Here is a 71943-nt window from a genome sequence, read left to right on the forward strand (position 1 = left end):
TCTTTGCGGGCTTGGCGTCCTTCATCCCAAACCGTTTGATCAAGTCTTGCGTGTACTTCGTTTGGGAGATGAAGGTCCCATCCTTGAGTTGCTTCACTTGGAACCCAAGGAAATAGCTTAACTTTTGAGTCATCACCCTGCTAAACTCTTCACAAGACTTTTGGTTAGTAGAACTAAATATTATGTCATTGACATAAATTTGGCACACAAAAAGATCACCATCACATGTCTTAGTAAAAAGAGTTGGATCGGCTTTCCCAACCTTGAAAGCATTAGCAATTAAAAAGTCTCTAAGGCATTCATACCATGCTCTTGGGGCTTGCTTAAGTCCATAGAGCGCCTTAGAGAGCTTACACACGTGGTCGGGGTACCGTTCATCCTCAAAGCTAGGGGGTTGCTCCACGTACACCTCCTCCTTGATTGGCCCGTTGAGGAAAGCGCTCTTCACATCCATTTGGAACAACCTGAAAGAATGGTGAGTAGCATAGGCTAACAATATGTGAATTGACTCTAGCCTAGCCACAGGAGCAAAAGTCTCCTCAAAGTCCAAACCTGTGACTTGGGCATAACCTTTTGCCACAAGTCGTGCCTTGTTCCTTGTCACCACCCCGTGCTCGTCTTGTTTGTTGCGGAACACCCACTTGGTTCCCACAACATTTTGCTTGGGACGTGGCACCAGTGTCCAAACTTCATTTCTCTTGAAATTGTTGAGCTCCTCCTACATGGCCAACACCCAGTCCGGATCTAGCAAGGCCTCTTCTACCCTGAAAGGCTCAATAGAAGAGACAAAGGAGTAATACTCACAAAAATTAACTAATCTAGAGCGAGTAGTTACTCCCTTGCTAATATCACCCAAAATTTGATCGACGGGATGATTCCTTTGAATCGTCGCTCGAACTTGAGTCGGAGGGGCTTGAGGTGCTTCTTCCTCCCTTAAATGATCATCTTGTGCTCCCCTTGATCACACGCCTCCTCTTGATGAACCTGTTCATCTTCTTGAGTTGGGGGATGCACCATTGTTGAGGAAGAAGGTTGATTTTGCTCCCTTTGTTCCAGTGGCCTCACATCTCCAATCGCCATGGTGCGCATTGCGGCCGTTGGAACGTCTTCTTCATCTACATCATCAAGATCAACAACTTGCTCTCTTGGAAAGCCATTAGTCTCATCAAATACAACGTCGCTAGAGACTTCAACCAAACCTGATGATTTGTTGAAGACCCTATACGCCTTTGTATTTGAGTCATAACCTAACAAAAACCCTTCTACAGCTTTGGGAGCAAACTTAGAATTTCTACCTTTCTTCACTAGAATGTAACATTTGCTCCCAAATACACGAAAGTAAGACACATTGGGTTTGTTACCGGTTAGAAGCTCATATGAAGTCTTCTTGAGGAGGCGATGAAGGTAGACCCGATTTATGGCGTGGCAAGCCGTGCTCACGGCTTCCGTCCAAAACTGTTCGGGCGTCTTGAATTCACCAAGCATCATCCTCGCCATGTCTAGTAGCGTCCTGTTCTTCCTCTCTACCACACCATTTTGTTGTGGTGTGTAGGGAGCGGAGAACTCGTGCTTGATTCCTTCCTCCTCAAGATAGTCCTCCACTTGAAGGTTCTTGAACTCGGACCCATTGTCGCTCCTTATCTTCTTCACTTTGAGCTCAAACTCGTTTTGGGCTCTCCTTAGGAAGCGCTTGAGGGTCCCTTGGGTTCAGATTTATCCTGCAAAAAGAATACCCAAGTGAAGCGGGAAAAATCATCAACTATAACAAGACCGTACTTACTTCCTCCTATACTTAGATAGGCGATGAGTCCGAAGAGGTCCATATGAAGTAACTCCAGGGGTCTCGATGTTGTCATCACATTTTTGGCATGATGAGAGCTTCCCACTTGTTTACCTGCTTGACAAGCTGCACAAGGTCTATCTTTTTCGAAAGTTACATTAGTTAGACCTATCACGTGTTCTCCCTTTAGAAGCTTGTGAAGGTTCTTCATCCCCACATGTGCTAAACGGCGATGCCATAGCCAGCCCATGCTAGTCTTAGCAATTAAGCATACATCTAGACCGGCCTCCTCTTTTGCAAAATCAACTAAATAAAGTTTGTCGTCTAGTACACCCTTAAAAGCTAATGAACCATCACTTCTTCTAAAGACAGACACATCTACATTTGTGAATAAACAGTTATATCCCATATTACAAAGTTGACTCACAGACAACAAGTTATATCCAAGCGACTCAACTAAGAACACATTAGAAATAGAGTGCTCGGATGAAATAGCAATTTTTCCTAACCCTTTCACCTTGCCTTGGTTCCCATCACCGAATATGATTGCATCTTGGGGATCCTTGTTCTTGACGTAGGAAGAGAACATCCTCTTTTCCCCCGTCATGTGGTTTGTGCATCCGCTGTCGATAATCCAGCTTGAGCCCCCAGATGCATAAACCTGCAAGGCAAATTTAGGCTTGGGTCTTAGGTACCCAACTCTTGTTGGGTCCTACAAGGTTAGTGAGAGCACCTAGAGGGGGGGTGAATAGGTGATCCTGTAAAACTTGAAACTTAAGCCACAAAAACTTGGTTAAGCGTTAGCACAATAATGCCAAGTGGCTAGAGAGGAGTCTCAACAAAACACAATAACCACAAAGATATCAATCACAGAGATGGCACGGTGGTTATCCCGTGGTTCGGCCAAGACCAACGCTTGCCTACTCCACGTTGTGGCGTCCCAACGGACGAGGGTTGCAATCAACCCCTCTCAAGCAGTCCAAAGACCCACTTGAATACCACGATGTTTTGCTTTGCTTTTCTTAATCCCGTTCGCGAGGAATCTCCACAACTTGGAGTCTCTCGCCCTTACAAAGATGTTCACAAAGAAGCACGGAGTAAGGGAGGGATTAGCAACTCACACAAGACACAAAGATCACAGCAAATACACACACACAAGACCCAGACTTAAGCTCAAAAGACTAGCACACTAGAACGGAGCTCAAATCACTAGAATGTCGAACAAGTGCGCAAGAATGGAGTGTGAGTGATCAAGAGTGCTCAAGGAATGCTTGGTGTACTCCTTCATGCGCCTAGGGGTCCCTTTTATAGCCCCAAGGCAGCTAGGAGCCGTTGAGAGCAATCCGGGAAGGCAATTCTTGCCTTCTGTCGCCTGGCGCACTGGACAGTCCGGTGCACCACCGGACACTGTCCGGTGCAGATTTCTTTCCTTCTGTGGCGTAGCCGACCGTTGGCGCCTGGGAGCTGTTGGCGCACCGGACACTGTCCGGTGCACACCGGACAGTCCGGTGCCCCCTCCCGGCCGTTGGCTCGGCCACGTGTCTCGCGCAGATCGCGCAGCTGATCGTTGGCCCGTCCGACCGTTGGCTCACCGAACAGTCCGGTGCACACCGGACAGTCCGGTGAATTATAGCCGTACGTCGTTAAATTCTTCCCGAGAGCGGCCAGTTCACCTGAGCCAGCCTGGCGCACCGGACACTGTCCGGTGCACCACCGGACAGTCCGGTGCTCCCAGACTGAGTAGAGTCTTGGCTGCTCGAGCCAAGACATTTCCAATTGTTCTTTTCCTGTTTCCAGCACTTAGACACAATACATTAGTCTCAAAATCAATGTACTAAGTCTGAGAAACATACCTTTTTACTTGATTTGTACTTTGTCCACCATTTGACACTTAGGCACTTGTGTTGGACACTAAATCACCAAAACACTTAGAAATGGCCCAAGGGCACATTTCCCTTTCAATCTCCCCCTTTTTGGTGATTAATGCCAACACAACATAAAGCAAGTAGAGCAAGTACAAAATCAATTCAAATAAGAACTCAAATTTGTTTTGAATCAAATTTGGCATATATGGATCATTCTTTGCCACCACTTGGTTTGTTTTTGCAAATCAAACTCAATTTCCTATCTCTAAGTCAAACACACATGTTAAAACATAAAGAGAGATATTTCACGAGAAATTGATCAAGGATTCAAAAACTCCCCCTTTTTCCCATAATTAAACCTTCTCCCCAAAGGAGACCAACTTTTGAAAATAAGAGCAATTAAGAGTATTTTGACAAACAAAAACTCTAACTCTATTATTTTCAAAATTCACAAGTGGTAGCTGATCCATTTATTGCTTTGGCCTTATTTTCTCCCCCTTTGGCATCAAGCACCAAAACGGGATCAATTTTGGCCCTTTAACCCAATTGCCTCACCAAAAATCTTCAACTAAGAGTAAAAGGCAATAAGAGTACTAAGATGAACTTGGAAGAAGTTACTCGTTCATCGGAGTGCAGTGGAAGTCTTGTATGGTCCAAGTTCACCTTTTCCCTTTCAATCCTTCTTTCGAGACTAAATCAAGCAAACTCAAGCACATGGTTAGTCTCAAAGGGTCAAGTTGTAACACATCTCCCCCTAAATATGTGCATCACTTTGCAACGGACTTGTGAGGTCCGGGGAGTGTTAGTACAACTTGAGCACCATAAAGAAGCAACAAAATGCATAAGGAACATGATCAAAGGCATAAAACACAGGTATGCTATAAATCAATCCAAGTTCCGCGAATCTAAGACATTTAGCTCACTATGCAACCTGCAAAAGGTTTGCTCATCTAAAGGCTTGGTAAAGATATCGGCTAGCTGGTTCTCGGAGCTAACATGAAACACTTCAATATCTCCCTTTTGCTGGTGGTCTCTCAAAAAGTGATGCCGGATGTCAATGTGCTTTGTGCGGTTGTGTTCAACAGGATTATCCGCCATGCGGATAGCACTCTCATTATCACATAGGAGTGGGACTTTGCTCAAATTGTAGCCAAAGTCCCTGAGGGTTTGCCTCATCCAAAGTAGTTGCGCGCAACACTGCCCTGCGGCAACGTACTCGGCCTCAACGGTGGATAGGGCAACGGAGGTTTGTTTCTTAGAACTCCATGACACCATGGACCTTCCTAAGAATTGGCACGTCCCCGATGTACTCTTCCTATCTACTTTACATCCAACATAGTCGGAGTCTGAATATCCAATCAAGTCAAAGGTAGACCCCTTTGGATACCAGATCCCGAAGCAAGGCGTAGCAACTAAATATCTAAGAATTCGCTTCACAGCCACTAAGTGACACTCCTTAGAATCGGATTGAAATCTAGCACACATGCATACGCTAAGCATAATATCCGGTCTACTAGCACATAAATAAAGTAAAGACCCTATCATAGACCGGTATGCTTTTTGATCAACGGACTTACCTCCTTTGTTGAGGTCGGTGTGTCCGTCGGTTCCCATCGGAGTCTTTGCGGGCTTGGCGTCCTTCATCCCAAACCGCTTGATCAAGTCTTGCATGTACTTGGTTTGAGAGATGAAGGTTCCATCCTTGAGTTGCCTCACTTGGAACCCGAGGAAGTAGCTTAACTCGCCCATCATCGACATCTCGAATTTCTGAGTCATCACCCTGCTAAACTCTTCACAAGACTTTTGGTTAGTAGAACCAAATATTATGTCATCGACATAAATTTGGCACACAAAAAGATCACCATCACAAGTCTTAGTAAAAAGAGTTGGATCGGCTTTCCCAACCTTGAAAGCATTAGCAATTAAAAAGGCTCTAAGGCATTCATACCATGCTCTTGGGGCTTGCTTAAGTCCATAGAGCGCCTTAGAGAGCTTAAACACGTGGTCGGGGTACCGTTCATCCTCGAAGCCAGGGGGTTGCTCCACGTACACCTCCTCCTTGATTGGCCCGTTGAGGAAAGCGCTCTTCACATCCATTTGGAACAACCTGAAGGAATGGTGAGCGGCATATGCTAGCAAAATACGAATGGACTCTAGCCTAGCCATAGGAGCAAAAGTCTCCTCAAAGTCCAAACCTGCGACTTGGGCATAACCTTTTGCCACAAGTCGTGCCTTGTTCCTTGTCACCACCCCGTGCTCGTCTTGTTTGTTGCGGAACACCCACTTGGTTCCCACAACATTTTGCTTGGGACGAGGCACCAGTGTCCAAACTTCATTTCTTTTGAAGTTGTTGAGCTCCTCCTGCATGGCCAACACCCAATCCGGATCTAGCAAGGCCTCTTCTACCCTGGAAGGCTCAATAGAAGAGACAAAGGAGTAATGCTCACAAAAATTAACTAATCGAGATCGAGTAGTTACTCCCTTGCTAATATCACCCAAAATTTGGTCGACGGGATGATCCCTTTGAATCATCGCTCGAACTTGGGTTGGAGGTGCCGGTTGCGCTTCTTCCTCCATTGCAAGATCATCTTGTGCTCCCCCTTGATCACACGCCTCCTGCTCATCATCTTGAGTTGGGGGATGCACCATTGTTGAGGAAGAAGGTTGATCTTGCACATCTTGTTCATGTGGCCGCACATCTCCAATTGCCATGGTGCGTATTGCGGCCGTTGGAACTTCTTCTTCATCTACATCATCACAATCAACAACTTGCTCTCTTGGAGAGCCATTAGTCTCATCAAATACAACGTCGCTAGAGACTTCAACCAAACCCGATGATTTGTTGAAGACTCTATACGCCTTTGTATTTGAGTCATAACTTAACAAAAACCCTTCTACGGCTTTGGGAGCAAATTTGGAATTCCTACCCTTCTTCACTAGAATGTAGCATTTACTCCCAAAAACTCGAAAATACGAAAACATTGGGTTTGTTACCGGTTAGTAGCTCATACGACGTCTTCTTGAGGAGGCGATGAAGGTAGACCCTGTTGATGGCGTGGCAAGCCGTGTTCACGGCTTCCGACCAAAAGCGCTCGGGGGTCTTGAACTCTCCAAGCATCGTCCTCGCCATGTCTATAAGCGTCCTGTTCTTCCTCTCTACCACACCATTTTGCTGTGGTGTGTAGGGAGCGGAGAACTTGTGCTTGATCCCTTCCTCCTCAAGGTATTCCTCCACTTGAAGGTTCTTGAACTCGGACCCATTGTCGCTCCTTATCTTTTTCACCTTGAGCTCAAACTCGTTTTGAGCTCTCCTTAGGAAGCGCTTGAGGGTCCCTTGGGTTTCAGATTTATCCTGCAAAAAGAATACCCAAGTGAAGCGGGAAAAGTCATCAACTATAACAAGACCATACTTACTTCCTCCTATACTTAGATAGGCGACGGGTCCGAAGAGGTCCATGTGAAGCATCTCCAAAGGTCTTGATGTGGTCATCACATTTTTGGTGTGATGAGAGCTTCCCACCTGTTTGCCTGCTTGACAAGCTGCACAAGGTCTATCTTTTTTGAATTGCACATTAGTTAAACCTATCACGTGATCTCCCTTTAGAAGCTTGTGAAGGTTCTTCATCCCCACATGTGCTAAGCGACGATGCCACAGCCAGCCCATGCTAGTCTTAGCAATTAAGCATGCATCTAGACCGGCCTCCTCTTTTGCAAAATCAACTAAGTAAAGTTTGCCGTCTAATACACCCTTAAAGGCTAATGAACCATCACTTCTTCTAAAGACAGACACATCTACATTAGTGAATAAACAGTTATATCCCATATTGCATAATTGACTAACAGATAGCAAATTATATCCAAGAGACTCAACTAAAAATACATTAGAAATAGAGTGCTCATTTGAGATTGCAATTTTGCCTAAGCCTTTCACCTTGCCTTGATTCCCATCACCGAATATGATTTAATCTTGGGGATCCTTGTTCTTGACGTAGGAGGTAAACATCTTCTTTTCCCCCGTCATGTGGTTTGTGCATCCGCTGTCGATAATCCAGCTTGAACCCCCGGATGCATAAACCTGCAAGGCAAATTTAGGCTTGGGTTTTAGGTACCCAACTCTTGTTGGGTCCTACAAGGTTAGTCACAATGGTTTTAGGGACCCAAATGCAAATTTTATCTCCCTTGCATCTTGCCCCTAATTTTCTAGCAATTACCTTCCTATCCTTTCTACAAATGGCAAATGAAGCATTGCAAGCATGATATATTGTAGAAGGTTCATTTATTTTCCTAGGAACATTAACACCATTTCTCCTAGGCATGTGATTAATAGCATTTCTCCTAGCTACATTTCTACCATGCATATAGGAAGAACTAGAAGCAAACATAGCATATGAATCATAAACATGTGAATCAAAAGCATCATAACTTCTATTTGCATGTCTCCTATCATGATACATAAAAGCATGGTTTCTTTTAGCACTACTAGCCATAGGGGCCTTCTCTTTCTCCTTGGTGGGGATGGGGGCCTTATGGCTTGTTAAGTCCTTGGCTTCCCTCTTGAAACCAAGTCCATCCTTAATTGAGGGGTGTCTACCAATCGTGTAGGCATCCCTTGCAAATTTTAACTTATCAAATTCGCTTTTGCTAGTCTTAAGTTGCGCATTAAGACTAGCTACTTCATCATTCAATTTAGAAATTGGAACTAGGTGTTCACTACAAGCATCAATGTCAAGATCTTTACACCTATTACAAATTGTAACATGTTCTACACAAGAGTTAGATTTACTAGCTATCTCTACCTTAGCATTCAAATCATCATTTATGCTTCTTAAGCTAGAGATTGAATCATGGCATGTAGACAACTCACAAGCAAGCAATTCATTTCTCTTAATTTCTAATGCAAGGGATTTTTGTGCCTCTACAAACTTATCATATTCTTCATACAAAAGATCCTCTTGCTTTTCTAGTAGCCTATTCTTATCATTTAAAGCATCAATCAATTCATTAATCTTGTCAATCTTAGATCTATCTAAGCCCTTAAATAAGCATGAATAGTCTATTTCATCATCATCACTAGACTCATCCTCACTAGAAGAAGCATAAGTAGAGTTTCGAGTACTTACTTTCTTCTCCTTAGCCATGAGGCATGTGTGATGCTCGTTGGGAAAGAGGGATGACTTGTTGAAGGCGGTGGCGGCGAGTCCTTCGTTGTCGGAGTCGGACGTGGAGCAATCCGAATCCCATTCCTTTCCAATATGTGCCTAGCCCTTTGCCTTCTTGTAGTTCTTCTTCTTTTCCCATTTTCCACTCTTCTTTTCCTGGTCACTATCATTATCGGGACAATTAGTGATAAAGTGACCAATCTTACCACATTTGAAGCATGAGCGCTTCCCCTTCGTCTTAGTCTTGTTGGGATGCTCCTTGCGACCCCTTAGCGCCGTCTTGAAGCGCTTGATGATGAGGGCCATTTCTTCATCATTAAGCCCGGCCGCCTCAATTTGCGCCACCTTGCTCGGTAGCGCCTCCTTGCTTCTCGTTGCTTTGAGAGCGATAGTTTGAGGCTCTTGGATTGGGCCATTTAATGCATCATCCACGTATCTAGCCTCCTTGATCATCATCCGCCCGCTTACGAACTTTCCAAGTATCTCCTCGGGCGTCATCTTGGTGTACCTAGGATTCTCACGAATATTGTTCACAAGATGAGGATCAAGAACAGTAAAGGACCTTAGCATTAGGCAGACGACGTCGTGGTCCGTCCATCGCGTGCTTCCATAGCTCCTTATCTTGTTGACAAGGGTCTTGAGCCGGTTGTATGTTTGGGTTGGCTCCTCCCCCTTATCATAGCGAATCTCCCAAGTTCACCCTCCACCAACTCCATCTTGGTGAGCATGGTGACGTCGTTGCCCTCATGTGAGATCTTGAGGGTGTCCTAGATCTGCTTGGCATTGTCTAAGCCGCTCACCTTATGGTACTCATCCCTGCACAATGAAGCTAGCAACACAGTAGTAGCTTGTGCGTTTTTATGAATTTGTTCATTGATAAACAAAGGGCTATCCGAGCTATCAAATTTCATTCCACTCTCTACTATCTCCCATATGCTAGGATGGAGAGAGAACAAGTGACTACGCATTTTGTGACTCCAAAATCCGTAGTCCTCTCCATCAAAATGAGGAGGTTTACCAAGTGGAATGAGCATTTGTACTTTGAGGAATACGAGAGTAATCAAAAGAAAAGTTCGAATTGACCGTTTTCTTTTTCTCGTAGTCGTCGTCGTCCTTTTGGGAAGAGGAAGATTCGTCGCTGTCGTAGTAGACTATCTCCTTGATGCACCTTGTCTTCTTCTTCTTCTCGTCTCTTCTTTTGTGGCTTGAGCCCGAGTTCGTAGGCTTGTCATCTTTCGACTCATTGAAGATAGACTCCTTCTCGTTGCTGTTGACCACCATCCCCTTTCTCTTAGGATCCATCTCTTCGGGCGATTAGTCCCTTCTTGAAGAGAACGGCTCTGATACCAATTGAGAGCACCTAGAGGGGGGTGAATAGGTGATCCTGTAAAACTTGAAACTTAAGCCACAAAAACTTGGTTAAGCGTTAGCACAATAATGCCAAGTGGCTAGAGAGGAGTCTCAACAAAACACAATAACCACAAAGATATCAATCACAGAGATGGCACGGTGGTTATCCCGTGGTTCGGCCAAGACCAACGCTTGCCTACTCCACGTTGTGGCGTTCCAACGGACGAGGGTTGCAATCAACCCCTCTCAAGCAGTCCAAAGACCCACTTGAATACCACGGTGTTTTGCTTTGCTTTTCTTAATCCCGTTCGCGAGGAATCTCCACAACTTGGAGTCTCTCGCCCTTACAAAGATGTTCACAAAGAAGCACGGAGTAAGGGAGGGATTAGCAACTCACACAAGACACAAAGATCACAGCAAATACGCACACACAAGACCCAGACTTAAGCTCAAAAGACTAGCACACTAGAACGGAGCTCAAATCACTAAAATGTCGAACAAGTGCGCAAGAATGGAGTGTGAGTGATCAAGAGTGCTCAAGGAATGCTTGGTGTACTCCTTCATGCGCCTAGGGGTCCCTTTTATAGCCCCAAGGAAGCTAGGAGCCGTTGAGAGCAATCCGGGAAGGCAATTCTTGTCTTCTGTCGCCTGGCGCACCGGACAGTCCGGTGCACCACCGGACACTGTCCGGTGCGGATTTCTTTCCTTCTGTGGCGTAGCCGACCGTTGGCGCCTGGGAGCTATTGGCGCACCGGACACTGTTCGGTGCACACCGAACAGTCCGGTGCCCCCTCCCGACCGTTGGCTCAGCCACGTGTCTCGCGCAGATCGCGCAGCTGACCGTTGGCTCACCAGACAGTCCGGTGAATTATAGCCGTACGCCGTTAAATTCTTCCCGAGAGCGGCCAGTTCACCTGAGCCAGCCTGGCGCACCGGACACTGTCCGGTGCACCACCGGACACAATCCGGTGCTCCCAGACTGAGCAGAGTCTTGGCTGCTCGAGCCAAGACATTTCCAATTGTTCTTTTCCTGTTTCCAGCACTTAGACACAATACATTAGTCTCAAAAACAATGTACTAAGTCTGAGAAACATACCTTTTTACTTGATTTGTACTTTGTCCATCATTTGACACTTAGGAACTTGTGTTGGACACTAAATCACCAAAACACTTAGAAATGGTCCAAGGGCACATTTCCCTTTCAGTTAGTACAAATAGCCTTAGGGACCCAAATGCAAGTTTTATCTCCCTTGCATTTTGCCCCTAATTTTCTAGCAACTATCTTCTTATCCTTTCTACAAATAGCAAATGAAGCATTTAAAGCATGATAGATTGTAGAAGGTTCATTACTTGTTTTCCTAGGTACATGAGCATTTCTCCTAGGCACATGTTGAATGACATTTTTCCTAGCCAAACTTCTATCATACATCATAGAAGAACTTGAAGCAAACATTGCATTTGAATCATAAGCATGTGAAACAACATCATTGCAACTTCTCTCATGATGAACATTCCTAGAATATTTCCTATCATGGTATAAGAAAGCATGGTTCTTTTGAATACTATTTGCCATAGGGGCCTTCCCTTTCTCCTTGATGGAGATGGGAGCCTTATGACTTGTCAAGTTCTTGGCTTCCCTCTTGAAGCCAAGCCCATCCTTAATTGAGGGGTGTCTACCAACCGTGTAGGCATCCCTTGCAAATTTTAGTTTATCAAAATCATTTTTGCTAGTCTTAAGTTGAGCATTAAGACTAGCCACTTCATCATTTAGTTTGGAAATGCAAACTAGGTGTTCACTACAAGCATCAACATTAAAATCTTTGTACCTATTGCAAACTACAACATGTTCTACACAAGATGTTGATTTATTAGCTATTTCTAACTTAGCACTCAAATCATCATTTATGCTCTTTAGGCTAGAAATAGAGTCATGACATGTAGACAATTCACAAGAAAGCATTTCATTCCTTTTAATTTCTAAAGCAAGGGATTTTTGTGCCTCTACAAACTTATCATGTTCTTCATACAAAAGATCCTCTTGCTTTTCTAATAACCTATTTTTATCATTCAAGGCATCAATTAATTCATTAATCTTATCAACCTTAGTTCTATCTAGGCCCTTGAATAAACATGAATAGTCTATTTCATCATCACTAGATTCTTCATCACTTGAGGAAGCGTAAGTACTAGTATCACGAGTGCTTACCTTCTTTTCCCTTGCCATGAGGCAGGTGTGATGCTCGTTGGGGAAGAGGGACGCTTTATTGAAGGCGGTGGCAGCGAGTCCTTCGTTGTCGGAGTCAGACGACAAACAATCCGAGTCCCACTCCTTGCCAAGGTGTGCCTCGCCCTTAGCCTTCTTGTAAGCCTTCTTCTTTTCCCTCTTGTTCTCTTGTTCCTGGTCACTATCATTATCGGGACAATTAGCGATAAAATGACCAATATTACCACATTTGAAGCATGAGCGCTTCCCCTTTGTCTTGGTCTTGTTGGGATGCTCCTTGCGGCCCCTTAGCGCGGTCTTGAAGCGCTTGATGATGAGGGCCATTTCTTCATCATTAAGTCCGACCGCCTCAACTTGTGCCACCTTGCTAGGTAGCGCCTCCTTGCTCCTCATTGCTTTGAAAGCAATGGTGTGAGGCTCGTGGATTGGACCATTCAACGCATCGTCAACGTATCTTGCCTCCTTGATCATCATCCGTCCGCTTACAAACTTTCCAAGTATCTCTTCGGGCGTCATCTTGGTGTACCTAGGATTCTCGCGAATATTGTTCACAAGATGTGGATCAAGGACAGTAAAAGACCTTAGCATTAGGCGAGCGACGTCGTGGTCCGTCCATTGCGTGCTTCCATAGCTCCTTATTTTGTTGTCGAGGGTCTTGAGCCGGTTGTATGTTTGGGTTGGCTCCTCGCCCCTGATCATTGCGAATCTCCCAAGTTCGCCCTCCACCAACTCCATCTTGGTGAGCATGGTGACGTCGTTCCCCTCATGTGAGATCTTGAGGGTGTCCCAAATCTTCTTGGCGTTATCCAAGCCGCTCACCTTATGGTATTCATCCCTGCACAAAGATGCTAAAAGAATAGTAGTAGCTTGTGCATTTTTGTGAATTTGCTCATTGATAAATGTGGGACTATCAGTACTATCAAATTGCATTCCACTCTCTACTATCTCCCATATGCTTGGATGGACAGAGAACAAGTGACTACGCATTTTGTGACTCCAAAATCCGTAGTCCTCTCCATCAAAGTGAGGAGGTTTACCAAGTGGAATGGAGAGTAAATGAGCATTTGTATTTTGCGGAATACGAGGATAATCAAAAGAAAAGTTTGAATTGACCGTTTTCTTTTTTCTCGTAGTTGTTGTCGTCCTTTTGGGAAGAAGAGGACTCGTCGCTGTCGTCGTAGTAGACGATCTCCTTGATGCACCTTGTTTTCTTCTTCTTCCCGTCTTTTCTTTTGTGGCTTGAGCCTGAGTCAGTAGGCTTGTCATCTTTTGGATCATTGACGAAGGACTCCTTCTCCTTATCATTGACCACCATCCCCTTGCCCCTAGGATCCATCTCTTCGGCCGATTAGTCCCTTTCTTGAAGAGAACGACTCTGATACCAATTGAGAGCACCTAGAGGGGGGGTGAATAGGTGATCTTGTAAAACTTAAAACTTAACACCACAAACTTGATTAAGAGTTAGAACAATGAAATCAAGTGAGTAGAAAGGAGAGCTCTTGTGAAGCACAAGAGACACAATAAGGACAAGCACAAGAGACACTAGGATTTATCCCGTGGTTCGGCCAAGTACAAGACTTGCCTACTCCACGTTGTGGCGTTCCAACGGACGAGAGTTGCACTCAAATCCTCTCAAGTGATCCAATGATCAACTTGAATACCACGGTGTTCTTCTTTACTTTACTCTTTTCCCGTTTGCGAGGAATCTCCACACTTTGGAGTCTCTCGCCCTTACAATAAGAATCAATATGAAGCACAAGAGTAAGGGAGGGAAGCAATACACTCAAATCCACAGCAAATACGCACACACAAGACCCAGACTTGAGCTCAAGACAATATCTCGAGGTTCTCACTAGAACGGAGCTCAAATCACTAAGAATGTCGAACAAGTGCGCAAGAATGAAGTGTGAGTGATCAACAATGCTCAAGGAATGCTTGGTGTACTCCTCCATGCGCCTAGGGGTCCCTTTTATAGCCCCAAGGCAGCTAGGAGCCGCTGAGAGCATTTCAAGAAGGCAATTCTTGCCTTCTGTCGCCTGGCGCACCGGACAGTCCGGTGCACCACCGGACACTGTCCGGTGCGGATCTCTTTCCTTATTTGGCGAAGCCGACCGTTGCAGATTCCTAGCCGTTGGCGCACCGGACACTGTCCGGTGCACACCGGACAGTCCGGTGCCCCCTTTCTGACCGTTGGCTCTGCCACGCATCGCGCGCGGAATCCGCGGCCGACCGTTGGCCCGGCCGACTGTTGGCTCACCGGACAGTTCGGTGATTTATAGCCATACGCCGTTAATTGCTTCCCGAGAGCAGCCAGTTGACAGACGCCGGCCTGGCGCACCGGACACTGTCCGGTGCACCACCGGACAGTCCGGTGCACCCAGACCGAGCTGTCTTCGGCTGAACAAAGCCATCTCTTTTCGAACTTGATTTCTCCTGTTTCCAGCACTTAGACACAATACATTAGTCTCCAAAACAATGTACTAAGTCTTAGAAACATACCTTTTTACTTGATTTGCACTTTGTCCATTACTTTGCATAAGTCCACTTGTGTTGGCACTCAATCACCAAAATACTTAGAAATGGCCCAAGGGCACATTTCCCTTTCACCCATAGAGAGCCTAGTTTAGTGCTAACCTAGCAATCATGTGGCCCTACACTTGGGAGATGAAGTCTTATGCTAGTTAAGCCCCAAGGTCGTAAGAGTTAGAGGCCTTACATAGGAGCCCCTTGGCACTCGCTAAGACACCTTCGAGGTAGGATGGCCATAGAGGGCATGACCCCAGCAACATGTCTGTCCCCAACCATGTCGGTCACATGTGGCGCTTAGCAATTAAAATAAGGCTTTCGTCCATCGTATTTATTACGAGAGGCCACATAGCAGTCCAAATGCATCATTGTAACCACAACTTAGGCCACAGGTATGCCCACAAGTACTATTTAGTGCTACACCTTCAACATGTAGCACTATGTCATACTCGATGTTGTGGTCACACATACCTACCGTTGTGTCATGCAAACCGTTGTGGAACTTTCGAGGCACGCTCCAAATATGGTATAACTCCTTTGATAAAATATAAGTAATTGAACCTCTACTATATTGGGCCCACTATCCATGCGAGGATGTAACCCTCTCCTCCTTTAAGCTATTAAAATGAGGTATAGAGTAGCATAGAAAGGGTCGGAGAAAATGTTCACGTTCGACCTTTAGAAGCTAGCCAGGGTTTACTAAACCGTTTAACGCAAAACGCCATCCACCAGTAATGGGAAACTAGAGAAAAACTGATGAAACTCGCTAAAAAACAATTGCTTTCCATTTTCAAATTAAAAATATGTTTTTAGATTTACCAGCCGATTTTTGGCATTCCTCGAGCGGTTTTTGACATTTCTCATGTGGTTTTTGCCATTTCTAGGATGGTTTTAGGTTTTCTTGGTTAATTTTGGTGCAGATGTTTTCAAAGTTGAAAAAATGAAATTCGGCGAGAAATTGCGTTTTTCGACGAAATTCGTTGTTTTTACCGAAAATGATTAATGGTTTTTAAAAAATAAAAAATATAAGATATACAAGAATACCAGAAAAAATGTTTAGTTTTCTATCATAGTTTTCTGATAATTTTTTCAATTTTTTAACTTTTAAAAGAAAAGTTTTTAAAAAGTAGCCAAGGAATCGATCACAGACTGGACTGATATTGGAAAATTGGCCCAAAAACCACAGGTTTTCAAGCAGTTTTCCTAACCCTAGAGCTAGCACATAGAAAGAGCTCTTACTTGAGTTTGAGCTCTCTCACTCAAGTCGATAGTAGACATAGCAAGGGCTAGCTAGAGTACTCCTCACATGCTAGCTTAAACATCATATGAGCATGTGATCTTTGTCTACACTTGCATCTAAACATCCGCCATACATGGAATGTAGGGTATTATGCTCAGGCGGCCAAAACTACTCTACATTATGCATGTGCATTCTACCATGTTGGCGCCCTGATTTAGTGGTCGAAGATCTAAGCCCCCCTCTATTTTCTCTAGCACCCTTGGTACTTTGGTGTATCATCCCGACGACACCTTTAGTCTCCGGTGCTTATATATGGTTTTCTTCTACTCGTAATGAACACCACACAGAGAGAAACATACAACCACATAGAATAAGGACGACTAAGAACATTACACCGCTAAAACAACACACTAACAGAAAAGGTTCATTGCTATGGTCATGAGAACACAAGAAACAAACAAAAATAGAGCTATGATTCAAAATAAATAATTATCAAAGAACTATATTTTAGATATGAAAGAAAGATATACAAGCTTCAATTTTTTTAAAAATAGATAAAATCATGTGATGTTATTAGTTCTAGTTACCCATTATATTTCATTTAAAAGCCAAGTTTAACTAGTTATTTTATTCATAAATATTAATGTGTCATTTAAGTAGGTTAAACTTTAACTTTGCAAAAAAATATATTTATGTGAGAGCATCTATGGATTTAATATAACATCATGTTTATATTTACAAAGCGGATTTGAGAAAAGAGAATTAAGTTGAAATTAGTCAAGTTAATGAGTATTAGTAAAATCTGATTTTAAATTATAAACCTTGACGTGTAAATAGTAATCATACTAATGTTTTATTCATAAGAAAAAAATATGGTATATGATATTACTAAAGTGTAGATTATGTTACTAGCAATCTAGTACAACTTGAATGGACTAAAATGGAGCTAGAGCAGAGAAAATGTGAGTTAAATAAGATCGTGTGGTAGTTTTGTAATATAGGGGCTTTATTTTTTAATTAAAACAAATTGAACTGATTTTAAAATGGTAGATGGACCATGGGTTTTATTTTTCAAAAGAAGAGGGATCTTTTTCAAATAAATAGGAACTAAAAATTTAAGCAATTCTACTTGGTCCTTGAGCATGGTATTGTCAATTTTACTTCGAGCAGATAAAGCATTCTCATTTTTTTCTCGATTAAAATTGACTCATACCTTTGGATCAAATCACCATGAGAGCACTTGAGCTCCTCATGTTCTTTGGACAAATTCCCCAAACTACCGTTTGTTTTGACAAGGGTCTCTTCTAGCTTGAGAAGTGTCTTGCCTTGTTCTCTTGTTCTTCTCAACAGCTTCATCAATATTGATTTGTCTTCCTTGTTGAGATGAGTGCAGAGTTGGCGAATCTCATCTTCTTCCACATCCTCGGTTTCATTCTCCCTAGCATTATTATTAGCAACAACATGCAACACAGAATGGGAAAACGAACCTTTTGGAGCGGTGGATTCATCGCCTGGTCTCCATCGCTCTTGTTATCCTTCCTTCAAGGTTAGTTCTACAAATACTAGATGAAGTAGAAGCATTGCATTTGGACTTAAAATAGTTTTATTTAATTGTAGTCCACAAATCATGTGCATCAACAAACATATCATCATTACTAGTCATAATGGCATAATAAGCATCTTTACTAAGAGCATCATTTAAGATGTTGCAAGTTTGACGTTTTAAAGTTAAACATTTAGTTCCTTCTTAGATGGGTTTCTACTAGTTTTAGAAGGCAAGATACTCTTATAAAAACCCGCTCAAAATGAGGACGTATAATTTTAAAAGCATTAAGAATACAGGCGAACCAAATTGCATAATTAGAACCATTTCCAAGAAGATGTTCTACAGTTACCTCTTTGGACGACATTGTCTTCTCCAGATGATTAATGCAACAAATGGAGAGCCTAACTCTGATACCAATTGAAAGTACCCCTTAGCGGTACTAAGGACCTAGATGTTACCTAGAGGGGGTGAATAGGCGAATATAAAAACTTAAACTCTAAAGAACATTTCTTACTCGACTTGAAGAATTGTATGCAACAGAATCTAGTTCAGTAGAGTAGATTGCAACGGAATAGACGCCCTTGTCTTATAAGATCCTACACATCATAAGAAGACTTATACCAACGATAAGAATAGAAGTACAATGAAAAGTAAATTAGGAGACAAGAGACATGGCAATTTTTCCTGTGGTTCGGCCAAGCCTAAAATGTTTGCGCACATCCATATTGGAGTTAGCCACCTAGTTTGGAGTCTATTTCAACACCTTCCTCCTGTTGCTCCAGCTTATCACCAAGGTGATAAAAGAGTCTTCTATTATATCAAGATGGGTTACAACAAAACCGAGGTTGTTCACAACTCTTGATAGCTCTCCGGCAGAGTAACAACTTGCTCGAGATATCTCTAGCTCTTTGCAGCAGCACTATGCCTCTCTCTTTTGGCTTGCACACACGCCAACACTTGATCTACAAAGAATTACACAAGAGAGGGATAGAGAATAAGTATGCACTTGTTCTACACTTGTATGCTACTTAGGTGTTCTCCTTGGTGTCAAGAAGGGGCTCTATTTGTAGCCCCAAGCCCTTGTACTGTTGCAAATCAATAGAGGAAACTGTTATGATTCTGGGCACACTGGACCTCCAATAGTCATCCAGTCTTCGAGATCTTAACTGGCACATTCTTCTTGTGGCTAACACCGAACTGGTCTTGTGCACCACCGGACCAGGCACCACGTCAGCTAGCCTTTAGTCGATCGTTGTCCACCGAGCTAGCCATTGTGCCACATGGTCTGGTGTGTCGGACCCTCGAGGTCCAATCATTTTTAGCCAAAACCTGAGAGCAGGCCCTTTGTTGTAGGCGGTCCGGTGAACCACTAGACAGATCCCTATAAGCGGTCTGATGCACCAGGCCACCAAATCCCTCGGCTGCCTTCTCTACGCACACAGTCCGGTGCGCCACCAAACTGGTGTGCCAAAGACAACAACACACTTAGCCAGTTTTCGCCCTTCTTCGTACGTTCGACTTGGGCTTTCTTGAGAACCTTCATGTGACTTAGTCAATTTGTTTACACCCTAATTATGTTTCTCTAAGTCATAGAAAGGTGCTCAGGAAAGCCCAAGTTGAACAAAAGAAGAATGGGTAAAAATGGTTAAGTGTCCTGCTGTCTGTAGCGCACCGGACCGGTCCAATGATGTACCAGACCGCGTGTGTAGAGAAGGCAACCGAGGGACTTGGCGGCCTGGTGCACCGGACCGCCTACAACGAAGGGGCCGCTCTCGAGTTTTGGCAAAAAATGACCAGACCTCGAGGGCCCATCACACTTGACTATCTGGCATAATGGCTAGCTTGGTGAGCAACAGTCGACTAACTGCTAGCTGACATGTCGTCCGGTCCACCAGTGCACCAAATCGGTGTGGTGCCGGCCAGAAGAAGGTGTCTGTCAAGATCCCAGAGACCGGATGATTGTTGGAGGTCCAGTGGGCATTGGACCGGTCTGGTACACCTAGAATCATAGCATTTTCCTCTATTGATATGCAACAATACAAGAGGTTTGGGTCTATAGATAGAGCCCTTCCTTGACCCTAAGGAGAACACCTAAGAAACATACAAGTGTAGAACAAGTGCATACTCATTCTCTGCTACTCTCTTGTGTAATTCTCTTTATATCAAGCGTTGGTGTGTGTGTGTGTGCAAGCCAAAAGAGAGAGGCATAGTACTGTTGCAAAGAGCTAGAGAGATCTTGAGCAAGTAGTTACTCTACCGGAGATCTATCAAGAGTCGTGAACAACCTTAGTTCTATTGTAACCCATCTCGATATAGTAGAAGACTTTGTTTGTCACCTTAGTGATAAACCGGAGCAATCAGAGGAAGGAGTTGAAATAGACTCCAAGCCAGATGGATAACTCAAACATGGATGTAGGCAAGCATTTCATGCTTGGCTGAACCACCAAAAAAATCGACGTGTCTCTTGTCTCTTATTTTACTTTTCATTTGCACTTTTATTCTTATGGTTGAAATATGTCTTTCTGTGAAGTGTAGGATCTTATGAGACAAGGGCTTCTATTCCGCTGTGGTCTACTCTACACAACTGGATTATGCTGCATACAACACTTCGAGTACAATAAGAAAAAGTTCTTTAGAGTTTAAATTTATATATTCGCCTATTCACCCTCCTTCTATGCGACATCCAGGTCCTTAGTATCGCCCAAAGGTACTTTCACTAAGAGCATTAAATGCATCACCATATGTCATATAAAATGCATCGGGGACGGTCCACCTCTGATCCTGGATGGTCCATGCTTGGTGCTAAATTTCATTTTATCGAACTTGGCACCTTCAGGTTAATCAGTCTTAGGCAAACAACCCGTGAATTATAGCTGGACGGTTCGTGCATGGTGTCAAATGGTACTTAATTCTGCTCTAAACGGTCTGCAGTTCATTTCTTCAATTCGATATAGTTCCTGTCCAAATATGAGTTTTGGTGTCTCGAATGGTCTGCCCTAGGGACTCGGACGACCCACCTTCTGAATTTTGGGATTTGATCTTTTGGTGTATATTTTTATGGACATGTGATCATATACTTTAGCAAACTGGTTAGTTCAGATGGTTATGATGGTCATCAAGCATCAAAACAAATATAGAAATGGCTTTAAGGCCCATTTCCCTTTCTATATAGAAATGGCTCGAATTTCTACCGATCTGCAGCTGATAGAGTCTCCATAGTTGGCTCGATGATGTTGCTAGGAGAAACAACAAAGTGATCCTTTGAACCGACCATTTATGGCCAATCTGATGGGTCTTCACGCCTTGTCCCCGGCGAAGTCGTCAAAGTGTGTTGGCGCCGATATAGGCGCCAATCACTGTGAGGTGTATTGACGGTGGTGCACTCTGCGGTAGCGCAGATGGTTCATGGCCTAGGGTCGGACAGTTTGCGACCTGTGGCAGGAGCAGGATCTTCTCTGCGCCGAAGCCGGATGGTTCGCGTGTGCGCAAAGGTGGCGACGTTTCGCCAATAGCACCTGGATCTAACCTCCCGAGTGGGACCCCATCAGGGAGAGGAGATCCCAAAGTTTGTTTTAGGATCGACAAGCCACCCAAGACGCATCGAGACGACGTAGAGCCAAATAGATGTGAAAACCGGGGATGAGAAGGCTAAGTTACTGCTACTCCTAGGGCATGAAAAGTAAAAGAACGATAAACAACTTGATTGATTCGATTGTTGATTCTTCAATCGGTTGTACCCCTTCAAATATATAGGGGAGATCTAGACCCGTTCCTAGCCGTCCTCATAACTCCCGCAAGTTTAGAGGGATAAACAAACGTGGAGAAATAAGCTTAATTCATCTAATCTGATTTAATCACGGACCGTCCGTGCCTAAAGGCGGTCTGGCCGCAGGCCGGACTGTACGAGCCTCAGGACCGAATCGTCCGGACGTGCCCAGTGCCACAAATGATGCTCAACAATTATCAAATATTTACTGTAGCAAATATAATTATAAATTAATTAGGTTTAGTAGATTAGTCTCATGAATTAGTTCTGAATTATGTAACAAGTTTTATTATAAACTCATTATAATTTCTAATTAGCATTTAAAATCGAACTAAACTCTAGTTCAGATCAAAACATACTGGCCACCGACGGCCAGGAAAGCTGCACACCAACCACTATTATTAGGACAAGAACGGGTTACCGGACAAGTTTAATGCAAACAAACAAGTAGTAGACTTGCGTGTTTGCAATTGCAGTAAAACATGTTTATTTACTACTGAAATTTATAAGGATTTGCAGGAACAAAACAGATTCTCAAATCCCTCGCAAGCAGTCCACTTGAAGTTTTCTAAAGAATCCAGATATAGTTGGATTTTTTTCTGAATCAAATAAAACGACATTGCCGTTTATAGCAAGCACTGCATTATATATCCACAAAAGAAAAATCAAAACGTCCTTGAATATTTGTGGTGCCAGGCGAAAGAGAGCTTTTTTTTGATAGGACAAAAGAGAGAGTTTTGTTGCATGGAGTATAACAAAGCGTACAAATATATTTATTGTTCATAACACGAAACCTCCTGCCTTTTGTTTTTAAAAAGAAGGTACGTGATCATGAAATGCTAACAAGACAGGACGAAATGACGAACTGCCCACCTCTGGCAAAAGATTAAAAAAATTATATTCATGCACATAATGATATAAAATAAAATAAACGACATGTATTATTGTATCTTTTTATCTTAGTTTGGCGTCGGTGGATGAAATGGAAAAGGTTGCAAAAGTGTTTGTCCATTAGGAGTGTTTGCTGTTTGGTTGTCCAAGCTAGTATTCCCAATTTGCCCAACAGACCAGGTCGAGAAGGCAACCCATACCTGTGTGTGACGCTCTTGGAAATAGAGAGAAGGACAAGTCATTTGGGCGAAGTAATTTTCTAGCATTGTTCTCCTACGTAGAAGTCTAGAAGTGCACTCGCATCAATGATGAGTGACAAAAACATATACTGCGTAATGCGTTCACGAGAGGACTGAGGTGAATTAAATATCATCAATCTATCTCTAACCGAATAAACTCTAATGACTGATTTGATGGATAGAAAAATAAAGAGGATCATAGAGAATCCCTTAGGCCTTGTTCGTTTACATCGGATTGTACCCGGAATCGTTCCGGCTAATCAAAGTTTATATAAATTAGAGAAGCAATCCGGCTCGGAATCGTTCCGACCCATCAATCCGACACAAACGAACAAGGCCTTAGGGCTAGTTTGACAACACTATTTTCCCATGGGATTTCCAATTTCCCAAGGAAAAATGAACTAATTTCCCTTTGGAAAACGAAAAACCCTTGGAAAAATAGAGTTTCCAAACTAGCCCTTAGATATTTAATTTCTCTACTATAAATTTTCTCTATTTTCCTGTCACCTAAATCAGACCGAAGACTAAGGCCCTGTTTGGTTCCTTTAGTCACTAGACTAAATTTTAGTGACTAAAGTTTAGTCGCTAAAGTACCCCATTTGGTTCAGTGACTAAATCGGACTAAAGAGCATTAATTGCTGTGAATAATGACTATTTTACCCCTATTAATTAATGGATGTTTGCTATACGAAGAAAGTGGAAAGGTTAAATAAGGTAAAAATACTATTTTAGTCCTTTTTAGTTACCTACTTGGTGACTAAAGAACTAAAGTTTAGTCACCCCATTTTAATCACCATGTTTGTTTTTTTAGGGACTACATCCCAAACCAAACGGGGCCTAAGATTTCACCGTGACCTCTGCATCTACCAATCACAAGCACATGATCAGCCCGATGCCAACTCACACGGAACACGCATGGTGCACATGGCATTTCCTCCTCCTTTTGCCACTGCTACTTAATTATAAAAGAAAAAAACATATCAACAATCATCGGCTGGTAGGAGGGCAATTCGGTCCGCCGACGAGGCGCCGACAGATCGACCTGCTGCAGCCGGTCGCCCGGCCCCCACTCTCAGCGTGCGCGGCGGGGGACAGGCTGTGGACAGCGACGGCCCGCGCGACGCGACGTGGACGTGCACGCTCCAGCCCCACAGCATCCAGCGGTCAGGCACCCTCCTTGCAGCGAGCTAACGGCCAGGATCACCCTTGCTCCTCCCCGCCGTTACGTGTACTAGCTCCACCGCCACCGGCACTAGCCGGTGGAAGGCGACTCCCACCAACTCAACTAAACTAACCGAGTGAGAGCGGGGGAGTATGTAATAGAGGAGAAGGAAGGTGCGGAGAGGAAGAGGAAGCGAAGCAGCAGCAGCACCACCACTGCGCGGCATTGCAGCGAGCAAGCGGGAGGGATCTGGGGCATGGTGGCGGTCGCTGCCGCTGCCGCTCGGATCTAGAGGGCCGCACGGGCTGATTGCCCTCCGCCGGCCTCGTCGGTGTCGGTGGAGTGTGAATCGGTGTGTGTAGGAGGAGCGCGGAGATGGCGGCCAACAAGGGGATGGTGGCAGGCTCTCACAACCGCAACGAGTTCGTCATGATCCGCCACGACGGCGACGCGCCTGTCCCGGTACGTTCACCAAACCCAATGCCACCCTCGCTGCTACCTTCAGATTCTGTTCCTGCCAGTGGATCTGGGATTCTAGACCGAGGTGTCAGTTTTAGTGTAACGCTCGGGGTTCGCCGGCCAATTGCGGTCGCTTCTCCGTGTCTCTGCTCGTAGATTTCGCCTGCCCATTTCAGCGTTGTTTCCCTAAGCCACCGATCGGACGTGTCCTCCTGCCGATTCCTGAATTGTTCGTGCTCGGTCCAATTCTTCGAACAGTTGCCAAATCGGCAATTGGTAATGCCAGACACGTTTCTCTGTATCGGAGATCCAGTGAAATGGAGCCTCGGATTGATTAGATCCCTGTGTTTACTCATGACTGAACAATTCCTTATCATAATTACCATGGCACCGATGGTGAATTAGATCCTTCTTTGCCCTACTGCAGCTTGCCTTTGTGACTACCGCACCATTGAATTAGTTCATATTATGTAACTTCTAAATTACCTTTTGTAATATTTTGATCTTAATGTCTCGACTTGAAGACTAGCAGACACTTGGCTGATTTTTCAGTCTGTCACTCACTAGTGAAGTGCATGGATGGCTGACATGTCTTCTAATTGTTGTTTGCATGTGTGCTGACTTTGTTGTTATCTTGCTGATGCAGGCTAAGCCCACGAAGAGTGCGAATGGGCAGGTCTGCCAGATTTGTGGCGACACTGTTGGCGTTTCAGCCACTGGTGATGTCTTTGTTGCCTGCAATGAGTGTGCCTTCCCTGTCTGCCGCCCTTGCTATGAGTACGAGCGCAAGGAAGGGAACCAATGCTGCCCTCAGTGCAAGACTAGATACAAGAGACAGAAAGGTTGGTTTCCTTGCATCTTCTTTCGGTGTGTGTAACTTGTAGGATGTTAGCATGAGGGAGTCTACATCACGTGCTTACTTTATGTAAATAAAGGTTGCAGTGTAATGGACATCCCTTATGATGTTGACATTTGACAACCTAGATTCAGCCTTTGAATCCGTTTCATTCTCAATAACAGTAGTTAACGAATTCTTCTGACTTCCTCTCTAATGAAATTCAGGTAGCCCTCGAGTTCATGGTGATGATGAGGAGGAAGATGTTGATGACCTGGACAATGAATTCAACTATAAGCAAGGCAATGGGAAGGGCCCAGAGTGGCAGCTTCAAGGAGATGACGCTGATCTGTCTTCATCTGCTCGCCATGACCCACACCATCGGATTCCACGCCTTACAAGTGGACAACAGGTACAATATATGTCAGTCATGTTCATTTATCGATCTGAGCCTTGATTCTGTGGTGTAATGTTTGATAGTGTGCACCAGTGCACTTTTTTTACTATACTTATTTCTATATGAATATGTGCTCTCACCAACTAACATACTGATATTTATCTTCAGATATCTGGAGAGATCCCTGATGCATCCCCTGACCGTCATTCTATCCGCAGTCCAACATCGAGCTATGTTGATCCAAGCGTTCCAGGTATTCTATCGAACATCGTAAATTGCTTTGTGTGGAGAATTTGCTGCATATTAGCTGGGGATAATTAATATTTTTTTACTATGATTTCAGTTCCTGTGAGGATTGTGGACCCCTCGAAGGACTTGAATTCCTATGGGCTTAATAGTGTTGACTGGAAGGAAAGAGTTGAGAGCTGGAGGGTTAAACAGGACAAAAATATGTTGCAAGTGACTAATAAATATCCAGAGGCTAGAGGAGACATGGAGGGGACTGGCTCAAATGGAGAAGATATGCAAATGTATACCACCTTCCCTTGCCTATGATATCATACATGCCTCCTTATAGTGCATTAGATTTAGGTCTGCATGATATACATGCTGTATCTGGGAACTTGTGTTGCTTTCGGATGAACTAGTCGGGGTATGTTATATGAGGGTACACTGAAGAGGACTCACAAGGGCATTAAACTACCCATTCACAGTTAATCAATGACTAAGATAATTTTGCATTTCCTAGTAGATGAAGGTCTATTTCCTATGCTTCCTTAGCTAACCCTTACTAATAGTGCACACATTCATTTATTGTATATTTTGCTTCAACGGAATTGAGTTCTCTGTAACTTTTTCTTTATCGCAGGGTTGATGATGCACGCCTACCTTTGAGCCGCATTGTGCCAATTTCCTCAAACCAGCTCAACCTTTACCGGATAGTAATCATTCTCCGTCTTATCATCCTGTGCTTCTTCTTCCAATATCGTATCAGTCATCCAGTGCGTAATGCTTATGGATTGTGGCTAGTATCTGTTATCTGTGAGGTCTGGTTTGCCTTGTCCTGGCTTCTAGATCAGTTCCCAAAATGGTATCCAATCAACCGTGAGACATATCTCGACAGGCTTGCATTGAGGTAAGCTACAATATTGCACACATTTCTTTGAGATTTTGTTTGCTGAAATGTTTTTTTGTGTTGATATACCTAAATGTTGCAGGTATGATAGAGAGGGAGAGCCATCACAGCTGGCTCCCATTGATGTCTTTGTCAGTACAGTGGATCCATTGAAGGAACCTCCACTGATCACAGCCAACACTGTTTTGTCCATTCTTGCTGTGGATTACCCTGTTGACAAAGTGTCATGCTATGTTTCTGATGATGGCTCAGCTATGCTGACTTTTGAGTCTCTCTCTGAAACTGCCGAATTTGCTAGAAAGTGGGTTCCCTTTTGTAAGAAGCACAATATTGAACCAAGAGCTCCAGAATTTTACTTTGCTCAAAAAATAGATTACCTGAAGGACAAAATTCAACCTTCATTTGTTAAGGAAAGACGAGCAATGAAGGTAAACTACTACCTCATGGTTACATCACCATTGCTCTACCTTGTTTTAACTCTGGATATGCTTTTTTTCAGAGAGAGTATGAAGAATTCAAAATAAGAATCAATGCCCTTGTTGCCAAAGCACAGAAAGTGCCTGAAGAGGGGTGGACCATGGCTGATGGAACTGCTTGGCCTGGGAATAACCCTAGGGACCATCCTGGCATGATTCAGGTGCCCAACCGCCCATTGCTTCAACTGAAGCTTCTTTAGAAACTTGGATGTAATCTTGTTCTTATGTTTTTTCTATGTGAAATCAGGTGTTCTTGGGGCACAGTGGTGGGCTTGACACTGATGGAAATGAATTACCACGTCTTGTCTATGTCTCTCGTGAAAAGAGACCAGGCTTTCAGCATCACAAGAAGGCTGGTGCAATGAATGCACTGGTATGCTTTTCTCTCCATGAATTCACTTCTACACCAGGCACTTGATTCATCTGTTCCATGCTAATTATACCCCTTTCACTGGTGGGCAGATTCGTGTATCTGCTGTGCTGACAAATGGTGCCTATCTTCTCAATGTGGATTGTGACCATTACTTCAATAGCAGCAAAGCTCTTAGAGAAGCAATGTGCTTCATGATGGATCCAGCTCTAGGAAGGAAAACTTGTTATGTACAATTTCCACAAAGATTTGATGGCATTGACTTGCACGATCGATATGCTAATAGGAACATAGTCTTCTTTGATGTAAGTATTGTGGACCGATGGTTCTTCTGTAATCCACAACAAGATATTTATGGCTCACATGGTATTTGTTTTGCAGATCAACATGAAAGGTCTAGATGGCATTCAGGGTCCAGTCTATGTGGGAACAGGATGCTGTTTCAATAGGCAGGCTTTGTATGGATATGATCCTGTTTTGACTGAAGCTGATCTGGAACCTAACATTGTTGTTAAGAGCTGCTGTGGTAGAAGGAAGAGAAAGAACAAGAGTTATATGGATAGTCAAAGCCGTATTATGAAGAGAACAGAATCTTCAGCTCCCATCTTTAACATGGAAGACATCGAGGAGGGTATTGAAGGTGTGTTCTTGCTGTTTTGCATTTCTTACCTTACTTTTATTCTTAGAGATCTGAGAACAATCGCTGCTTTTATTGCAATATCAAACATGATTCTCTTAGTCTGATTTTTGGACATAAAAAAGCAAAACAATCTTTACCTTCTCAAGTTGGCTGGCTCCTGCTGATCTCAGTTTTGGAATCCCATTAGGTTATGAGGATGAAAGGTCAGTGCTTATGTCCCAGAGGAAATTGGAGAAACGCTTTGGTCAGTCTCCAATCTTCATTGCATCCACCTTTATGACTCAAGGTGGCATACCACCTTCAACAAACCCAGCTTCTCTACTGAAGGAAGCTATCCATGTTATCAGCTGTGGGTACGAGGACAAAACTGAATGGGGAAAAGAGGTTAGTGTGGCAAACATGTTTTCCCTCTGATTCATTACCATAGAGTTCTTTAACTTAATATCGTAGCATGGTATCTCCTTTTTCCCGTTCCAGGACTCAGATTGTGATTATCCTTTCTATGTTTTTTTTTCAGATTGGCTGGATCTATGGTTCAGTTACAGAGGATATTCTGACTGGGTTTAAAATGCATGCAAGAGGCTGGCAATCAATCTACTGCATGCCACCACGACCTTGTTTCAAGGGTTCTGCACCAATCAATCTTTCTGATCGTCTTAATCAGGTGCTCCGTTGGGCTCTTGGGTCAGTGGAAATTCTGCTTAGCAGACATTGTCCTATATGGTATGGCTACAATGGGCGATTGAAGCTTTTGGAGAGGCTGGCTTACATTAACACCATTGTTTATCCAATCACATCTGTTCCGCTTATCGCCTATTGTGTGCTTCCTGCTATCTGTCTTCTTACCAATAAATTTATCATTCCTGAGGTCAGTGACAAGATATCCACTTTTCCTTCTGTTCAGTATTTTTAGGCATAACTCTGTTATAATTTCTCATTTGTCATATCACTGCTCTACCATGTATACCTGCTATCACATTGAACTAACAAATAGTACCAATGGATAAGTAGTAGCCATAACTAGTATTTGTTTCGCCTTGGCATTTTTCTTACTCTATAGAGTTTATTATTTGAATTATTTCGCTTGTGATGTTAATGGACGCAAGCAAAGTGTCTTGTGCAATATGATCTAGATCAGCAGAGCTGTGTTTTTTTCCTAGATTCTGCCAACCTTTCTATTGATTATCACATTGCTATTTTTCTAATGTTCATAACATTTTCTGATGTGCAGATTAGTAATTATGCTGGAATGTTCTTCATTCTTCTTTTTGCCTCCATTTTCGCAACTGGTATATTGGAGCTCAGATGGAGTGGTGTTGGCATTGAAGATTGGTGGAGAAATGAGCAGTTTTGGGTTATTGGTGGCACCTCTGCCCATCTCTTCGCGGTGTTCCAGGGTCTGCTGAAAGTGTTGGCTGGGATTGATACCAACTTCACAGTTACCTCAAAGGCATCTGATGAGGATGGCGACTTTGCTGAGCTATATGTGTTCAAGTGGACCAGTTTGCTCATCCCTCCGACCACTGTTCTTGTCATTAACCTGGTCGGAATGGTGGCAGGAATTTCGTATGCCATTAACAGCGGCTACCAATCCTGGGGTCCGCTCTTTGGAAAGCTGTTCTTCTCGATCTGGGTGATCCTCCATCTCTACCCCTTCCTCAAGGGTCTCATGGGCAGGCAGAACCGCACGCCAACAATCGTCATCGTTTGGTCCATCCTCCTTGCGTCTATCTTCTCCTTGCTGTGGGTGAAGATCGATCCTTTCATCTCCCCGACACAGAAAGCTGCCGCCTTGGGGCAATGTGGTGTGAACTGCTGATCCAGATTGTGACTCTTATCTGAAGAGGCTCAGCCAAAGATCTGCCCCCTCGTGTAAATACCTGAGGGGGCTAGATGGGAATTTTTTGTTGTAGATGAGGATGGATCTGCATCCAAGTTATGCCTCTGTTTATTAGCTTCTTCGGTGCCGGTGCTGCTGCAGACAATCATGGAGCCTTTCTACCTTGCTTGTAGTGCTGGCCAGCAGCGTAAATTGTGAATTCTGCATTTTTTTATACGTGGTGTTTATTGTTTTAGAGTAAATTATCATTTGTTTGAGGTAACTATTCACACGAACTATATGGCAATGCTGTTATTTATACGCAAAGACTGATACATTCTTCGGATTGTGAGCAAACAGTCAGAACACTGTAATCTCTTAGGACAACTATATAAGGCAGCTGTTGTATCATCTCTATTGTTTCTAATGGCCGAGGGATATGTAGATGTAAATCACTTGCAACATCGTATTGTTGGCAGTCTGTAATGTTTGAAAAGCATGGAGGGACTGATGCGGCGTGGTCTTTCATGAATTGGGGAATCAGATGGCAGTCCGGTAGAACTTCTGCTACCGTATTTTCTGATGGCATTACCTTTCCAGCTCCACCAACTGTTCGTGTCGTTTTTGTTGGATATTTAACCTAGTTTAGGTATGTCTGATTTAAGAAATCTAAATTATGTCTATACATTTGAGGATTTCTAGATATTAGTATTGTGTAATGGACCAATTCTTGGGTCGTTTATTTTTCGGGGCGGGGGGCCATCGATTCTAAATGTAGAACCAAGCACCCTGGCTGTTTTTGTTGGCTTGAGTTGTACCGCTTTCTTTTTCCTAAATGGTCGTCTGGCTACCAAAGATGCTCAAACTGGTTGTAGAGCTCGGTTAGCAGTCGGTAGACACGAACTATTTCCGTTTTCATAATTTCCTCGGAAAAGATAATTCCGAAAACGAAAACGACGTCGGTAATTTAGAACATCGGAAATGAAAGTTCAGTAAAAAATTATAGCAGTTATGGTCAGAATCTAAAATACGACTAGTAAAATCGTAACATGTACTCTTAATTGATTTTATTTTTTAAGTCATATGTCCACAAAAATTAGTAATAAGTATAAATATTTACACATGAAGGACTAAAACATATCTCATAACTATTAAAACAACATCTCACAAATACAAGCGACAAATACTATGCATATGCATATATATATATATATATATATATATATATATATATATATATATATATATATATATATATATATATATATATATATATATTTAAAAAGTCACAACACAATACTTTACGAAGCGAAACTATCCAATTGAAAATAAATTGATAACCATCAAAAGCCATGAAATAATATTACACATCAAACTATGGAGCACAGAACTAGCTATATAACTTGACCCATCATAATATAAATAATAATTTATAAGACATTTTAATATAATAAGACAATATAATACACTAATAAAATCATTATCATGTATTTAAATAAAGAATGGTAAGTCTAGTAGCATATGAATATGAAATCAAAATGTGTATAATAACACTTGCATTCTAATCTTACTCCTACTACTTGACATAGTCATCATAGTTGGTGTCCTCCTAGTTCTTCGCAGATCCTCGTATAAATTATGAATATATGTATCAAGAGTAATAATTAGCAAAAACTATAAATAACATGCATAAAAGCTTCAAACAACTCTAAACTATATATCATTAGATAGATCTTAGGTTTAGAAAAATAATAAAATCAGTTCCATATTTTTTTTGAGTTAAGATGGATTTATTACAAATTTACAAAGAGTAGTTTAGATTTAATATTTTTTTTGAAAAAAATACCGAATTCATTATCAACAGTAAAATACCGACTAGATACGGTAATTTTTGGAAATGGCCGGGGAAAAACCCAACCATTTCTGTTTTCAATTTTTTTCCATCCAATTTCGTTTCCGTATTTTCGGTAACCGTTTTCGTTTCCGATTACTTCTAAATTTCAGTAAAATTTGGAAACGGTAACAAAAAAAATTACCGTTTTCATCTTCACTTTTGGTAAAACTACCCATTGTCCTATTTTACGGATGATCGAAACCTCTGTTTGGTTTGAGCATCATACCCGCACATTGCAGGATGGAATTGAAGCATCCGAAAATCCAGCATCGAGGAAAGTTCACGCATGGATGCCTGTCCTGGGAGAAAATACGTGGCCCCACTTGTAGGTGACTCGAGGAGACGAGAACGGTTACTAGATGAATGAATTAGCTGTTTTGACATGCTGTTATTAGAAGATGGTGGCCGCTGCAGCTCTTTATGAAAATGGAGCAGTGGTGTTGACAGAAAATAATTGGTTATTTGGAGTATCGGTACACTGTGGGCCTGTGGCTAATCTAAGAGCGCTACCCAGTGGTTGAGCTACCTAGCCTAGGTACAATTTTCAGGCCTTGAAGTAAACAACCTCTTATATTTTAGTAAGAACATGGCACTTTTATAGTGTAGCCATATTTTTTTATGAAAGGGAAAGACAAAAGATTTTCCATTCCAATATATTAGAAGAGATAAAAAACTTTACAAACTGACACAGCCCAAACAACTTAACAATATTGACCTAGATAGAACACTGACGCTTAAATGAAACGACCCGAACCCCCCCTGACCGGGCCCCCAGTCGTTACAGGCAGGCTACACCTCCACCAATGAGCTCTTTCACCACCTGCACCACTTGCTCTGTCATTCTCTGTTGATCCTTAAAGATTCTTTTGTTTCTTTCCAACCATAAGCTTCACCAGAAATAAATTATGAGGCCATCGAAACTTTTTCTTGATTGCTTACTACAGAGCATCCTCAGTCTAAACCACCACGCGTGTAGTGATCCGGTTTTGGAAATACCGTCCAGGAACCGCAAATTAGCCCAAGTCAGGATCATGCTCCATGCTTCCTCGGCGAAGGGGCAATCCTTACAAAGGTGTGCTGCTGTCTCCGGAGACACATTACAAAACGAACAATTTTGATTGCAAGGCCATCACCGTTTTTGCAGATTGTCTGAAGTTAATATTTTGTTGTGCAACAATGTCCAAGCAAAGAAACAACATTTTAGTTCAGTTTTGGCTTTTCAAATAGGATTGATGTGGATTTTACAGAAGTTCGTTGTGAACTGAATTTTGTAGGCGCTACTTGAACTGTATTCCCCATCTGCCGACCATCTCCAAGAAATGGTGTCTTCGAGGTCATTGAGACCTTGTGCGCTGCTGATTGCTAGCCAAAGTAATACGAATTCTCTCACTTCCTCCTCCCGAGAGAAAGGCGCACAGAACTACATCCAGCAATTGTTTCTAAGAGCCCTAAAACCGAGATGTTCTTTCTTCTTGCTTTCTTATATAGCTTAGGTGCAATATTCTTTGGTGTCTGTCCTTCAATCCAACTAGATCCCCAGAAATCCGCCATCTTCCCATTACCAATAGTCACAATTGTTGACACGTTAAAGAGATCTACATCCGCCTTGTCACACGGTAGCTGCACAACCCATGCTTTTTCTTTAACTTTCCACCTTAGCCACCGCCATCTTAGCCTTAGCGCTCTTGCAAAACGCTCCAGATCTAGAACTCCCAGACCCCCCTATTCTTTGGTAGGCAAGTTGTGGACCAGTTAATCAAACAATGACCCCCGTTACAAAATTCTAGACTATTCCCTTTCCAAAGGAAGCTTCTTCTTAACTTGTCAATTCTTTTAAGTAGCCATTTCTACGCCGAAAAGACCGTCAGATGGTAGATAGGATGAGCAGATAGCACTGCTTTAACCAAGGTTTCCCTACCTGCCTTTGAGAGTAGTCTGCCTTTCCATCCTGCTAGCCTTTTATTAATTTTGTCAATTAGCGGTTGGACATCAATTCTCCTAACGTTTCTAAAATGTAGAGGTGGACCAAGATACTTCCTCAAAAATTTTGAGTATTTGCCAGGGAACACATCCATCAGATCTGACCAAAGAGTTTGGGGATATTGAATCGGAAAATTTCAGTTTTATCAAAATTAATCTTCAGCCCTGAACACCCTTCAAAAAATTCCAGAATCCTTTTCAAAACCTTCAGATCCTCTTTATCTGCTCTAACAAACACACCTGCATCATCTGCATAAAGAGAACAACGCAGTTTAGCCTTATTTGGCAGAACCCGCCCCAAAAGCCTTGCATCTACCGCCATCTCAATCATCCTCTGAAGAGGGTCCATTGCTAGAATAAATAGGAACGACGATAGCGGATCACCCTGACGAACGCCCCGCATGTGCTTAATTGCATTTGTTTGTTGACCGTTGATGATGATTTTTGAAGAGGAAGATCCTAATATTGTTGCGATCCAATTCCTCCATTTCTAGGAAAAACCTAGAGCTCTCAGTACCTCTAACAGATATGCCGAGTTGATGGAATCAAAAGCTTTGGATATGTCAAGCTTGACAAAAGGGCTGGCTGATTGTTCCTATGAAGTTTCTGAATAACTTTTTGGACGTAGAGAAAGTTATCATGAATTGAACGTTTTTGAATGAACGTGTTTTGGGCAGTGGAGACGATCTCATTCATTCTTGGCGCAAGTCTATTTGCTAAAATCTTGGTCAATATTTTCATGAAGCTATTGATGAGACTGATCGGTCTAAACATGTCAATTCTGTCAGCACCCTCCTTTTTTCGTAAAAGTGTGATATTTACCTCATTAACGAGGTTTAGGTTTTGCATCTATGGTGATAGAAATCATGAATTGCACTGGATAGATCATCTTTAATCAGCTCAAAACAACTCTTATAGAAAATCCCTATGAAACCATCTGGAGCTGGCACCTTTTCAGAGTGCATCCCCATAACCACATTTTTAATCTCATAATCATTGAACATAAGATCCAGATATGATAATTCAAATGGACTATAGCCTAAGTTACCCCACTGAACAACCCTTTGTCTAGCACCCCTTCTGCCAATAACTTCAGAGAAATGATGGTGGGCCTCATGCAGTTTCTCTTCCTGACTGGTGAGCAACCTGTCGTCACGAACCAGTGATCTAATGAAATTTTTCCTTCTTCTATTATTTGCCATGAGGTGAAAGAATTTTGTGTTTGCATCTCCCAGACGCATCTAGATAAGTCTTGAATGTTCTCTAGCTCTTGCCTTTTGAACTACCACTAGCCCTAGGATTTTCATTTTTAGACTTCTCCTAAACTCTAGCTCGTCCCCGGAGAGTTGCCTGGATTCCTGTGCTTTCTCAAGGAGGGTAAGGACAGTCTGAATGATTGCTAGTTGCACTTTAAAATTGCCTACTGTCTTTCGTCTCTAGATCAATAGAGCTTTAGTCGTGCGGGTCATCTTCACATGTAGCCGAAGAATGGCATCGGAAGAACGAACACTAAATGTCCACGCTTGCTGAACCACCTCATTGAACCCATCAATTTTTGTCCAAAGAGCTTCAAATCTAAACCCCTTATAGAAACTAAAGGCATACATACCTTGCGTAACTAAGGGGCAATGATCCGAGGTCATGGACCCAATGGCCTGCAGATCAGCCTGGGGGAAGAAATCATGTCATTCCGTAGTCGCTAAGAACCTATCAATCCTAGACATCGTAGGGTCGTCCTGTTCATTTGACCATGTGTATAATTTACCATTGAGGTCAAGCTCTAAAAGCTAAAGGTAATCAATTGTGTGGTTGAACTGCCTCATCAGCCTTCTATAAATTAATCCTTTGTTTTTCTCCCTTGCTATCCTTATCATGTTAAAATCACCTAAAATCAGTCATTCCGACTTCATCAGATTACGAATATGGCACAACTCTACCAGAAAATTCATTTTTTCATTTTCAGGTTGAGGACCATAACCCCCTGTGAGGTCCCACACCACATCGCTCGGACGGGAGCTGATTCTGACGGATAACGGGTATACTGATGGATAGGGAATAGCAATTATGTCAAAAAGATCCGCATCACATGCAATTAGAATCCCACCTGACGCTCCAAGAGATGGTAAATGAACCATCTGAGCAGCTAACTTGTATCCCAGTGTTTCCTTTAGTAAGTTATTATTCCAACTCATTATCTTTGTCTCTTGAAGACAGACAATAGTTGCCCCAGAAGAGAGAATCGTATGTTTCACACTTGCCCTTTTAGCTGGGTCATTTAGCCCCCTCACATTCCATGATAGAATACAACAGTTGGCATTCATTAATCAAAAGTAGTTCCCCTACTTAACCAGGTAGAGCCACACAAGAGGAACACAGATGAAGAAACAGGACTCGACCAGTCAACCAGCGTCAACAGCATGCTTCCAGCTGGGGACAACATGCAACTCACAACTAAAATTATGATAGACCGAAACATAGACAGAGCAAGCCAAATGAAGAAACACCGCTGCCAAGCCCACAACCTGCTACCCAAAGCAGTCATCAAAAGCAGTTGGGCGACCCATAGACTATTACACATGTGAGATAACATTCTGCACCAGATCGACTCACACAATTCCTAAAATCCACTCAGATCCTCGCAACAGCCTCTATGATAGGAGCCTTGAGAGGTGTCACCTTGCTGCCCTTCTTCTTGGTCCCTTCCTTTTCCTTTCCCTGAGTTGTCAGCTCCATAATTGCCTCCATTTGTTCCTTAGTAAGGGGCCTCATGAAATGCCTTGCAAGCTGTTCAATCAAATCCACCTGGTCATTAGAAATTAATGCCTTAGAGCTTTGAAATTGATTTGCAGCAGCGTTATTTAACTTAGCAGCTAGAATTTCTTGAGCTTTGACTATGGCATTTCTATTTCTTCCGAATTTGAGTTTTTTCTTTGCAGCCAACCTAGCACTAGATCTCTTGCCAATAGGAGATGGGCTCACACACACATCAACAACAAGCTGAATTGGACTCCACTCAACCATGATGTTTGTAGCTAAGCTAGAGCTGGGTGGCGATCAAATTAGCGGTGCTTCAGGAGCTTCAGAGATAGATGCAACAAATTCATCTAGATTAATGCTTGTGAGTTCTGGGATGCTACATGACAGAGAAGAAGTGAATAATTCTGAATTTGTATTGCTGTACGGCAATGACAGATGCACTATTAATGTTTGAATGCAAAGGTGCTTGAGATTCTACATCGAACGACTGGTTTAATAAATTTGGGGTTGCTGCCACCCTAGCTGTATCTATGATTTGCAAAGTACTCAGAGTTGTATCAGGATTAGGATATGCAATCTCTACAGATTTAGGGCTTAACACAGCATCTGAGAAACTTAAATGCTCTGCACCGCAAACCTTGGTAGGAGCAGCAAGCCGAGGCTGTTGTGATGTCTGGTTGTCTGGAATCAAATCACCGGCAGGAATAACACCATTTCCTCCTTCCAGTTCTTTCACAGTAGCTAGGGGCCAAACAGCAGAGATTAGTGGGCCAGCAAAAGAGACCGACATGGTCTTTACTTTTGGAATCCAGCGCACAGCCATCCCACGACGACGGAATGGGGTAGACGGCCTGCGCCTTCCGCTTGAACTCTGCCTCTGTGATCCTCCGGACCGCCACGGCACCGCGAAGAACGTGCCCAGCCCGAAAGACTGCGGTGCCTACGGGTGCCATGACGTCTATTCTGCTGAAAGTCCTCATCATCATCATGGTCCCAGTCACGACGACTGAAATCTCTGCCTCTGTGATCCTCTGATATCTCTCTTTTTCTCCAATAGAGTCTGGCACGCCATAGCTCCACACAAATTCTCAACGTGGCCTACGACAAGTGGGACCTTCTCTAACATCCCTCCCACGGATGAATGAGAGGTATTCTACAACTTCAATGTGGTTGCGAATGGTGTATACATGGCCTTCCTTTAGATTAGTTGGCAAGTCATGATGAGCCCCAACCAGAGGTAGAGGGGCAATAGGAGGAGGGAGCTCCCTATCCGGTTCTGCGACAGATAACCAGACCTCCTTGGGAATATCACAAGGGTCCGAGCACCAAGCCCAAAGAACAAAGGATCTCGTGCGCTCCGTGCGCCTCGAGTGCTCCTGGACATAGTGAATAGCACGGCTCCTTCCCAAATCCCTAGCAGCCACATCTTCTCCCCAGCAGTGAATCGGAATTCCCTCCACTCTGACCTTCACTCTGAACTCAAAGCTGATCTTCCTGGCATAGCACTCCTCTGACCAGTCCCCGAAGTGAAACACCCGACCACGATAGGAGACTGACCTCCTATCCAGCGCCCATTGCTTGGTTCTTGAATCAGAGAAGATGATAAAGAACGACTCTAGAAAGTGTTTGACAAGTTGATACAGACCGTGGTGAAGATCAAAAGTCTCCCTCACCATATCCCCTGCTGACAGCACGTCCACCTCATGACTGTTTCCATCAAAAGAGCAAACCACCGCCTTACTGATTAACTCATCTCTACGACGACGGATCAACCCGGTCCCCGAGATAGCACAGACAGCTCTTGCAGGTCATGCCCGAGGGTCTCTGGGATAGCGCGCTTCCATGACCTGGCCTCCTTGGATAGCTTGGAGGTAAGATTTCCTTGGCTGGATAGATGAAGTGTGGAGTGCAGGCTGCCGCTCCTGCCCCGTTTGAAGAGAGCCGAGGTGAGGCTTCTGCTGCTGGTAGCTCGAGGAGATAATACTGCCTTTCTAGAGTGAATGCTTGAGTGACCCAGGCAGATCTCGAATTGAATGGGATCTCCCATGGTAGGTATTGCCAGGATATGATCTAGCCCTGCTTGTAGACATTGCCAGCAACGAACAGGTGTCGAACAAAGGTAGGCAAAGTGATCTGACGGCAGGCAGTTGAAACATTTGCCTCTGAGCTGCTGCTTGAAAAAATCAGATCCTTGCATCTCACTTTGCTGCTTGAAATCCCCATGAAAATTTGAACTTTTCCGCCACCAGAACTTAGGCTTCACAACAGACCAGCCATCATCTGCAGACCAGCCTTCATCTTCTACCGCCAAGGCGCCTGACTTCCCCTTTCCGTCGCATGACCTAAGGATAGGGCGGCGCGTTCTGTTACTTGGCGTCAATCCGCCAATCGCCCCACTCCGATAAGACAAGTCACAGCAAGCCATCAAGTCCCCCGGCGCATTGAAGTCCTGCAGAAGACCCGGCGACCCATCTAGTCTCCATTTCATCTTCTCCGATGCGGGGATCCTCTTCTGCGCAAACTGCTCCATAAGATCTGCCTTTAAGTCACGTTCCCCCTCGCTGCAATCTTTGCCCGAATCCAATCCCACTAACATCGTCGAACTGACACAGAAGGACTGGGCAGGGCGAGCACCACTGAGCGGCAAGACGTGAACCGGCCCGACAGGATCCTCCATAAACTGCTTGAGCAAATCTGAATCCAATGCAGAACTTACCATCGTCGGGATGACAGGAACCTCCCTAGCATCAGATCTCGCAAGCGCCAATTTCCCATCCGGAACGGCGAAGACACCTCCATTGAGGTGAAGCCCTCCAGCCGAAGAGTCCAAAGTCGGGCACCTGAGCGCAACCCGATGGCCATTTTCCTCTGGATCTAGGGTTTGGCGGCTGGCTCTGGCGACTGGGTTGGGGGAGGAGGAGAGGACCATCCCGCTAGATCCCAGTTGAGTTCAATCTAGTTCACATATGATACTCATAGTGTAGCCATATAGTACCATAAATTATATACATATGAAAAATATGTGAAGATTGTCGTGCAGTAATTTGAAGCTTCAAATTCAAGTAGCGAGGTTGTATCTCTTTACATGATGGTTAGTTCTAGAGGTACAAACACCTCCTGCGATAAAAGAATTGGTCCTAATCTTTTGGTCAAAATAGATAACTTGATTTATGATGAATCAAGATAACGGTCATGGTCAAACTACAACTATGGGTGTCCTGCATTAACGACCCGATAAACCAACTCTAGTGATTGCTTGCAATACTGTGCAGTGCAATCAACCTAACCACTAGTGTCTCGGACCACATGCGTATAACGACCGTAATATCTTAAACAGGAATAGATTAGGCAATTTTAGGGGGTGTTTGTTTCCTAGGGACTAATTTTTAGTCCCTCTATTTTATTTCATTCTAGTCCTACATTGTCAAATATAGAAACTAAATCTCTAATTTAGTTTTTATATTTAGTAATTTAGTAATTTAGGGACAAAAATGAAATAAAATGGAGGGACTAAAAATTAGTTCTAGAAACCAAACACCCCTTAAACATACTTCTAACTATGGTCTCTATTTTTTACCAAATCAAATCACATGTAATAAAGTAATCTATCTAGATACACAACAATTATTTTGCTAGATGTATGGCTATCACTAAGAAAAAGAGTTATGTAATCTAGTTTTTAATCCTATTGTTAGCCTAGCAAGCTAAACTAGGAACCTAAAGCACATAACCTAGGTAATCAATAAATAAAGCACAAACACTTAATTAAAATATTGATGCAAACACCCATCAGGGCTTTGTTCGGTTAGGGGTGGATTGAGGGAGATTGGAGGGGATTAAATCCACTCCTATATAAATTCAAATAGAAGGAGATTTAATCCCCTCCAATACCCTTCAATACATCCCTAACCGAACAAGCCCTCAATGACTTCGGTATTTTTAACAATGTATCGAGAAGCTCACACTTTCATGTAGTCCTCATTGGACCCCTCCGCAAGAAAGCCCTCGCAAGAATCAAGCTCACAATCAGATAACACCGTGGATAGCCTCCGAGTCTTCTCCACATACAAGTGTGTCTCCAAGATAGCCTATTTTGGACAACTCACCACCATCTTTAGTATCTAGATTCCACTCAAACCGTTGTGTGCCTTATTCACTCTGGTACATGATGGCGACCACACCATAAATATGGTTGATGTGGTTTCGTAAGACTATAAACCACTCTAAGTATAACAATGGCATCGAGTGGTAGGAGATATGTAAACCTTACTAAACACTAGGCATAAACCTAGAACAAGTGTATAAGCGGTGGTCTAACTAGCATAAACACTTCTTGAAACACCTACAATAATAATCTAATATTTTAAGCACTTTTAGTAAATAAAACATAAATGAATGAGCCTCAACTCTCTACGCATCCCTCTTATTTGGTCGGTCAATGTCACACCCGGTTTTAGGATGCAAACCGAATGCGAACCATGTACGTGCCAGGATCAGAAATCCACGTACACAACGATTACGTAAACATACACCATCGCACAGTGCTCAAATAATAACATAAAGAAGTATTAGTTTATTACATCACAATGTCAGTGACATCCACATAGTCATCTGAAAGGGAAATATGGTTAACCTTTTCCCAGTATTAATTTTGGTGGTTGAATGCCCAACACAAATATTGGACTAACTAGTTTACTCTAGATTATATACTCTACAGGTGCATAAAGGTTCAACACAAACCAATAAAAGATTGAAGAAAGGGTCCAAATACAAAGGAGCAAGAAACCGAGTGTGCTCTGGTCTGGCACACCGGACTGTCCGGTGCACCAGGACCCCCAAACCAGCCACTCTCGGGTTTTCGCCAGCGCGCTCCGCTATAATTCACTGGACTGTCCGGTGCACTAGCGGAGTAACGGCTATCTAGCGCAACGGTCGACTGCAACGGACACCGTGCAACGCTACAGTGCGCGCAGAAGTCAGAGCAGTTGTCAGAGGCGCACCGGACAGTGAATAGTACATGTCCGGTGCGGCACCGGACTGTCCGGTGCCACTAAAGGACAAAACCTCCAACGGTCAGAAGCTTCCGAACCCTAACGATTGGGTGACGTGGCTGGCGTACCGGACAGTGTCCGGTGGCGCACTGGACTGTCCGGTGCACCCATCGACAGCAGCCACCCCCAACCACCACCACTTCAAGCATCCAAGTTTCCAGCACTTCACATTCAATAAAAGAGCTAGTGCATTCACTCCTAGACACAAATCAAAAGAATCAAAGCCTCTCCAAGTGCCAAATCCACTGCAACTACTTAGTGACTTGAGAGAGAGTTTTGTTCGTGTTCTTTGTGCTCTTGTTGCTTGGATCGCTTTCTTCCTTCATCATTCTTGTTCCCAAGTGAATTGCAATCAAATCAAGAGACACCAAGTATGTGGTGGTCCTTGTGGGGTCGAAGTGACCCGTTTGATTAAGGAGAAAGCTCACTCGGTCTAGGTGACCGTTTGAGAGAGGGAAAGGGTTGAAAGAGACCCGGTCTTTGTGACCACCTCAATGGGGACTAGGTTCTTTAGAACCGAACCTCGGTAAAACAAATCACCGTGTTCATTTGTTTTATTTCTTGGTTGATTTGTTTTTCCCTCTCTTTCGGACTCGGATTCATTTCTAACACTAACCCTGGCTTGTAGTGTGTGCTTAAGTTTATAATTTTCAGATTCCGCCTATTCACCCCTCTAGGCTTTCATCATCAACTTAACGAGTAATCAAAGTGCGAAAGCGAAACACAACAAAGATAAGACCTTCATAGGCATCTGACTGAGGGTTGCCACTAATCTAGTCTAGAACTCCTCGAAGTCCTAGAGCTCCTGAAAGTCCTCCGTGTTGCCGCCATCTTCTCCTGAGCAGTGGTTTCAATGTGTACAACCTGTTGTTTTTTGTTTAATCAAGGGTGAGTACACATCAACGTACTCAACAAATATCTCGTTTGGCTGAAGTGGACTAGCTTTATATGGGGTCAGTCTGAAAGTAGTGGTTTCAATGTGGACAACCCGTTGTTTTGTGTTTAACCAAAGGTGAGTACACATAAACGTACTCATCAAATGCCGAGTGCCGCCAGCCTACACTTGGCTGAAGTGGACTAGCTTTACATGGGATCAGACTGAAAGTAGTGGTTTCAATGTGAACAACCTGGTGACAGAGTCTTTGTCGAGTGTCACACTCGGCAAAGTCCTGCTCTCGGTAATGACCGCGTTTACCGAGAGCAGGACTCTCGGCACAGAAATACACTGCCAAACACTCGTCATACGACGACGCTCGGCAAAGGGCCGTCAGCAGCCGTCTATATCTGACGGTCGTTATTTTTGCAGAGCCTTGGCCCTCGACAAAGAAGCTTCTTTGCCGAGAGTGTCAAGCGGCTAACACTCGGAACAACATGCTTTGCCGAGTGCCATTTTTGGACACTCGGAAAAGTATATTTTTTTATTTTTTTCTTTTCCCATCAATTTTTTATGGTATGTTCCTACACAATATAGACCGACATGTTCCATTTTTGCACAATTATAAAAGTATTTTCTATAACTATTAGATTTAGTTTGTTTAATTGAATTTCTTCGGAAAATTCAAATTTGAACTGTAAGTCACCCGAAACATGGAAAATCGTGCATGCAAAAATGATATTCATGTTATTTAGCACAAGTTACGACCGATTTCAGGAACAGACCGGAATCTTCGAGCACCATGCTCACTAAACATGACCGTGAACTTGCCATCCAGTTATTTAAAAATTATATAAAACACAAACAAAGTGAGAAAATCATGAAACTTATCCACATGTCATGATATCATATGTAGAGGCTGTGATAAAAATTTGAGAATGTTTCGAGAAAGTTGTGACACACTATGTGTAAAAACCTAAGTAACCTACATATGAAATCATAGAGCTATGGCCTTGACACTCGGCAAAGAAGCACGCTTTGTCGAGTGCCTCCTAAAGCACTCGGCAAAGAAACTGACAAAGGGGCCCGCTGGTAACCTCTTTGTCGAGTGTCACCTAGAATACTCGGCAAAGGCGACGTCACCAGGCACCGTGACAACCGCTTTTCTTTGTCGAGTACCCGCTGGCACTCGACAAAGTCTTTATCGAGTGTCCGATAAAAAGTACTCGGCAAAAAAACCGTTGCCGATGTACTGTTCGCTGAGCTCTCTTGCCGAGTGTCACACTCGGCAAAGTGTTTGCCGAGTATTTTCCAAGCACTCGGCAAAGTCTTCGATTCCGGTAGTAACAGCTGATATACAAGTTTCTAATCCTCTGCAGAGGTTGCATACAATAAGCTGTGATTCCCGTTCTGCCTGCTCGAGGATCATAACTCCCCATTGATGGGGTGATTCAGCAGAACATCACTATGTAGATTTTACAAATACTCCTTAAAAATGATATGATGCCGTGATTTCCCAAAACATTGCACGCCATCGGTCCACACTCTCTGTTCTTCCAAAAAAAAAAAGTCTTGTGTATTTTGTGGGGGTAAAATATGCGTGTTTTGTCGAAAAAAAATGTGAAGACATGGTGGATCGATGGAGATGCATGGGTCGGAGATCGAGCTGAGATATCCAATGATGCACGCACTCGTCTCTTCACATGGTTTTATTCTTTACTACAAAAGGGCAGTAGTTTGCTTGCACATGGAGCTACACGACGACGCACTCGCATATACAGAGACGACGCGCTAGACGCTTTTTGCCGTGACTCGACGCATCGTGCCTGCTTCGTCACGGCTCGACGCAGACATGCAGTGCGCGCGGTCACCGTCGCGGTGACGGCATCCGGCAGGCCGGCACGACACTGACCGTCCTCGCCATTTGGCATGAAGAATCACGCGCACGAAATGTGCGACGTCGACTCCTCGGCGACGCGGACGATGGGCGCCTGCGCCGCCGACGGCACGCGCTGCGCGGCCGCCGCCGGGGCGGCGGAAGAAGGCACGGCGCCGCCGCTGCTTTGCTGCTGCTGCTGCTTGACGCCGACCGCCGCCGCGGCCCGCTTGCAGGCGCCGAGGACGGCAGGCGCGCGCTGGTCGGCGGCGGCGGCGAGCGGGACGACGGGGAGGTTGTCGCAGTTGCAGACCTCGATCATGAAGGCGTCCGGGTCGTGGAAGAAGATCTGGTCCACGTTGATGCCGCCCTCCTCCACGCAGCGCTGCACGTACGGGATGCCCATCTCCTTGAGCCGCCGCTCCACCGCCACCATGCTCTCGCACTGCAAATTAATAATCACCATATATGAACTAATTAACAGAGGATGTCGTCGCAATTATATTAGCGCCAGAACTTTACTGTCTCTAGTAAAGAAATTTTTTACTCCGCCCCGGCCCCATAGCAATAGCAAGCAAGGTACGAATCCTTATCATTTACCGACGAGAACGCAGAGCGCGCTGCTGCTATAGCTAGATGATGATTATTGCGAGCGACGACGACACATCACCAGAAGCTATAGCTCCTTGTGTGTCGTCCGATGGAGCTGAAAAATATCGTGTTGCCGTCCACCTGCCGGTACGTAGTACTATATAGGACGCAACAACGTGATAAACACCACCGGTTTATATATACTAATCCGACACATCCAAACTAAGCCAGCCGTGATGGCCAGGTCGAAAATGACGTGTCCCTTGCTCTTTTTCTCGCATCGGTCCGTGGTACTATATATATTATATATAATTGCATGCGCGCGGTTATATACACGTTAATTTTTTTGGATCCTAGTACAGGCACTTGTCTCTTTCTCGATTGGTAGCTAGCAGGAGGTGATCTATGTATATATATACTTGCCAAAGCACCATGACAGCGGCCGTTAAGCAGCGCTAATTAGGTCGCTAGTCTCGCTATTAAAAATCTCTTTAATTTACTCGAACAATAAATTGAAATGCACCCTCTAAGAAAATCACACACACACGACACACTCGCGCTATCGAAGAACTAATGTTAGGAACCTGTAGCTAATTAAGAACCAAACGGTACGGTCGTCCAAACCGTCCGGCCTAAACTGATGTGTCTGAGTGTCTCCGACTCCGTACGTGCATGCATGTGCTTTTTGCGAGAAGGAGACGACGAGAAGCAGCCATATATGAACCCTTTGCACGTGGTCCGGCCGGGATCAACAAGACAACAACAACATGGCCTAATTAACAGCTTGCATATTGGTCTGTCTGCCTACCCCTAGAGCGAGGAAGGACGTGCACGCACGCATGCATGCATGTGAAGGGTAACTCTGTAGCTGGACAGTACTTGTAAAAAGGTAGTCCGATCATCAATCTCTAACAAAAAAATTAGAATAATCTGGAGTTGGCGCCCAACCAAATTAAAATTGATATTATACAGTATACTATATATCAGTAGTACATCGACTATACTAATTGGTCTGTATAATTCCGGAACTAATTCCGGAACCCTACTGCTACGATTTCATACATACATATATACGTACATACACAGACGCGGTTAATTAGTTGAGGAGTACATTTTCAGACTCCGTTCCACGTACGGGCAGCTTGAGTATATTTTTAGACAGCGGGCATACCAGGTTGGCAGAACGGGCGGGGCAAAGAAACAACTCAATCAACTGAACCTGAAATCGATCGCTAGGATCATATATTAATCATTTACCCGATATACATACGCACGCTAGCTAGCTGTCCTAGTGGGAGATGCAGCTTGTGGCTTGGGTGAAAGCAACCAACCTTGGCCCGCCCGCCCATGTGCAGCCAAACAATGAGCGGCCGAGAGCGGGGCTAGCTCGCTGGCTAGCTGCTCAGGGCTAGTTTCGGACAGCCACAAGGCCGAAGATAATTAGAGGAGCTAAAATCTCTACCTTATTTAAATGAATAAGATAGAGATTTTATTACCTCTAATCCCTTCCATTTTGTAGCTATCAAACTAGTAATCTGAAGCTTTTGCTATACACTGTGTGACAGCTGCGTTGCACTGCAGGTGTGTGGTAGCTAGTTAATTAGAAACTAGCTTGTCATCTGAGAGCAAAAGTGATTAATGTTTGCGATTTGATCGACTATATTTTTAATGTTAATATTGCCATCGCCGTCACCGGAGTGTCTTGAGTGATGTTGAGTTGTTTTGGTGTGTCTGAGGATGAGAGGGAGAGAGCGGCGAGGGTGTCCTGACCTGGAAGGAGATGTGGTTGTCCTTGGGGTTGATCTCGCCCTTATTCTCCGGGAGGCTGCCGGGGTCCTCCGACTGCAGTAGGTGGACGCCGATCCCGTAGTTGAACAGCCTGCTAGATTGTGTTGTATATGAGAGAAGGAAGATGGAAGAAACTCGGAAGGGCAGAGCATGCATGCAGCTGGTAGACTCTATTGAGCAAACGCCCACGCACGCACCAGGCGCCGTCGAAGTCGAAGGAGCCGGGGCGGCGGATGGGCACGAAGCCGAGCACGTCCGCGTAGAAGCGCAGCGACGCCTCCACCGACCGGCACACGATGCTGATGTGGTTCAGCGACGCCAGCGGCAGCACGCCCGCCGCCATCGCCGTGCTGTTGTTCTTCTTCACCAGCATCCTCCTCGATGATCTTCTGTGTAGCCTACACAACGGCCTCTAGCTGCTGCTTACCGCAGACCAGATAGCGGCGTGGAGAACGACGAACGTACTGGAGGAGATATGGTGGCCGAGCATGCAGCTAGCTGAACAGAGCGACCGACCGACCGAGTGCAGACTGCTTTTTCTTACGCTGCAGCAGCAAGCTTAAAGATACGAACGAGTAGTGCGTTGCCTGTTCTGGTGCGCCGAGGAGGAGCTGGCCGTTCCACGGATTTTATAGATGCAGCGCCACGCACGCTTCACTAGCAAGACACGTGGATCCACGTCATCCTCGTGGAGATTGTTTCTATTATATCATTATACCAGTACTGTGTGTATCTTCTAGTACTACGTAAGATGAAGCTAGCACATCCCTACGGTCGGTGAAGATACTAGATTTGCACGCCCGTTTAATTTCACTCCCCCATTCCCCATCCCAGCCCTCACACCCACACATGCGTTTGCAGAATGCACGAGTTATTCTCTCCGAAAGGACCGCAATCTCGAACCGAAACGAATAAAATGGCGGCCTCAAACTGGACACTGTAAATTCTCCATGGAACGTCTAATACTCCATCGTCCGTTCCAAAATATAATTCGTTTTATACATTTATTAAATAATATATAAATATAATTTACATAGATGTCGATATTTATTATCATTTAATATTTTAGGGACCGAGTGAGGGAGTAGATGTTATGTCAGGTTGGCGCAATAAATATCCAAGGGGATCGGTAGAACCAAAATCCACAAGAGAAGACGCCGGTGCTCTCATGCGCAAAATACATCCAGCCCATCCATTCAATATCCAACGGTGTACCGCATTTTTTTTAATGAACAGCACTAACGTGGGGAGTATGGGAGGACTTATTTGCAAAAATGTCATATATATTAACACCGTTGGATACAGAACGGATGACTTGGATGCATTTTGCTCATAGGAGCATCGGCGTCCTTTGCCTACAGGATATGCTCTCAATCCACAAACCAGCAATAGTTTCCGTGACTATTTTTATCAATATTTTCAGCGAAATCAGGAGGGCATTGGCAGGATCAAAATCAGCGAAAATCGACAGAAATTCCTGTCCGTCAGTGGAGGACCGCGAAACGCTACCAAATTCCAGCGTCACTCGTCAGGCGCTGCGCGACGAGAGCGAGCATTTTGTAGCTTGGCAGTTTGCACCATGCTCAGCCAGCTACTCGCATCTGCACCATGCTCCATGCATCTTGATTTTTGTCTCCATGCTGCTACGCGGTAGAGTTTCCAGAGGGCTCCATGGATCATGGAGGCTGGAGCGGCCGGTCGGCCGCCGTTCGAACGGGAATGTTCGCCACGGCTGCCGCGGCCAGAGGATCGCATGACATCTGTCCCCTTGCCCGACCCGATCGGCATAGTCGTTCAAGGTTGAGGCCTTGAGGGACATTAGAAGCCTCAAGATATGTGAATCAGAAGCCTCAAGACGCGTCGCATTCAGCATTTGAATCGTGTATGAGTTTTAAAGTGTTTTTAGTTGAGCTGTGAGTTGTAAAACGTGGAATGAGATTACGGGCGTGTTTAGATGAGCAGTCAAGGAGAATGGAGCGGCCATTCCTCTTTTTTAGATGTTTAGTTTACAACAAAAGAGTAGTGGGGCGGCTCTTCGAGTCTCCATATGAGAATTATCATAAATATGTGGAATGTTTTCGCTCCACCAAAACGATTGGATGCGAGCGCTCTCCTCTCCACTACACTTATATGGATCTCTAACCAATAAAGAACAGAGCAGCTCCGCTCTATTCTTCTCTTCAGCTAAACAAAAAATAGAGTGACTTTGTTCTACTTGCCAAATACAGAATAGAATGGTTTTATCCTCAAAAACTGGAATGGAGTCGCTCTATTTTAGTTGACTCTCCAACCACATAGATATGTGTCCAGTGTAATACATGATGGTGCTTGGTCAAGTTTTAGGCTCACTTTTCTTATGTGACAAGATTTTTAATGGTGATTGGTCAAGCTTAGGTTCACTTTTCTTATATGACACAATTTGATGTGCTAAGTCTATTTTCTAAAATGTGAGCATAGTCATTGGTTGATGAAACATTAAACTTGTTCACCTATGCACAACAGTAATTTGATAAATCCATGTCAGCCAAAAATGACGTGAATTAGTCTAAAGTTGACGGGAATAACTAAACGTTGGGATTTTTTTTATCGAGAATTGCATAATTCTCGTTGACGAGGTTTTTTACCAAGAATTGCATAATTCCTTTGTAGCCGACGGGAGTTAACCAGAACCGTGCCATGTCAGCACTTAACTTCCGTCGGTCTTACCATAGCCAACGAGATTTATTCTGTTACAGTCATATAACTCTCATCGCTGTGGTAAGACCACTGAGAATTCGTATGTTTTGCTTACACACAGTAGCCTATTACATCATTTTCTTATCCAATTTAAACACAATGGCACACACATATAATATTTATCCATTTACATACATCATATAGATCAATCACAGCTCACATACATCACATTTCTAATTCATCAAAGCTCATCATAGCTCACATATCCATTCAAAATCATAATCACATCACAAGTTATGTTATCTGTTCACCATACCATAAATGTACAGTTCATTACATATCGTCCATCATACATAGCCGAAATAAAGAACAAGTTTAAATGTAAAGAAGCATACAATATTATTCATGGTCCATGACTGCCACTTGGATGATTAGAGGTGTGGCCACAACCTCCTCTAGGAGGAGGGTCAAGTTACAACAGGTTCATTCCCACTCGCATCTACCGTAGTCTAACTGTAACCGTATAGAACAAAGCTTTTTGGAGTTTAAAAACATGGTTTGGAAACTTAGAACTCTCAAAATCAGGGGACTGCCTCACATAAACCTCTTCCTCTACATACCCATTCAAGAAAGCACTTTTGACATCCATTTGAAAAGGTTTAGAACCCTTCAAAGCAGTAAAAGCAAGAAGGATTCTAATGGCTTCAAAATGGGCAATAAGGGAAAAGGTTTCCTCATAATCAATACTATCTTTCTAGCAAAACCCTTGGGCAACCAACCTCTCTTGTTTCTCACTACCAACCCATCCTCACTCTATTTGTTTTTGAAAACCCATTTTGTACCGATGGGATGGCAGTTTGAAGGAGGTGGCAACAAAACATAAACCTGATTTCTCTCAAAATTTCCAAGCTCCTCATGCATAGCATTGACCTAGTTAGGATCAGACAAAGCGTGTCCAACATCTCGTGGCTCAAAGCAACAAAAGCTAAGTGAGAAAAGTGGGACATCTACTGATACCTAGAGCGAGTGACTCGCTCATCAATCTCACCATTCATCTGTTGAGCAGGATGATCATGTTGGACATGTCGCGAAGCCTCCCTCGAATAAGTGGCCTCCCCCTCAATAGCAGCCTGAACTCCTCTAGGCGCAGCACCCTCAGGCTCGAGCGGACCCCAAGTAGTGGAAGTAGATATGTTGGGTCCATCATCCAAGGTCGTCGACGCATGCTCAACCAGGGGAGCCAGTGGAGACGACTCAGAATCACAACAGTCAGTGTTGTCGTGGTCCTCCTCCACAAAGATGGTCTCACCCATCTAATTTGGATCTTCAGGCTCAAAGATAGGGGATGGACTAGGCGAAGTCTAATCAAAGGTCACCTCACAAGTCTCCACGATTTGGTTAGTCTCAAGGTTAAGAACTCGATAAGCATGGGAGTATAATGCATAACAGAGAAAAACACCATCAGGAGATCATGACTCAAATTTATCCAAATTATCCTGTTTCAGCACAAAGCACCTGCAACCAAACACCCTGAAATGGCTAACCTTGGGTGGCTGTCCAAATTGTAGCCCAAAAACGCCTAGGAGTACTATGCTCATCAAGCATCGTCTTGGCCATCGCAACAAGGGTCCAATTCTTGTGTACAACAATGCCATTCTGCTGAGGCACATACGGAGAGAAAAACTGATGCTCGAGTCCCAAAGAAGCACAAAAGGTCTGAGTATTTTTTAATTATGTGCCATTGTCACTATGAATTACTCTCATGACATTCTTGGGAAACTCATTTTTTAACATAAGAATCAAATCTCAAGCATGAGTAAAAGTCTCAACCTTCGCCTTCATAAAGAACACCCAAGAATAGAAAGAAAACTAAAATAGAATAAAATAGAATAAAATGGAGTGACTAAAAATTAGTTTCTAGAAACTAAACACCCCTATAATATTATGTTGAGGATAAAGAGGCAATCTACAATATCATGCATTGAGATAGTTGTATCATACGTAATTTTATACTAGGTCACTACCCGTACGTTGCAACGGGAACATATAATACCATGATAACTTATATACAAAATGTGTCTTATATTGTTATAAGAAAATATTTCATAATCCATTTGTGATCCTAGCCATACATAAATTTTGTTATTTTAATTTAGTTGTTTCACTACTACATTGCAACCATCAGTATCATGCAGACTTCGATATATGTCATAATTTGCATGGTCTCATTATTGGAGAGCACGTGCCACACCTGCTGGTAGAAGTTCCGTCGTACATCGTTAGTCATCAGGCATGCACCACCATACACGCTTGCTTAAACAAAAAATGCAAGTGTGTGTTTGCGAAGAGAATTAAAGGCAGGCCGGCACAAAAGGTACCCCGACGATGGCGAGTGGTCATTGTTGTCGGTCCACCTCTGCTCACCTCCGGTGTCGAGATGACGCCACAATCCTTGATATAATAGTCGTCGAACGCGCGCGATATGGTGAGTACCGATCACTCTTGGCTGGGCTGCCAAATGAAGTGCACCCCGGGCTCATCAGCGAGGTAGTACACCTGGTCGTTGCACCACCGGATGTGCTACTCCTCTACATACATCTTGTTCGAGGACACTCACACAACAACAACAATGGTCATCATTCCAGCGCACAAGAATTCATGGTCGGTCAGTAGCGACTTACGTGGCAGGTTAGACTTCAGGTGGATGATGAGCTAGACGACGTGATGGCGTCGTCGTAGGTTGCGATGCCCAAAACAACCCGAGAGTCGTCGACATTGGCGACGACCATGAGGTCCCCATGTTTGACGATGGACAGCGCGGTGTAGCCGCTCTGGACCACGTCCAAGCGGCGGCTGCGCCGGAGCTTGCCGTACACAGCGGCGCATGGGCCATGTAGGACTGCTTCCAGAGTTCGAACTGGCAGTCGCCAAGTTTCTTCTCGTCGTCGGTGAGCGACGCCAACGCGAGCGCCTCGTGCTAGTGGTGTTTGTTCGGGGTTTCCAAGTAAGAAACATGGATTCATCTTTGGCATTGGTTTATGAAAATGATTTATAAGTTAGATCCATGGAAAAATATTATGGAGAATAAATATTACACATGCAAAAAAAGTATTTAAGTTGAAAACATTGTTCAAACAAAAGAAATTGCATGCAAGGCTCTTCTTTAAATACTACTCCCTCAATCCAAAAATATAATTTAATAATCTCAGTGATACTTATCTACTACTACACATTGTGCAAGGGTAGCAGGTGGGCTTCGGGAGAGATGTATTATATGTTTTTACTATAATAGATGTAGACATAAACACACATGTGGTGTAGTGGTAGCTACAAACACATTTATTTGAGAGGTCGCGGGTTCGAATCCCCTTGGAGCCTGTTTTTTTAATTTAATTTTAGCTAGGCGTGGGATGCACGTGGGAATGAGAATAGGCTTTGTGGGAGGGGGAATGAGAAAGACACGTGATAGCCGGGAATGGAAATGTGAATGGGCTTTGCAGGGAGGGGGAATGAGAAAGACAGGCAGCTGGGAATGGGAATGGGCTTTGCAGTGAGGACGGAATGGGAATGGCAGAACACGGAATGGGGCAGCCTACCCCTTACCGTCTTAATAGGTAGTAGAGATAAGAAAATATTTCATAATCCATTTGTGATCCTAGCCATACATAAATTTTGTTATTTTAATTTAGTTGTTTCACTACTACATTGCAACCATCAGTATCATGCAGACTTCGATATATGTCATGATTTGCATGGTCTCATTATTGGAGAGCACGTGTCACACCTGCCGGTAGAAGTTCCGTCGTACATCGTTAGTCATCAGGCACGCACCACCATACACGCTTGCTTAAACAAAAAATGCAAGTGTGTGTTTGCGAAGAGAATTAAAGGCAGGCCGGCACAAAAGGTACCCGACGATGGCGAGTGGTCATTGTTGTCGGTCCACCTCTGCTCACCTCCGGTGTCGAGATGACGTCACAATCCTTGATATAATAGTCGTCGAACGCGCGCGATATGGTGAGTACCGATCACTCTTGGCTAGGCTGCCAAATGAAGTGCACCCCGGGCTCATCAGCGAGGTAGTACACCTGGTCGTTGCACCACCGGATGTGCTACTCCTCTACATACATCTTGTTCGAGGACACTCACACAACAACAACAATGGTCATCATTCCAGCACACAAGAATTCATGGTCGGTCAGTAGCGACTTACGTGGCAGGTTAGGCTTCAGGTGGATGATGAGCTAGACGGCGTGATGGCGTCGTCGTAGGTTGCGATGCCCAGAACAACCCGAGAGTCGTCGACATTGGCGACGACCATGAGGTCCCCATGTTTGACGATGGACAGCGCGGTGCAGCCGCTCTGGACCACGTCCAAGCGGCGGCTGCGCCGGAGCTTGTCGTACACAGCGACGCATGGGCCATGTAGGACTGCTTCCAGAGTTCGAACTGGCAGTCGCCAAGTTTCTTCTCGTCGTCGGTGAGCGACGCCAACGTGAGCGCCTCGTGCTAGTGGTGTTTGTTCGGGGTTTCCAAGTAAGAAACATGGATTCATCTTTGACATTGGTTTATGAAAATGATTTATAAGTTAGATCCATGGAAAAATATTATGGAGAATAAATATTACACATGCAAAAAAAAGTATTTAAGTTGAAAACATTGTTCAAACAAAAGAAATTGCATGCAAGACTCTTCTTTAAATACTACTCCCTCAATCCAAAAATATAATTTAATAATCTCAGTGATACTTATCTACTACTACACATTGTGCAAGTGTAGCAGGTGGGCTTCGGGAGAGATGTATTATATGTTTTTACTATAATAGATGTAGACATAAACACACATGTGGTGTAGTGGTAGCTACAAACACATTTAATTGAGAGGTCGCGGGTTCGAATCCCCTTGGAGCCTATTTTTTAATTTAATTTTAGCTAGGCGTGGGATGCACGTGGGAATGAGAATATGCTTTGTGGGAGGGGGAATGAGAAAGACACGTGACACAGCCGGGAATGGAAATGTGAATGGGCTTTGCAGGGAGGGGGATGAGAAAGACAACTGAGAATGGGAATGAGCTTTGCAGTGAGGACGGAATGGGAATGGCAGAACACGGAATGGGGCAGCCTACCCCTTATCGTCTTAATAGGTAGTAGAGATAACATGGCAGGTTTGAATATTGTGCAAGATATATTAGACTGGGAATAGCCTAAGAGACTACATAATATAATCTTAAGCTTCTAGATCATAAATATGGTTAGCAAACAATATACATAGAAAGTCATGAAAAGTCATTTTTGTCATTTATCCCTTAGAGACCTTTTAATTAATAGGGTTGTCGGTTGTACATGTCCTAATTATTCATTAGTGACGCGTTACAATTAGCTTTACCTTTGTGTGCATGTTTTCATGACATAGTGCGAGAGGTCCATAATTAGGCTGTCTACAGCAACGTTCTCTAAATTTCATCATTTAAAGGAATATTCTGTGTCCTTTATAGTACTATCTAAAATATTCCGTCATCTATATCTTTTTCTACTCCAGTAGCGGCCTCTAAATTTCATCCTCTATGTAAACAGTGTTACCAGACTTTATTTTCTACATTCTTTTTTCCACATGGGACGCGCACAGAAAAATATCATTTGTATATCCCGTATTAAAATACAATGTATATTATTTTTTTTCTTCACCTAAAATAGTACGCCTTTTTATTACAAAGTTTTCTTGGCAGATCTCAAAAAATTACTATACATATTTGAGCAGACACCTAAAATAGTATTGCTTGCTGCTACTCATTCTTCATTATTTCAGCTACAATACTTATTCTAGTGCATGTTGTTCTACATTTCTAGCGGACCTGAAGTGAAGAGACACGAATAGAGGAGCTGCTACATTATTTGGAGGTTTTTGAGGACGTTCTATATTTTACCGGACCCTTTAGCGCATGTTGTTGGAGGAAAAAAGTTGAACACTGTGCGCTAAATATAGAGTAGAGGAGCATATAGGGCACCTTGCCAGAGAGAGTCGTGGTCTTTTAATTATTATTTGGTGGTAATCACGTATCATACATTCTTGTTAACAGCCAAATGGCTGGGTACTTTTCCCGTGCCAATTGTAGCTAGTTTAACTTTTTCACAATTAATTTCTCTAATTTTAGCTAAATTTATAAAAAAGGTCCTGTCGGCGTTTCGAGACCGGGGGTCCCTAAGCCGACGAGTGAGTGTGCCGCGTGCCCCAGCCCAGATGGGTCGAGCGCGTGGGCGAGCGCGAAGGGGGGAAAGGCGAGGTGGCCGGAGACGGGCGTGAGAGAGTTGGAAATCCCGCGGCCTTCGTGTTCGTCCCGCGCCCAGGTCGGGTGCGCTTGCAGTAGGGGGGTTACAAGCGTCCACGCGGGTGAGGGAAGCGAGCGGCCCCAAGAGAGCGCCTGTCCCGTCCTCGGTCCCGCGCGGCCCACCTTCTCTAAGAAGGCCCTGGTCCTTCCTTTTATAGGCGTAAGGAGAGGATCCAGGTGTACAATGGGGGTATAGCAGAGTGTTACGTGTCTAGCGGAGGGAGAGCTAGCGCCCTAAGTACATGCCAATGTGGCAGCCGGAGAGATCTTGGCACCCTGCTGGCGTGATGTCGTGGCTGTCGGAGGAGCAACGGAGCCTGGCGGAGGGACAGCTGTCGGTGTGGTCGAGTCCTTGCTGACGTCCCCCTGCTTCCGTAAGAGAGCTGAGAGCCGCCGTCGTCACAGAGCTTGTGGGGCGCCATCATTGCCCATCTGGCGGAGCTAGCCAGATGGGACACCGGTCTTGTTCTCTGTGACCCGAGTCGGCTCGGGGTAGGATGATGATGGCGCTTCCCGTTGACGTGGCGGGCCTGTGCCCTAGGTCGGACGACGTGGGGGCTCCTCCGAAGCCGAGGTCGAGTCTGTCTTCCATGGCCGAGGCCGAGCCCGAGCCCCTGGGTCGGGCGAGGCGGAGATCGTTCGGCAGAGGCCAGGGCGGAGTCCGAGCCCTGTGGTCGGGCGAAGCGGAGTTCGCCGTCTTCTGGGGCTGTGCCCAAGTCCGAGCCCTTGGTCGGGCGGAGCGGAGTTCGCCGTCTTCCGGATCTTAGCCCGAGTCCGAGCCCTGGGTCGGGCGGAGCGGAGTTCGCCATCTTCCGGGTCTTAGCCCGAGTCCGAGCCCTGGGTCGGGCAGAGCGGAGTTCGCCGTCTTCCGGGTCTTAGCCCGAGTCCGAGCCCTGGGTCGGGCGGAGCGGAGTTCGCCGTCTTCCGGGTCTTAGCCCGAGTCCGAGCCCTGGGTCGGGCGGAGCGGAGTTCGCCGTCTTCCGGGTCTTAGCCCGAGTCCGAGCCCTGGGTCGGGCGAAGCGGAGTTCGCCGTCTTCCGGGTCTTAGCCCGAGTCCGAGCCCTGGGTCGGGCGGAGCGGAGCTTCCTATGGCGCCTTTGGCAAGGTCTGACTGCCTGTCAGACTCACTCTGTCGAGTGGCACTGCAGTTGGAGTGGCGCTGGCGGCTCTGTCCTTCTGTCAGACCGGCCAGTGGAGCGGCGGAGTGACGGCGGTCACTTCGGCTCTGCCGGGGCGCGTGCGTCAGGATAAAAGTGTCAGGCCGCCTTTGCGTTAAATGCTCCTGCAACTCGGTCAGTCGGTGCGGCGATTTAGTCAGGGTTGCTTCTTAGCGAAGCCAAGGCCTTGGGCGAGCCGGAGATGTGTCCACCGTTAAAAGGGGGGCCTCGGGCGAGACGGAAGTCCCTCGAGGTCGGCTGCCCTTGTCCGAGGCTAGGCTCGGGCGAAGCGTGATCGAGTCACTCGTATGGACTGATTCCTGACTTAATCGCACCCATCAGGCCTTTGCAGCTTTATGCTGATGGGGGTTACCAGCTGAGAATTAGGCGTCTTGAGGGTACCCCTAATTATGGTCCCCGACAGTAGCCCCCGAGCCTCGAAGGGAGTGTTAGCACTCGCTTGGAGGCTTTCGTCGCACTTTTTTGCAAGGGGACCAGCCTTTCTCGGTTGCATTTTGTTCCGGTGGGTGCGCGCGAGCGCACCCGCCGGGTGTAGCCCCCGAGGCCTCGGAGGAGTGGTTTCACTCCTTCGAGGTCTTAATGCCTTGCGTAACGCTTCGGCTGGTCTGGTTGTTCCCTCATGCGAACTGGCCGTAGCCGGGGTGCACGGTCGGGGCCCAAGCTCTCGGGCTGGTATGTTGACGCTGTCAACGGTTTGGCCGGAGCCGGGTTTGCGAGAGCAGCCCCCGAGCCTCCGCACAGGGCGAGAGGGCGATCAGGGACAGACTCGGCTTTTTACATACGCCCCTACGTCGCCTTTCCGCAAGGAGGAGGGGGGGAGTGCGCCATGTTACCCTCGATGGGCACCGAACATGGTGTCTCCGGTGAGCTGCAAGCGGGTAATCCGAGTGGACGTCCGTGCCCCGTTCATTGGGGGTCGGCTAGGGGCCCAGAGGCACGCCCAAAAGTACCCGCGGGTGATCTGCCAGACCCGGTCCCCTGGCGACGGGGTCCGAGGGCTCGATGCCTCCCTCCGATGGGATTCCGTTACAAGATCGCTCCCGCTGGTCTCGGAAATGTCCTAGGGTACCTCGGGAGCGCAGCCCGAGCCTCGGTTATGTATCGAACGTACCCCTGGTCATCCCTCGCTCGGCGTCTGAGGCGACTGTGAACCCTTCGGGGGCCAGCCTTCGAACCCCTGATCAGTAATGGGCGCGGAGCCCGAGTAGCCTGAGGCGGCCGTGGAGCCCTTCGGGGGGCCGGCCTTCGAACCCCTGACCAGTAGTGGGTGTCGGGCCCACGCGATCTGAGGCGGCTGTTGAACCCTTCGGAGGGCCAGCCTTCGAACCTCTGATCAGTAGGGGGGGCTCAGAGCCCGGTTCCTTCACAGGGAAGGATCCTTTTCGAGGTATCCCCCTTTCCCGGTCCCTGTTGCCAGAGATAGAGAAAGAGGAAAAAAGGAAAAGGATACGAAATCGAACAACGTGGCGTACCTTTTTGGCGCGGTTATTACGGCGAAGGCGAAGCGTCGCCCGCTTCTCCTGCCAGAGGCGCCGCCTGTCCCGCCGCGGAGTTAATGCGACGGGGCGAGTGGTTGGCGGGGCGGCCGTTGCGCGTGCGCGAGCCGTTCGAGGAACGGGTCACGGGCGCACCGTCTTCACGCCGTGGGAGGAGGCTCTCTTGCTGCCCCTAGATGGGACGTGAGCCTGGCTGACGACGCGACCGCTGCTCCCGCCCGCCTGCCACCGTCATTACTGCCGGCTCACTTTCGGCCGTATTGACCGTCGCGCCAGGCTGGCGCCGCTGGGTCGCCTCGAGTCGAGGCATTGGTTCCGCAACCGAAGAGGCGCGGCGGTGGCGCAAGTGGCGGTGCAGTTGCCTGCATGCAGCATCCGGCGCGCCGGTTGCGCGACGCGTGGGCCTGGGCCTCCGTGCTGGCGCGCTGGGAGTCGGAGAAGCGTGTCCACTTGGCGCGGTTGCATGCCGCCTGCATGGCTGCCCGCCCCTTCCGCCCGTTGGTCTGGGCAAAAGTGGGGGGTCGCTTGTAACCGCTGGGCGGTTGTGCGCACCACGCGCGGCGGTTTGGCTTCTTCTGCTCTGAGCCGGTTTGCATGACATGCGGGACCCAGCCCCCGTGCCGCAGGGGAGGGCCTTGGAGCGTGTTGGAGAAGACTCAGCCAGTGGCGTTTGAGGGCGCACGCAGGGAGAGTTGCCTTTAAAAGGAGGGTGACCCCTTTCGGAAGGCGACCATGTCTTCTTCCTCCCTCATGCGTCGTGTCTTTCCATCTTCCAAGCCCCCGGATGGGGGGTACCCGCCGTCTTTCCGCCTCCTCGTTGGAGGAACGCAACTCCGTGGGAGTTGGTACCTTTCAGCCATCGTTCGGCTTCAAGGATTTTCATCGTGCGGCCCGGTCGCTTCCCCCCGCTGGTGGTCACCCAAGACGGTGACCGCCAGTTCCTGGGTGGGGAGAAGCAAGCCGGGCTGCGATCTTGGTCCCACCCTCAGCTTCAAGGATGTTCATCATCCTCGCTGGGGTGGGGGCCGGGCTGAGCCGGCGCTCTACCTCCCACGCGGGTTCGCGGGTCACCCCTTCCCGCGGTGTTCGAGGGAGAGGGCGCTCACTGGCCCTGCGGGCGGCCCGGACTTCGACAACGCGGGGCTGGGTCGGCGGCGGGCGTCGTCACCTCCAGCGTGTCGGGCCCGTCGGCTTGGCTCCCGGCGGCCCCTCCTGTCGGAGGGCGGCTGCCGCGCCGTGTGCACGGGAGGACCACCCAAGATGCCGCGCACTGCTAGGGCGGCGTTCGTGTTCTGGGGTGGTCCTGCCTTTGCACCGGGATGGCGCCCTCACGCTGAGGTCGATGCCCCACTCGCCCGGGAGGGTTTGAGTGGGGATCTGCCGGGGAGCCGGTGGGCCCTGCCGTCGGTGCCAAGGCGGAGGCGGCTCGAGAAGTCCCTGTCACCGACGGGGTCACCGCCACCATCCGCGCCTCTGGCCCCCAGCTCTTCGCACCTGTCCTCGCCCCTCGAGCGTCGGTGTGGGCGAGGGCAAGATTGCAGCAGCGCCCACCCTGAGGCCTGCGCTGCTGCAGCTCGACCATCCGAGGCGGGGGTCGTTGTCGTCGTAGTCAGAACGGGCGGCGGCGAGCCGCTCGTCAGTCTTCTGTTGCTCCGCAGGCCTTCCCCCATGGAGTGGGGTTGTTCGTGCCTGCGGAGGGGGAACCGGAGTTCCATTTGTAATGGCACTTCGAATGCCAGTGTTTTTGTTCATTGTGGCTGTCGAGGCCTGAACATGTATGTAGTTTCGGCACGGAGCCGTGTTTTTTTCCTCATTTTCGAGCGCTAAGTCTCGCCTGTTGATTACCTGAACCGCTTCACCAAGCATGAGTCGCCCCGTGTCAAGGTGACGAGTGAGGTATCCGTATCCCGGAGGCGTAGGAGTCCCTCGGCTCGATCAGCCTTGTTGTCTGAGGCTCCTCTAGCTTAGTTAAAGGGACCCCTTGGCCGCTCTTCGATGAGCCGAGGCCAGGGGTAGCGATATCAGTACGAACAGAGGCGGAGTTGGCTCGAAAATGGGAACCTGGTTGGCCGGAGCCTAGCCAGGTTGCCCGTCAGCGGGGCCGACGCCGGAGTCGATCAGCCGAGGCCTCGGGTCGGGCTGGCGCCCTTGGAAGATGGTCGGCCGAGGTCCCAGGGGTAACCGGCCGAGCCGCCTGCTCGGGCCGGATTCCCGGAGAAGTCCCTGGACCGCGTCGCCATCCGAGGCTGGGTCGGATCTCGCTGAAGGTGTCGTCGATGCCAAGGGTGCTAGCCCCCTTCCAGCGTGAAGACCCGAGCCTGCAGGATCAGATCGCCTTGTAGCGTGTGCCTTCTGCGGCCGCTGAGGCCAGAAAACACACCCTCGCTGCGTTGTAAAGCTGCGTCTCCTTTCCTCTTATTTCGAGCATCTGGACTTTTTGTCGGTAACAGGGATGTTTGTGTGGGCGAGAGTTGCTTCTCGCGGAAGGTGATGAGTGAAGTATCCGTATCCCAGAGGCGTGGGAGTCCCTCGGCTCGGTCGGCCTTGCCGCTTACGCGTACTTTCGCCCGTCCATGAGGCCCTGTCACCGATTCAGTCGAGAAGGCTTGAAGGACCGCCTCGGCAGAAGAGCTTCCGAACGTGAAGACTTGTTCGGTCCGCGGAATCACTTTATCCGAACGCGAGTTACTTATCGCAGAAGGTGATGAGTGAGGTATCCGTATCCCGGAGGCGTAGGAGTCCCTCGGCTCGGTCAGCCTCGGCTGCTTACGTGTACTCCGTCGTTTCCAGGATCCGCTTTTCGAAGTAGTCAAAAAGCACGAAAGAAATTCTGCTAAAAAGAGATCCTTTTTCGAGGAAAATTTCGACGCAGAGGGGGTCTCCCCCCTTTTAGCCCCCGAGGGAGGGTCGGGCTTTGCCGAGGCGAGGCTGACCCTTCCTTGATGACTAAACTTTGCGTGGGTGCGAGGTATATGAACAACTTGAAAACATCTTAAGGGTAGAAGCGACGTAGCTGTTTGATGTTCCAAGCGTTGCCATAGATCTCGCCTTGATTGTTGGCCCGCTTGTATGTTCCGGGCTTCAGAACTTTGGCGATGACGAATGGCCCCTCCCAGGGGGGCGTGAGCTTGTGCCTCCCTCGGGCATCTTGCCGCAGCCGAAGCACCAGGTCGCCCACCTGGAGGTCTCGGGGCCGGACCCCTCGGGCGTGGTAGCGTCGCAGGGACTGCTGGTACCGCACCGAGTGTAGTAAGGCCTTGTCCCGAGCCTCTCCCAGCTGGTCCAGTGAGTCTTCTCGGCTAGCTTGGTTGCTTTGACCGTTGTAGGCCCTCGTCCTCGGGGAGCCGTATTCCAGGTCAGTGGGCAAGACGGCCTCGGCCCCGTAGACCAGGAAGAACGACGTGAAACCCGTGGCTCGGCTTGGCGTCGTCCTCAGGCTCCAGACCACCGAGGGGAGTTCCTTCATCCATCGCTTGCCGAACTTGTTGAGGCCGTTGTAGATCCGGGGCTTGAGCCCTTGCAGAATCATGCCGTTGGCACGCTCCACTTGCCCATTCGACATGGGATGGGCCACGGCGGCCCAGTCCACCCGGATGTGGTGATCTTCGCAAAAATCCAAGAATTTTTTGCCGGTGAACTGGGTACCGTTGTCGGTGATGATGGAGTTTGGGACCCCGAAGCGATGGATGATGTTGGTGAAGAACGCCACCGCCTGCTCGGACCTGATGCTGTTCAGGGGTCGGACCTCGATCCACTTGGAGAATTTGTCGATGGCGACCAGCAGGTGCGTGTAGCCCCCGGGCGCCTTCTGCAAGGGACCGACGAGGTCCAGACCCCATACAGCAAAGGGCCAGGTGATGGGTATCGTCTGTAGAGCCTGAGCGGGCAGGTGGGTCTGCTTCGCATAGAATTGGCACCCTTCGCAGGTGCGGACAATTCTAGTGGCGTCAGCCACCGCCGTTGGCCAGTAGAAGCCTTGCCGGAAGGCATTCCCGACAAGGGCTCGAGGCGTTGCATGATGGCCGCAAGCCCCCGAGTGTATTTCTTGCAGGAGTTCCTGACCTTCGGCGATGGAGATGCATCGCTGTAGGATGCCCGAGGGGCTGCGATGGTAGAGCTCCTCCTCATCGCCCAGCAAGACGAATGACTTGGCGTGTCGCGCTACCCGCCGAGCCTCGGCTTGGTCGAGGGGTAGCTCTCCTCGGCGGAGATATTGCAGGTACGGGGTCTGCCAATTTCGATCAGGCGTGGCCCCGCTCCGCTCCTCCTCGACGTGCAGTGCCTCGGCCCCGGGGGCCGAGGGTACCTCGGGCCGAACCGAGGGCGCCTCGGGCTGAGCCGAGGGCGCCTCGGGCTGAGCCGAGGGTGCCTCGGGCTCGGGCGTGTCGTCGATCTTGATGGAGGGTTGATGCAGATCCCGGGAGAAGACGTCCGGGGGGACCGTCGTTCGCCCCGAGGCTATTTTAGCCAGCTCGTCCGCAGTCTCGTTATAGCGCCAAGCGATGTGGTTAAGCTCGAGCCCGAAGAACTTGTCTTCCAGGCGCCGAACTTCATCGCAGTAGGCCTCCATCTTCGAGTCGCGGTAGTGGGAGTTCTTCATGACTTGGTCGATGACGAGCTGCGAGTCACCGCGGGCGTCGAGGCATCTGACCCCTAGCTCGATGGCGATCCGCAACCCGTTGACCAGAGCCTCGTACTCGGCCACATTGTTGGACGCCGGGAAATGGAGGCGTAGCACGTAGCGTAGGTGCTTCCCAAGGGGCGAGATGAAGAGCAGGCCCGCGCTGGCTCCCGTCTTCATCAGCGACCCGTCGAAAAACATGGTCCAGAGCTCCGGTAGGATCGGAGCCGTCGGCAGCTGGGTGTCGACCCATTCAGCTACGAAGTCCGCCAACACCTGGGACTTGATGGCCTTCCGAGGGGCAAACGAGATTGTTTCGCCCATGATTTCCACCGCCCACTTTGCGATCCTGCCCGAGGCCTCTCGGCACTGGATGATCTCCCCCAGGGGGAAGGATGACACCACAGTTACCGGATGAGACTCGAAGTAATGTCGTAGCTTCCGCCTCGTCAGGATCACAGCATACAGTAGCTTCTGAACTTGTGGGTAGCGGATCTTGGTCTCGGACAATACCTCGCTGACGAAGTAGACTGGCCTCTGAACGGGCAATGCATGCCCTTCTTCTTGCCTCTCGACCACAATCGCGGCGCTAACCACCTGAGTGGTCGCGGCGACGTAGACCAAGAGGGCTTCTCCATCAGCTGGGGGCACCAAGATAGGCGCCTTTGTAAGGAGCGCCTCCAGGTTCCCGAGAGCTTCCTCGGCCTCAGGGGTCCAAGCGAAACTCTCGGCCTTCCTTAAGAGGCGGTACAGAGGCAGACCTCTTTCGCCGAGGCGTGAGATGAAGCGGCTCAGGGCCGCAAGACATCCCATGACCCTCTGTACGCCTTTTAAGTCCTTGATAGGCCCCATGCTGGTGATGGCTGCGATCTTCTCCGGGTTGGCTTCGATGCCTCGCTCGGAGACAATGAACCCCAGGAGCATGCCCCGGGGCACCCCGAAGACACACTTCTCGGGATTGAGCTTGACTCCTTTCGCCTTGAGACATCGGAATGTCACTTCAAGGTCGGAGAGGAGGTCGGAAGCCTTCCTTGTCTTGACTACGATGTCATCGACGTAGGCCTCGACTGTGCGACCGATGTGTTCGCCGAACACATGGTTCATGCACCACTGGTACGTCGCGCCCGCATTCCTCAAACCGAACGGCATGGTGACATAGTAGTACATGCCGAAGGGCGTGATGAAAGAAGTCGCGAGCTGGTCGGACTCTTTCATCCGGATTTGGTGATACCCTGAGTAGGCATCGAGGAAGGACAGGGTTTCGCACCCAGCAGTGGAATCCACGATTTGATCGATGCGAGGTAGAGGGTAGGGAACCTTCGGACATGCTTTGTTGAGACCAGTGTAGTCTACACACATCCGCCATTTCCCTCCTTTCTTCCTCACAAGCACAGGGTTGGCAAGCCATTCGGGATGGAATACCTCTTTGATGAACCCTGCTGCCATTAGCTTGTGGATCTCCTCGCCTATCACTCTGCGCTTCTCCTCGTCGAATCAGCGCAGAGGCTGCCTGACGGGTCGGGCTCCGGCCCGAATATCCAGCGAGTGCTCGGCGACATCCCTCGGTATGCCGGGCATGTCCGAGGGACTCCACGCAAAGACGTCGGCGTTTGCGCGGAGAAAGTCGACGAGCACTGCTTCCTATTTGGGGTCGAGCCCGGAACCAATCCAGATCTGCTTGGAGGTGTCGCCACTGGGGTCGAGTGGGACGGCCTTAACCGTCTCCGCTGGCTCGAAGTTGCCGGCATGACGCTTCACGTCTGGCACCTCTTTGGAGAGGTTCTCCAGGTCGGCGATGAGGGCCTCGGACTCGGCGAGGGCCTCGGCGTACTCCACGCACTCCACGTCGCATTCGAACGCGTGTTTGTACGTGGGGTCGACGGTGATGACCCCGTTGGGGCCCGGCATCTTGAGCTTCAGGTAGGTGTAGTTGGGGACGGCCATGAACTTCGCGTAGCATGGTCTCCCCAGTACCGCGTGGTAGGTCCCTCGGAACCCGACCACCTCGAACGTCAAGGTCTCCCTTCGGAAGTTGGAGGGCGTTCCGAAGCAGACGGGAAGGTCGAGTCGTCCGAGGGGCTGGACGCGCTTCCCAGGGATGATCCCGTGGAAGGGCGCAGTGCCTGCTCGGACGGAGGACAGATCGACGCGCAGGAGCCTGAGGGTCTCGGCGTAGATGATGTTGAGGCAGCTGCCCCCATCCATCAGGACCTTGGTGAGCCTGACGTCGCCAATGATGGGGTCGACGACGAGCGGGTATTTCCCCGGGCTCGGCACGTGGTCGGGGTGGTCAGCCTGGCCGAAGGTGATGGGCTTGTTGAAAGGGAAATGTGCTCTTGGGCCATTTCTAAGTATTTTGGTGATTGAGTGCCAACTCAAGTGCTTAAAATGTGAATTTATGCAATTGATGAACAAAGTGCAAACCAAGAGCAAAGGTATGTTTCTAAGTCTTAGTACATTGTTTTTGTGTACTAATATACTTGTCTAAGTATTGGAAACAGGAAGAAAAAGAAAAGGAAAAAGGTGGCTGTGTACAGCCAAGGGGCTGTTTCGGTCTGGGGCACCGGACTGTCCGGTGGTGCACCGGACAGTGTCCGGTGCGCCAGGCTGCCTCGGCCGAAGTGGCCACTCTCGGGAATTCGCCGACGGCGTACGGCTAAAATTCACCGGACTGTCCGGTGTGCACCGGACTGTCCGGTGAGCCAACGGTCGGCTAGGGCCAACGGTCGGCCGCGGATTCTGCGCGCGACACGTGGCCAAGCCAACGGTCGGAAGGGGCACCGGACTGTCCGGTGTGCACCGGACATGTCCGGTGCGCCAACGGCTCCCAGATCTGCAATGGTCGACTGCGCTGTTTAAGGAAGGAAATCGGGCACCGGACAGTGTCCGGTGCGCCCGACGACAGAAGGCAAGATCAGCCTTCCAGATTTGCTCTCAATGGCTCCTAGCTGCCTTGGGGCTATAAAAGGGACCCCTAGGCGCATGGAGGAGGATAACAAGCAACCTTAGAGCATTCTTGATCATCCACACTCAGTCTTTGCGCATCCGTTTGTCATTCTAAGTGATTCGAGCTCCGTTCTAGTGAGAACTTTGAGATAGTCTTTTGAGCTCGATTCTTTGCCGTGTGTGTGCGCATTTTGCTGTGGATTTGTGTGTGTTGCTTCCCTCCCTTACTCCGTATTTCTTGTTGAATCTCAAGTGTAAGGGCGAGAGACTCCAAGTTGTGGAGATTCCTCGCAAACGGGAAATTGAAAGGAAAAGCATAACACTGTGGTATTCAAGTTGATCATTGGATCACTTGAGAGGAGTTGAGTGCAACTCTCGTCCGTTGGGACGCCACAACGTGGAGTAGGCAAGTTTTGTACTTGGCTGAACCACGGGATAAATCACTGTGTCTTCTCTGTGTTGAACTCCGTGTGATTATCCTATTGTGCAAGATCTTCTCTCTAGCCACTTGGCATTAACTGTGCTAGCACTTAATCAAAGTTTTGTGGCTTAAGTTTTTGAAGTTTACAGGATCACCTATTCACCCCCCCCTCTAGGTGCTCTCAATTGGTATCAGAGCCGTTTTCTTCAAGAAAGGGACTAACCGCCCGAAGAGATGGATCCTAAGGGGAAGGGAATCGTGATCAACGATAGGGAGAAGGAGTCCTTCGTCAACGAGCCAAAGGATGACAAGTCAAACGACTCGGGCTCGGGTCATAGACGAAAAGATGGGAAGAAGAAGAAGACAAGGCGCATCAAGGAGATTGTCTACTACGACAGCGACGAATCTTCCTCTTCCCAAAAGGACGACGACAACGACTACAGGAAGACGGTCAATTCGAACTTTTCATTTGATTATTCTCGTATTCCAAATAATTCGAATTCGCATTTGCTTTCCATTCCTCTTGGCAAACCTCCACACTTCGATGGGGAGGACTACGGATTTTGGAGTCACAAAATGCGTAGTCACTTATTCTCTCTTCATCCAAGCATATGGGAGATTGTAGAGAATGGAATGAAATTTGATAGCTCGGATAGTCCTATGTTTATTAACGAACAAATTCATAAAAATGCACAAGCTACTACTGTGTTGCTAGCCTCTTTGTGCAGGGACGAGTACAATAAGGTGAGCGGCTTGGACAATGCCAAGCAGATATGGGACACCCTCAAGATTTCTCACGAGGGAAACGACATCACCATGCTCACTAAAATGGAGTTGGTGGAGGGCGAGCTTGGAAGGTTTGCAATGATAAGGGGCGAGGAGCCAACCCAAACATACAACCGGCTCAAGACCCTTATCAACAAAATAAGGAGTTATGGAAGCACGCGATGGACGGACCATGACGTCGTCCGACTATTACTAAGGTCATTTACCGTTCTTGATCCTCATCTCGTGAACAATATTCGTGAGAATCCCAGGTACACGAAGATGACGCCCGAGGAGGTACTCGGAAAATTCGTAAGCGGGCGGATGATGATCAAGGAGGCAAGATACGTGGACGACGCCTTGAATGGACCAATCAATGAGCCGCAACCTCTTGCTCTCAAAGCAACAAGAAGCAAGGAGGCGCTACCTAGCAAGGTGGCACAAATTGAGGCGGCCGGACTTAATGATGAAGAGATGGCTCTCATCATCAAACGCTTCAAGACGGTGCTAAAAGGTCACAAGGGGCAGCCAAGCAAGACCAAGACAAAGGGGAAGCGCTCATGCTTCAAGTGCGGTAAGATCGGTCATTTCATCGCTAACTGCCCCGATAACGATAGTAACCAGGAACAGGGGAACAAGAGGGAAAAGAAGAAGAATTACAAGAAGGCCAAGGGCGAGGCACACATCGGAAAGGAGTGGGATTCGGATTGCTCCTCCGACTCCGACAATGACGGACTCGCCGCCACCGCCTTCAACAAGTCATCCCTCTTCCCCAACGAGCGTCACACATGCCTTATGGCAAGGGAGAAGAAGGTGAGTACTCGAGACTCCCCTTATGCTTCTTCTAGTGATAATGAGTCTAGTGATGATGATGACATAGACTATTCATACTTATTCAAGGGTTTAGATAGATCTAAGATAGACAAAATTAATGAATTGATTGATGCCTTGAATGATAAGAATGTGCTTTTAGAAAAGCAAGAGGATTTGTTGTATGAAGAACATGACAAATTTGTAGAAGCACAAAAATCACTTGCATTAGAGATTAAGAGAAATGAAATGCTTTCTTGTGAGTTGTCTACATGTCATGATTCAATTGCTAGTTTAAAGAGCATAAATGATGATTTAAATGCTAAACTAGAAAAATCTAGTAAATCAACATCTTGTGTAGAACATGTTGAGATTTGCACTAGGTGTAAGGATTTCGATGTTGATGCCTGTAGTAATCATTTAGTTTCAATTTCCAAACTAACTGAGGAATTGGCTAGTCTTAATGCCCAACTTAAGACTAGCAAGAATGATTTCGATAAACTAAAATTTGCAAGGGATGCCTACACGATTGGTAGACACCCCTCAATTAAGGATGGACTTGGCTTCAAAAGGGAAGCCAAGCACTTAACAAGCCATAAGGCTCCCATTCCCGCTAAGGAGAAAGGGAAGGCCCCTATGGCTACTAGTGCTAAAAAGAACCATGCCTTTTTGTATCATGATAGGAAAAATTCTAGAAATGTTTTTAGAAGTTATGATGCTTTTGATTCACATGCTTATGATTCTTATGCCATGACTGCTTCTAGTTCTTCCTATATGCATGGTAGAAATATGACTAGGAGAAATGCTATTCATCATGTGCCTAGAAAGAATACTATTCATGCTCCTAGGAAAGTAGTAAATGAACCTTCTACAATTTATTGTACTTTAAATGCTTCCTTTGCTATTTGTAGAAAGGATAGGAAGATAGTTGCTAGGAAGTTAGGGGCAAAATGCAAGGGAGACAAAACTTGCATTTGGGTCCCTAAGGATATTTGCACTAACCTTGTAGGACCCAACATGAGTTGGGTACCTAAGACCCAAGCCTAAATTTGCCTTGCAGGTTTATGCATCCGGGGGTTCAAGCTGGATTATCGACAGCGGATGCACAAACCATATGACGGGGGAGAAGAAAATGTTCACCTCCTACGTCAAAAATAAGGATTCCCAAGATTCAATTATATTCGGTGATGGGAATCAAGGCAAGGTAAAAGGGTTAGGTAAAATTGCAATTTCAAATGAGCACTCTATCTCTAATGTGTTTTTAGTAGAGTCTCTAGGATATAATTTACTATCAGTCAGTCAATTATGCAATATGGGATATAACTGTCTATTTACAAATGTAGATGTGTCTGTCTTTAGAAGAAGTGATGGTTCACTAGCTTTTAAAGGTGTATTAGACGGCAAACTTTACTTAGTTGATTTTGCAAAAGAAGAAGCTGGTCTAGATGCATGCTTAATAGCTAAGACTAGCATGGGTTGGCTGTGGCATCGCCGCTTAGCTCATGTGGGGATGAAGAACCTTCACAAGCTTCTAAAGGGAGAACACGTGATAGGTTTGACTAACGTGCAATTCGAAAAAGATAGACCTTGTGCAGCTTGTCAAACAGGTAAACAAGTGGGAGGAGCACATCACAGCAAGAATGTGATGACCACTTCAAGACCCCTGGAGCTGCTGCATATGGACCTCTTCGGACCCGTCGCCTATTTGAGTATAGGAGGAAGTAAGTATGGTCTAGTTATTGTTGATGACTTTTCCCGCTTCACTTGGGTGTTCTTTTTGCAGGATAAGTCTAAAACCCAAGGGACCCTCAAGCGCTTCCTCAGGAGAGCTCAAAATGAGTTTGAGCTCAAGGTGAAGAAGATAAGAAGCGACAACGGGTCCGAGTTCAAGAACCTTCAAGTGGAGGAGTTCCTTGAGGAGGAAGGGATCAAGCACGAGTTCTCCGCTCCCTATACACCACAGCAAAATGGTGTGGTAGAGAGGAAGAACAGGACGCTAATCGACATGGCGAGGACTATGCTTGGAGAGTTCAAGACCCCCGAGCGTTTTTGGTCGGAAGCCGTGAACACGGCTTGCCACGCCATCAACAGGGTCTACCTTCACCGCCTCCTCAAGAAGACATCGTATGAGCTTCTAACCGGTAACAAACCCAATGTATCTTACTTTCGTGTATTTGGGAGCAAGTGCTACATTCTAGTGAAGAAGGGTAGAAATTCTAAGTTTGCTCCCAAAGCTGTAGAAGGGTTTTTATTAGGTTATGACTCAAATACAAAGGCGTATAGAGTCTTCAACAAATCATCGGGTTTGGTTGAAGTCTCTAGCGACGTTGTATTTGATGAGACTAATGGCTCTCCAAGAGAGCAAATTGTTGATTGTAATGATGTAGATGAAGAAGATGTTCCGACGGCCGCTATACGAACCATGGCGATTGGAGAAGTACGGCCACAAGAACAAGATGAACGAGATCAACCTTCTTCCTCAACTATGGCGCATCCCCCAACCAAAGATGATGAACAGGTACCTCAAGTGGAGGCGCTTGATCAAGGGGGAGCACAAGATGATCAAGTGATGGAGGAAGAAGCGCAACCAGCACCTCCAACCCAAGTTCGAGCGATGATTCAAAGGGATCATCCCGTCGACCAAATTCTGGGTGACATTAGCAAGGGAGTAACTACTCGATCTCGATTAGTTAATTTTTGTGAGCATTACTCTTTTGTCTCTTCTATTGAGCCTTTCAGGGTAGAGGAAGCCTTGCTAGATCCGGACTGGGTGTTGGCCATGCAGGAGGAGCTCAACAACTTCAAGCGCAATGAAGTTTGGACACTGGTGCCTCGTCCGAAGCAAAATGTTGTGGGAACCAAGTGGGTGTTCCGCAACAAACAGGACGAGCACGGGGTGGTGACGAGGAACAAGGCTCGACTTGTGGCAAAAGGTTATGCCCAAGTCGCAGGTTTGGACTTTGAGGAGACGTTTGCTCCTGTGGCTAGGCTAGAATCAATTCGTATCTTGCTAGCATATGCCGCTCACCATTCTTTAAGGTTGTACCAAATGGATGTAAAGAGCGCTTTCCTCAACGGGCCAATCAAGGAGGAGGTGTACGTGGAGCAACCCCCTGGCTTCGAGGATGAACGGTACCCCGACCACGTGTGTAAGCTCTCTAAGGCGCTCTATGGACTTAAGCAAGCCCTAAGAGCATGGTATGAATGCCTTAGAGACTTTTTACTTGCTAATGCTTTCAAGGTTGGGAAAGCCGATCCAACTCTGTTCACTAAGACATGTGATGGTGATTTGTTTGTGTGCCAAATTTATGTCGATGACATAATATTTGGTTCTACTAACCAAAAGTCTTGTGAAGAGTTTAGCAGGGTGATGACGCAGAAATTCGAGATGTCAATGATGGGCGAGTTGAACTACTTCCTTGGGTTCCAAGTGAAGCAACTCAAGGACGGCACCTTCATCTCCCAAACCAAGTACACGCAAGATCTGTTAAAGCGGTTTGGGATGAAGGACGCCAAGCCCGCAGAGACTCCGATGGGAACCGACGGACACACCGACCTCAACAAAGGAGGTAAGTCCGTTGGTCAAAAGGCATACCGGTCAATGATAGGGTCTTTACTTTATTTATGTGCTAGTAGACCGGATATTATGCTTAGCGTATGCATGTGTGCTAGATTTCAATCCGATCCTAAGGAGTGTCACTTAGTGGCGGTGAAGCGAATTCTTAGATACTTAGTTGCTACGCCTTGCTTCGGGCTCTGGTATCCAAAGGGGTCTACCTTTGACTTGGTTGGATACTCAGACTCCGACTATGCTGGATGTAAGGTCGATATGAAGAGTACATCAGGGACGTGCCAATTCTTAGGAAGGTCCCTGGTGTCGTGGAACTCTAAGAAACAAACCTCCGTTGCCCTATCCACCGCTGAGGCCGAGTATGTTGCCGCAGGACAGTGTTGCGCGCAACTACTTTGGATGAGGCAAACCCTCCGGGACTTTGGCTACAATCTGAGCAAAGTCC

At 46.5% G+C, this 71943-nt stretch overlaps 2 protein-coding genes across 2 annotated transcripts; one reads left to right on the forward strand and one right to left on the reverse strand.

Annotated features, from left to right (window-relative positions):
* Positions 1-23945: 23945 nt before the first annotated feature.
* On the forward strand, positions 23946-30198 carry LOC542564 (cellulose synthase 2). The gene is made up of 14 exons (NM_001112104.1): positions 23946-24210; positions 24854-25049; positions 25270-25454; positions 25608-25692; positions 25783-25969; positions 26308-26574; positions 26657-27002; positions 27074-27211; positions 27298-27423; positions 27513-27725; positions 27802-28060; positions 28248-28444; positions 28578-28928; positions 29292-30198. Exons 1-14 carry the CDS (start codon positions 24124-24126, stop codon positions 29877-29879), a joined length of 3225 nt encoding a protein of 1074 aa, NP_001105574.1. The 5' UTR covers positions 23946-24123; the 3' UTR covers positions 29880-30198.
* A 13935-nt stretch (positions 30199-44133) lies between these two features.
* On the reverse strand, positions 44134-47287 carry LOC100286260 (lactoylglutathione lyase). Its single transcript, NM_001159147.1, has 3 exons — positions 46888-47287; positions 46673-46781; positions 44134-44756 (listed from the first exon to the last, which is right to left on the reverse strand). Exons 1-3 carry the CDS (start codon positions 47061-47063, stop codon positions 44373-44375), a joined length of 669 nt encoding a protein of 222 aa, NP_001152619.1. The 5' UTR covers positions 47064-47287; the 3' UTR covers positions 44134-44372.
* Positions 47288-71943: the final 24656 nt, after the last annotated feature.

This window comes from Zea mays, chromosome 6 (genome assembly GCF_902167145.1).
Source record: "Zea mays cultivar B73 chromosome 6, Zm-B73-REFERENCE-NAM-5.0, whole genome shotgun sequence".
NCBI lineage: Eukaryota > Viridiplantae > Streptophyta > Magnoliopsida > Poales > Poaceae > Zea > Zea mays.

What these genes read in the sequence shown, in the direction of transcription:
- LOC542564 (NM_001112104.1), top strand. Translation starts at nt 24,124, where the DNA reads ATGGCGGCCAACAAGGGGATGGTGGCAGGCTCTCACAACCGCAACGAG. An exon ending in TAGATACAAGAGACAGAAAG is followed by an intron (nt 25,050 to 25,269) that starts GTTGGTTTCCTT and finishes AATGAAATTCAG; the next exon opens with GTAGCCCTCGAGTTCATGGT. An exon ending in CTGGTGCAATGAATGCACTG is followed by an intron (nt 27,424 to 27,512) that starts GTATGCTTTTCT and finishes ACTGGTGGGCAG; the next exon opens with ATTCGTGTATCTGCTGTGCT.
- LOC100286260 (NM_001159147.1), bottom strand. Translation starts at nt 47,063, where the DNA reads ATGCTGGTGAAGAAGAACAACAGCACGGCGATGGCGGCGGGCGTGCTG. An exon ending in TTCGACTTCGACGGCGCCTG is followed by an intron (nt 46,782 to 46,887) that starts GTGCGTGCGTGG and finishes ACAATCTAGCAG; the next exon opens with GCTGTTCAACTACGGGATCG. An exon ending in ACAACCACATCTCCTTCCAG is followed by an intron (nt 44,757 to 46,672) that starts GTCAGGACACCC and finishes ATTAATTTGCAG; the next exon opens with TGCGAGAGCATGGTGGCGGT.